Source organism: Aegilops tauschii, chromosome 3 (genome assembly GCF_002575655.3).
Source record: "Aegilops tauschii subsp. strangulata cultivar AL8/78 chromosome 3, Aet v6.0, whole genome shotgun sequence".
Classification (NCBI taxonomy): Eukaryota; Viridiplantae; Streptophyta; class Magnoliopsida; order Poales; family Poaceae; genus Aegilops; species Aegilops tauschii.
In genome coordinates, this window is record NC_053037.3 from 485878125 (window position 1) to 485949606 (window position 71482).

General features: G+C 47.4%; 3 protein-coding genes across 5 annotated transcripts; 1 reads left to right on the top strand and 2 right to left on the bottom strand.

The window, feature by feature from the left end:
• The first annotated feature begins 4436 nt into the window (after positions 1-4436).
• On the top strand, positions 4437-11078 carry LOC109768100 (auxin transporter-like protein 1). Its single transcript, XM_020326832.4, has 7 exons — positions 4437-5044; positions 5201-5454; positions 5560-5745; positions 6235-6347; positions 6480-6761; positions 8589-9054; positions 10444-11078. The coding sequence occupies exons 2-7, from the start codon at positions 5248-5250 to the stop codon at positions 10672-10674; spliced, it is 1485 nt and encodes a 494-aa protein (XP_020182421.1). The 5' UTR covers positions 4437-5044; positions 5201-5247; the 3' UTR covers positions 10675-11078.
• A 1686-nt stretch (positions 11079-12764) lies between these two features.
• LOC109768099 (uncharacterized) lies at positions 12765-18901 on the bottom strand. The gene is made up of 9 exons (XM_020326831.4): positions 17367-18901; positions 17041-17128; positions 16855-16936; positions 16588-16710; positions 15550-15627; positions 14365-14468; positions 14138-14225; positions 13973-14071; positions 12765-13100 (listed from the first exon to the last, which is right to left on the bottom strand). Exons 1-9 carry the CDS (start codon positions 18784-18786, stop codon positions 13008-13010), a joined length of 2175 nt encoding a protein of 724 aa, XP_020182420.3. The 5' UTR covers positions 18787-18901; the 3' UTR covers positions 12765-13007.
• Positions 18902-54714: 35813 nt separating this feature from the next.
• On the bottom strand, positions 54715-65608 carry LOC109768098 (E3 ubiquitin-protein ligase BRE1-like 1). Of its 3 annotated transcripts, XM_020326827.4 has the most exons (20): positions 65096-65568; positions 63973-64631; positions 62269-62430; positions 62100-62187; positions 61645-61848; positions 61368-61535; positions 60372-60565; positions 60206-60289; positions 59619-59738; positions 59340-59526; positions 59085-59245; positions 58921-58992; positions 58687-58763; positions 58279-58473; positions 58037-58109; positions 57875-57961; positions 55733-55870; positions 55452-55654; positions 55201-55366; positions 54715-55122 (listed from the first exon to the last, which is right to left on the bottom strand). In XM_020326827.4, exons 2-20 carry the CDS (start codon positions 64072-64074, stop codon positions 54991-54993), a joined length of 2613 nt encoding a protein of 870 aa, XP_020182416.1. In that variant the 5' UTR covers positions 64075-64631; positions 65096-65568; the 3' UTR covers positions 54715-54990. The 3 variants fall into 3 exon arrangements, 2 of the variants coding, with proteins under 2 accessions (XP_020182416.1, XP_020182419.1); XR_012205395.1 differs by lacking the exon at positions 65096-65568 and having other exon boundaries at positions 55733-56957; positions 63973-64342; XM_020326830.4 differs by lacking the exon at positions 63973-64631 and having other exon boundaries at positions 65096-65608.
• Between the last annotated feature and the right edge of the window lie 5874 nt (positions 65609-71482).

Below are 71482 nucleotides of genomic sequence, written 5' to 3' on the forward strand. Positions count from 1 at the left end.
ATTTTGTGCTCATGATCTTCATCACCGAAGCATCGTCATGATCTCCATAGTCACCGGCGCGACACCTTGATCTCCATCGTAGCATCATTGTCGTCTCGCCAACTATTGTTTCTACGACTATCGCTACCGCTTAGTGATAAAGTAAAAAACAATTATATGGCGATTGCATTGCATACAATAAAGTGACAACCATATGGCTCCTGCCAGTTGCCGATAACTCTGTTAGAACACATGATCATCTCATACAACAATTTATATATCATCACGTCTTGACCATATCACATCACAACATGCCCTGCAAAAACAAGGTAGACGTCCTCTACTTTGTTGTTGCAAGTTTTACGTGGCTGCTACGGCCTTAGCAAGAACCGTTCTTACCTACGCATCAAAACCACAACGATTTTTCGTCAAGTGTGTTGTTTTAACCTTCAACAAGGACCGAGCGTAGTCACACTCGATTCAACTAAAACTGGAGAAACAGACACCCACTAGCCACCTGTGTGCGAAGCACGTCAGTCGAACCAGTCTCATGAACGCGGTCATGTAATGTCGGTCTGGGCCGCTTCATCCAACAATACCGACGAATCAAAGTATGACATGCTGGTAAGAAGTATGACTATTATCGCTACAACTCTTCGTGTTCTACTCGTGCATATAACATCTACGCATAAACCTGGCTTTGATATCACTGTTGGGGAATGTAGTATTTCAAAATTTTGCCTACGATCACGCAAGATATATGTAGGAGAAGCATACCAACGAGCGGGGAGAGTGTGTCCACATACCCTCGTAGACCGAAAGTGGAAGCGCTAAGTAACGCGGTTGATGTAGTCGAACGTCTTCGCGATCCAACCGATCAAGTACCGAACGCATGACACCTCCGCGATCTGCACACGTTCAGCTTGGTGATGTCCCTCGAACTCTAGATCCAACTGAGGCCGAGGGAGAGTTCCGTCAGCACGACGGCGTGGTAACGGTGATGATGAAGTTACCAGCGCAGGGCTTCGCCTAAGCACTACGAAGATATGACCGAGGTGGAAAACTGTGGAGGGGGGCACCGCACACGGCTAAAGATCAACTTGTGTGTCTATGGGGTGCCCCCCTCCCCCGTATATAAAGGAGGGAGGAGGGGAGGGCCGGCCGGCCCCTAGGGCGCACCCCAAGAGGGGAATCCTACAAGGACTCCAAGTCCTAGTAGGAATCCACCAAGAGGGAGAGAAGGAGAAGGAAGGAGAGGGAGAAGGAAAGGGGGGCGCCGCCCCGCCCCCTTCCCTTGTCCAATTCGGACTCCAAGGGGGCGCGGCCTGCCCTAGCTGCCCTCCTCTCTCTCCACTAAGGCCCATGGTGGCCCATTAGTTCCCCCGGGGGGTTTCGGTAACCCCTCCGGCACTCCGGTTTTACCTGAAACTATTCGGAACACTTCCGGTGTCCGAATAACATGGTCCAATATATCAATCTTCATGTCTCGACCATTTCGAGACTCCTCGTCATGTCTGTGATCTCATCCGGGACTCCAAACAACCTTCGGTACATCAAATCACATAAACTCATAATAACAATCGTCATCGAACGTTAAGCGTGCGGACCCTACGGGTTCGAGAACTATGTAGACATGACCGAGACATATCTCCGGTCAATAACCAATAGCGGAACCTGGATGCTCATATTGGCTCCTACATATTCTACGAAGATCTTTATCGGTCAAACCGCATAACAACATACGTTGTTCCCTTTGTCATCGGTATGTTACTTGCCCGAGATTCGATCGTCGGTATCCTCATACCTAGTTCAATCTCGTTACCGGCAAGTCTCTTTACTCGTTCCGTAATGCATCATCCCGCAACTAACTCATTAGTCACATTGCTTGCAAGGCTTATAGTGATGTGCATTACCGAGAGGGCCCAGAGATACCTCTCCGACATTCAGAGTGGCAAATCCTAATCTCGATCTATGCCAACTCAAGAAACACCATCGGAGACACCTGTAGAGCATCTTAATAATCACCCAGTTACGTTGTGACGTTTGATAGCACACTAAGTGTAGCAATAAACTAAACGATCATAATGCTAAGCTAACGGATGGGTCTTGTCCATCACATCATTCTCTAATGATGTGATCCCGTTCATCAAATGACAACTCATGTCTATGGCTAGGAAACTTAACCATCTTTGATTAACCAGCTAGTCAAGTACATGCATACTAGGGACACTCTGTTTGTCTATGTATTCACACATGTACTAAGTTTCCGGTTAATACAATTCTAGCATGAATAATAAACATTTATCATGATATAAGGAAGTATAAATAACAACTTTATTATTGCCTATAGGGCATATTTCCTTCAAATGTTGTACGTCGGGCGTGGATGTCGGCCCAGTCACAGGCTCCGAGGGCGCCGTTGTTCCACCAGATCTGATAGGGCGTCAATCCATGGACTCGGTCGACCGCCATTGGGCTGCCTAGTGTGTGGACCTTCGACGGTGCGCACAGATCTGGGTTATGCGGTGCTCTAGCATGATTTGCGTTGGTGGCTCACTGGCGGGAGGACGGTGTGCAGGTGTGGTGATGCGCCGGGCGGCAGCGGAGCTGGCTGGCTGCGCATCATCGGCCCGTCTCTTGGTGAGAGGCAGGCAAGGTTTGGCCTTTTCGGCCCCTGAGCGGTGACTTCGGGTGGTGGACATGGTGGGTCCCTTCTGATAGGGCCGTCATCTGGGTGCTGGTGGGTCGTCTTGACCGTGATGGTGGCGAGGCGGCTCACGCGGAGGCGTCCATGGTGCAGGTGTGGACGTCGGGGCTTCGGCTTGCGACCAAGCCACAATTATGGGCGTCGTCTACTTCATATTGAGCTACCTCTACTTGTCAATTGGTGGCTATGCGTGTGGTGTTTGGATAGTGGATTTTTGTGGTGGAGGGTCATTTTTTTGGGTGAAACCGACACTATCGGTGCCGGTGTCAGCGATGCTCCTGAGCGTCGTTTTCCTCCTTGGAGGCGTCATCGTAGGTTGTCCTTACCTACCTTGTGCCCGGGGTGAAAATCCTCGACATGATGGACTGGGCGGCGGCGACACGGTGGCATCATCATCTTCTTGGAGGCTCGAGGGCCTATCTACTGGTGGTTGATGGCGTCAGTGGATGGCAGCTCCTTCTCTTCGTGTTGACGGTACTCAAACCTCAAAGGTGGTGCTCTTTAGGTGTGCTAGTTCGGAGGCCTCCCTGTCCTGGCGTCAGTTTTCATTTGAGCTCTGGGGTGAGCAGCTTCATCGTCCGACGGTGCGGTGCCCTTCGAGCCAGGGCGAGGGGGCAGAGGGCTCCTCTCGGCGATGAACACAATGTCGTTGTTTCCGTCGGTGGTCAGGTGATGGCGTTGGCATGACCTCCTTCGGCGGCTAGTCTCCTTCTCGAGTTGGCTTTGTTCCTTGCTCCGGCTGCTCGATTCCGACAAAGGGTTCCTCTGACTCTAGGCAGCGCTTCAAGTTTTCACTCGATGTTGCGTGTTGTCTATGGTGCTTTCTTGCTATTGGGCCCAACACCTTTGTATCATGTCAGTCCTTTTCTTTTATTTGGTTTTTGTGTTGTGTTGTTCTGTTGGTTGTAAGGATTTCATAATTTAAAACCGGGCGACAGCCTCCTTTGTAAAAAAAAAAAAGGTTACGGAGGGAGTAGATTTTAGAGACTCCTATCCCGATGGACTGTGCCAAGGGTATGCAAGTACCATTAGATGATGAACAGTATACCCTCAAAGAAAATAGAGTATGATGAATAGTATACTCTTTTTTGCGATGAATGAATAGTATACTTAATGATTGTTTTTTGCAGAATTCAATGTTCATTTGATGGACCAAATCCAACACTCATACCCCGTATTAGTACCCACAAGAACCGTCTTTCCAGTGGGACGTACGGCCTGTGGCGGCCAAGCTAGTACTAGCTAGCAAGGCTCGTACGGCAGCAGATGATCCCCTCCTCTACCGGCGGCCGGGCCCCGGACTCACCCACCCACCCGGAGATGGCAATATTCAATCCGGCGTCAGTCAGCCATGAGTAGTTTCAGTACACACACACAGGCGTTCTTCCTCCTTCGCACCCTCAATCTCTGAAGGAAATAAAAGAAAGGGGATCCAGCAGCAGCAGGCATGGAGCGAAGACTTTTGACATGCCGGCAGTTAATACGGCCGGCCTCTGCTCTCACTTCATGCCGTTGCTTCGAACGCCTCCTTCTTCCTCCTTCCCCGTGGGCTGTGGTGTGGTGACCGGTGAGGTGAATTTTTTAGTCCGATCAAGTCACCGCCATAAAGAAGGCCCACGTCGGGCAAGATTTACCACTCCCACCCACTGTTCTTTCTTTCTACTGCACCCACGAAGTGTGGACAGAGACACACAGAGGGGAGAGAGGGAGAGAAGAAAGATTATTAAAAAAGAATAGACAGAATGGAAGAGAAGGGCAAAATGCAAAAGGGGGCGAGAAAATCAGGGGGAAAAGTGGGGTGTTGGAAACGAAGGCCAGGCCAGCCGAGCAGAGCTGTTCGTTGTTGTTATAAAGCCGCAACTTGTTCCCTTCCCCCTCCCTCCCAATCTGCCTGCGCTCCGCTCCCTCATCACTCTCCCCCCTCCGCGCCCGCCGGATCACCCGCCGGCCTCCGCTCTCTCTCTCTCTCCACCATCGCCTACGAGCTAGGAGTAGTGGGCTACGACCTACGAGTGAGTGATAGCCCGCAACTCTGTCCCGCCATTACTCCACCCTCATAACAGAGGAAGCAGGGAGCAGAGGAGGCGGAGAAGAGCCGGGAAAGAGCACGCCGGCAGGCAAGGCAGGCAGAGAGTAATCCTTCCGCTCTGCGGCCGTACCTTCACCCGGGCGGCGCGGCGGCCACCACCACCACGCTCCTAGGCTCCTAGCTAGCTAGCTACCGTAGCTACGAGCGAGCCAGCAGAGAGCCCACTCCTGCATCAATCGCACAGTAAATTCCGGCGCACCCTGCATTCACTGCCCCGTCCGTCCGGCCGGCCAAATCTTTTCTGATCCTCCTCCTCATCGCGAGAAAAGGTTCGTCTCTCCTCTCTTCTCTCCGTGCCGGTGTTTCAGAGGCTGCCGTTCCCGTTTCGTTTTTATATTGGCCTCTCGCGCTCGTATTGGGCGGAGAGTCTGCCTGTGCTGTCCTCCTGGATCTTGATCCCTCTGCTCTGCTCCGTCCGTACACAGCAAAGCACAGCGCAGCCGCGTGGTGAGAGAACGGGGGAGAGGCGAGGATGGTGCCGCGCGAGCATGGGGACGAGGCCATCGTGGCGGACGGGCACGGCAAGGAGGAGGAGGTCGGGGTGATGGGCGTGAGCAGCGGCGGCGCGGACGGCGACGAGGAGCAGCACGGCGGCGGCGGCGGCAAGTTCAGCGTGACCAGCTTCCTCTGGCACGGCGGCTCCGTGTGGGACGCCTGGTTCAGCTGCGCCTCCAACCAGGTACCATGTCTGTCTTTCTGAGCATCGATCGCCATGATGTTGAAGAAGAAGACGATGATGATTGACTGATGATGAACGGGATGGGTTCTTGTTGCTTGATTGCAGGTGGCGCAGGTGCTGCTGACGCTGCCCTACTCCTTCTCGCAGCTGGGGATGCTCTCGGGCATCCTGCTGCAGCTCTTCTACGGCTTCCTCGGCAGCTGGACCGCCTACCTCATCAGCGTCCTCTACGTCGAGTACCGCTCCCGCAAGGAGAAGGAGGGCGTCAGCTTCAAGAACCACGTCATCCAGGTACCCACCCCTTCTCCCCTGCCCCTTCCTGCAATCCATGGCGTGCTCCCCTCCCTCTTCTTCGCTAACGGATTGCAGTTCCCGGCCGGCTTCGCCAAACGGACACGCCTTTCTGTCGGCCGCTGCCGATCCGGCCCTGGCTGCAAAAATACGAAAATGCTCTCCTTTTTTCAGCCAAAAAAATAATTAAAAACGGCCCTGCTTCACGCGTTAGATATGCAGTCTCTTCAAGTTGCTTGCCGAACGGAAAGTGAGAGCTGAGAGCTGCAAATGCAGTGGGCTGCTCCTTCCTTAATCCTTCCCTTTTAGTCCCAAAACCAAAACCACATTTGCTCCCAAGTAATAATCACCATGCTTAATGATTGAAGCAAGGCGGTACGCATGTACTGGATACATGATGTGGTACTAGTGAGTAGTAGTAACTGTGGTTGATTAATGGCGAAGGAATGAAGCAAGAATTACTACTAACCAAGTTTTGATGTTGACCAGTGGTTCGAGGTGCTGGACGGGCTGCTGGGCCCGTACTGGAAGGCGGCCGGGCTGGCCTTCAACTGCACCTTCCTGCTCTTCGGCACCGTCATCCAGCTCATCGCCTGCGCCAGGTCAGTCAGTCCTCAGCCGCCCCACACACACATCCATCGCTCTCATCATCCTACTCCTACCACTGTGTGTCCAGTTCAGTTGCTGAGATGAGCTAGTAGTAAATAAATAAAATTTTATTTACTTGCTTACAGTAACATCTACTACATCAACGACCGGCTGGACAAGCGGACGTGGACGTACATCTTCGGCGCCTGCTGCGCCACCACCGTCTTCATCCCGTCCTTCCACAACTACCGGATCTGGTCCTTCCTGGGCCTGGGCATGACCACCTACACGGCCTGGTACCTGGCCATCGCCGCGCTCATCAACGGGCAGGTGGAGGGCGTCACCCACACCGGCCCCAACAAGCTCGTCCTCTACTTCACCGGCGCCACCAACATCCTCTACACCTTCGGCGGACACGCCGTCACCGTGTAAGCACCCTCAACCCTTCTCTCCTTTTTCACAGCTTATTTATTGATTTATTTGTTTGCTCGGTAAGTAAGTAAATTACTGCTAGTGGTACTCTGTCTGACGAAGAAGAAGAAGAAGGGCGGTGAGCTTTCCGCCGGGCTGCAGCAGCTTTTGCCTGTGGATCGGGAGGACATGTCCGCACTGGATTGGAAACCCACTTCTATCTTCCATTCCAATGGTCCCCCGGCCCTCACCCCATTCCGGTCCATGGTACTTGCAGCAGTACCACACTAGCATGACAGTACACTGCTGTACTGAGTTAATCTTGATTAACTTACTAAACAAGATTGTAGCTTTGCATCTAGCTAGCCCCATCCATCCACCCCACGGGGCGGCACAGATCCCAAATGCACAGCCAGGGGCACTTAAAAACTTCCATATAGGCCATGGTGGTGGGAACTAGCCTCCTTTGGTTTAGCTTAGCTTAGCTTAGCATCCGTTTCGAAAAAAAAGCTTAGCTTAGCTTAGCTTAGCTAGCTTGCGGCCATCAGTGAGTCCAGTCCAGTCCGATCGAGCTCGGTGCGCTCATGTGCGGTGATGCACCCAAAAGGTCCTCCCTGCCAGTACCAGCACCCACACACACATGATACAGTCTAGTCTAATCTAGAGGAGGGGAAAAGAATTGGGGCGCGGTATATTTCAGATCTCCGGCCACCATGCATTAGACTAGAGCCCTTTATTCCCATTGCTCCTCTGCCGCTGCGATTAATTAATTAGTATTAATCAAGTTGATTGGATCATTGGTGTTTCCTGGTAGCTAGCTTGGCCATGATTTGAGGCCATGCGGGGGAGGAATAATTAGCTTCTTCTTCATCACTGAGTGTCTGAGTGCGGTGTTCAAACACCCCGGTCGCTGCTCGCTAGTGGCCGCCGATGGGCCGGAGATTTGAGCCATTTTTATAGTGATCTCGTCTATATCTCGTAGCCTCGGCGACCAGGGCACTACTATTAAGTAAGTACAGTGGTTGCTTATGCAGCTAGTGGTGGCGTAAAAACGAAAATGCTTTGGTATTGATGGGAGTGAAAGAAAAGGACTGGCCATGGCTGGTTTCATTGAATTGAATTCAGCTAGTGCGGAGTTCACATCAAGAAATGCAATTCCGTCCTGGCCGGACCGGGACGTGCGTGAATGTTGTGACATATCGTCATCTGCTGGTGATGATTCCGTTCCGCTCATCTTGCCATCGTCTTGATGTTTTAGCCTAGTGGAGTGAGGGGCACGCTGACCTACTACTGTTACTTTAAGAAGTTGCATCTAAAGAGGAACATCTCGTGGTGTCCTTGTTCACCTTGGATGGCATTTCCACTCACCGTTTTCTGATCTCCGACAAGTTCGAAGTCCAGTTAGGTGGTTACTGCAACTAGCAGCTCGTGGTGGAGTGGCCATTAGTACTGTATATATAATCTGCAACGGACTTATTTGGCCGTATTTGCCGGGATCCTCTATTATTTGACCGGAGGATTGAGCTAAGTCGTGCACGCATGTGTGGTTGAGTGAGTGAAAGCTCGTCAGCAAGATTCCCCCTGCCGCCACGATCGATCTTCTTTGCAACCCAACTGCATCTGCGTGATTAGGAAGAAGCCTTTCTTCCGTAGCATTTGTGCCAACTGAAGTCTCTGCGTCCATCATTGACCCAAATGCATGTGCAGAGGCCGTTTTGTCCGTTAATTTCCTACTTCTTCTTCCATGATGATTATTGAATGATGCTCTGCCATTTCGTTTATATAAACAGTTGTTTGTCAATAATGGTGGTGATGCTAATGTTGATTGCATGTTGGATGTGCAGGGAGATCATGCACGCGATGTGGAAGCCGGCCAAGTTCAAGTACATCTACCTGCTGGCGACGCTGTACGTGTTCACGCTGACGCTGCCGTCGGCGTCGGCCATGTACTGGGCGTACGGGGACGAGCTGCTGGCGCACGCCAACGCCTTCTCGCTGCTGCCCAAGACGGCGTGGCGGGACGCGGCCGTCATCCTCATGCTCATCCACCAGTTCATCACCTTCGGCTTCGCCTGCACGCCGCTCTACTTCGTGTGGGAGAAGGTGATCGGCATGCACGACACCAAGAGCGTCTGCCTCCGCGCCCTCGCCAGGCTCCCCATCGTCGTCCCCATCTGGTTCCTCGCCATCATCTTCCCCTTCTTCGGCCCCATCAACTCCGCCGTCGGCGCCCTCCTCGTCAGCTTCACCGTCTACATCATCCCCGCCCTCGCCCACATGCTCACCTACCGATCCGCATCCGCACGCGCCGTAAGCCTCCTCTACTCTTCTCTTCATGCATTGCATTTCTTTTGCATCTAGGAGGACCATACTGTGCTGGCTTTGAGAAGAAGCTTACTAATTAGCATGTTCTTGCTAGTAAATGCGTGATGCTGCCGTGCGCCTAATTTCTTTCTCATCACTGTAGGAAGAGTACTGGTACCACTGCTTTTTCTTTCTTTATTAGATTAGATTAGAGATCCGACCAGCTTAGCCAATCATTGCCAATAGGATCGTCCATCGATGATTAAGGATGGGATGAGTGAGGCCGTGCATTGCCGGCTCCAGCTGCATGCATGCATGCATTGCATGGCCCGGTTCGCTGCTCTTGGTAGCAGCGTAGCACCACTAGTCCAGTACCACCACATCCATGGTCTGGTCCATCACGCATCAACAGTGGCCCGCCCGATTCATCCATGGTCCATGCATGGCGCGCGCATGAACAGCGGCCCGATTGCAACGCAACGCGCATCGGAGGCAGAGGGACGTGCAATGGAATAGACAGTGGAGGTCGATCCGTGCACGTACCACATGCACTGTTGACTGCACAGCCCCAGGTGGCCCCGCCGCCTCCTGCTGAGGAGCGGCACTGCTGCTACCACGAATCCCCAATCATTGAGTCCGGCCAACGGCCGCATTAATCCGCCCCGACAAGGATTTGGATCCTCGATCCCTCTCCTCCGTCTGCAACGAACGTCCGTCCGTTGGTTCGGCCGTCGCTGCTATGGCAAATGGCATGGCGAATTAGGAGGTTTCTCCCAGGCTTAGTACCATCCTACATATGGTCCATCCCGTAGGTGAGCCTGCCCCGAATTGCAGCTAATAGCTATGGCTGGTCCCTCCCCGGCCGCACAGGAGCAGAGGGGAAGCATCCAAACCGTCCGTCCCTCCCTGGCAGAGACTTTTGCGCGAGCGACGGGGCCGGTCGTGGGCTCGCCGCCGGCCGGGATGGATGGCGACCGTTGACATGGCTGGATCCGGACTCCTGTTACTTTGGGCGTTGCCCATAGTACTGTCATGAGTCCCCGGAAGCTAGCCGAGCGACGGGGGCGCCGGTCGCCGTCGCGGCGTTGGCCCGGCGCGTCTGTACTCTCACTGGCTTTTCGCACGGGTGATAGATGGATAGCATGCGGCGCCGCTGGAGACGGACGTCGACCGATGGGGATATCGCGGCGTGGGTTGCAGGGTCCCTTTCTTTCCCGCCCTCGATTCCTTCCTTTCCAAACGAACACGCATAACATTTTTTTGGGCTCCGTTTCAAAAACATTTATTTTGCTCCATGTCATTCCATGCATTGCATCCATCGTCCATCTTGCTGTCCACATCATACTCTGTTTTTTTTCTGACGAGTCTCCTTGTGGTTTTGCAACGATTGAACAGAACGCGGCGGAGAAGCCGCCCTTCTTCCTGCCGAGCTGGACGGGGATGTTCGTGCTCAACGCCTTCATCGTGGTGTGGGTGTTCGTGGTCGGCTTCGGCCTCGGCGGCTGGGCCAGCATGGTCAACTTCATCCGCCAGATCAACACCTTCGGCCTCTTCGCCAAGTGCTACCAGTGCCCCAAGCCCGGCGCCGCCATCGTCGCCCCTGGCCCCTCCTCCTTGCACCACTAGCTCCCTCGCCGTCGCCCGGGACCGTGACACTGCCATGCCACTGGCCGGTGGGAAGCAAGCAAGGAGCTCGAGAAGCTTCCCCTCCCGCTCCCGGCGGATCCATTACTGTTGCTTGCTAGGTTTTGGTCGCCTTGTAATATACAAGCCTCGCCTCTCCTAGGGCGTCCGTCAGTGTCACACCGCACCGTAGTAGAACAGCAGGGTGACCGGGTCCCTAAGACCACGTCCGTTGCTTCCCCCTGCCAGACCCGTTGGTAGTACGTACGTACGTGTCCGTGTGTTTGTGTTTGGCTTGCCCCACCAATATATATGTGATGGTCTTCATGGCTTATAAGATTTGCATGCAGCTCATGGGACATTTCATATGATGATGAATTGAATTGATGATGGTATTAACATACTTACATCCTGTAGGATCTGTTTCTTTTTTCTTTTTTATTTACTCTCTCCCCCGCTGGATCGAAGTGTATTGTAAGCGCAAGCGAGCGAGTGATTGTGAACTGTAATGGAGACGATCGATCGGTGTTGATTCCTCTTGCTGGCTAAAGGCAAAACACGGAGGCCATTGTTTATGGGGTGCTCATCGGTGTAAATGTGGCGGCTCCTCGCTGTTGGCGGCTCGCCTTTTGGCCCGTGCTGCGTCGCTGCCTTCGGCCCCGGCCGGCCCAGCCAGCGATCATCAAGATCAAATCTTCCCGGCGAAAATTCTGAAAGGGACGCCAAGATACGGTGGTGGTGGAGCGCGGCGTGGGTCGGCGCGGGGCATGATGGCGCGCACAACCGAGACCAAACATACTTGCTCGTGAGGCTGCCCGGGAGTTCTAAAGATGGTACTCACCACTGCTGGCTTTGCATTGTGATCGTGACAACGACGACGACGACGACGACGGCGATACTGATTAGCGGCCCGTCTTATCACACCACACCCTCGTCGTACCACGCCGGTGGGTGAGGCTCGCTTTCGAGGATTGGACTCCACTCCACTACCGACCCCTATTGTGGTACGAACTATGTACGTACAACACGCAAGATAATTGTTATTGGCCTGTGCATCAAGAGGGAGGAGGGGCTTTGATTGCAGAGGAGAGAAGGAAGATTGCGCTTTAACTGGGCCATGTGGGAGCTGCAAATGGGGGGACGGATTCCCTAATCGCCTCGGGCATCAGGCCTCCTTCACATCACATGCCTGGCGGTGGCATGTGCCGTCTTGACTGGTACCCCGCTCCAGATTGCCTCCCCTTTTGCCAGTGGTATCTTCCGACCGTCCTTGAGACCGGGGGTTCGGCATGTGCTTTCTATGAGTAGCTCACAGCGCGGATGTCTTAATCTAACGCCAAGTTGCCCAGGGCTCCTCTTGATAATCATATGGCGTGCTGCAATTAATACTTGCTTCGCGGTAGTGATACCTGCCACTATCCGTTGAATGGAATCCCAGGCGAGAGAAGAATACTCGTAGCAACTGTGGCTGTCTACGGGACTGTGCTTAGTGCGGACTGCTGTTTGCGGCCAAGCTGTAGGCGATGCTAACATACGCCCATAAACCAGCGTAGTGTGGCTGACGCGCCTGATTTTGCGATCGCTTGTGCTGTCTGACTATTTTTTGCCAAACCTTTCGTTTCGGGTAAAGGTAGGCGATAGCTTTCTTTTTAGGTGCAATCTAGATTCCAAAGCACAGACGGAAAACACCAAGGCAAACATAACATCCATTACCGAAGCAAATAATCATGTCAGGGAGGAGAACCAGCTAAAACACATCCACATCTTTTGCTCACAGCACAGGGAAAGGTGTCCTAAGATAGCAACAATGCATCTTTCCAAAAGCTCGTATGCTTTTGAACAACGAACGAAAGTATCATAGCAGATCGCCAGAGAAAGCTCTGAAGATATCTGATGGGCCTATAGTTGGCTACATACGCCAGTGCACAGCCCAATGGTCAATACTGCAGATACTTCCTTTTTTGGATGTCAAATACTGAAGATACTGAGGACACATGACTCATCGTAGAAAAGCTATATTTCGACTCAGCTGATCTAAACACACTTGGAACCAATCGTCCACAAACATTTAGAGAGGGGGCACAACCACACAATTGTTAACGACAGACCATTTTTTAAAATCTGTTATAATGAAGCAGGGCAGTTCATCTAACAAGCAGTTTGAATTTGAATAAACAGCATCAACACGGAAATCATGTTAAGAGTCACATGTCACAGAAGTACTTCAATGAAGGGGAAAGCAGTGAAACTTCCACTTTGAAACAGCGGAACTAACAACATATATAGCACGTTTTAATACCCATGAGCAGACCATCAAATGTCCAACCAGGATTGAATCAGCTTAACCAAAACCTTGGGATTCCTGAGTCGCGCTCAGCCGCAGTACTATTGTTGGGCAGTCTCTGTATTCTGTTTGAGAACTCGTTTGCCTGTGAACAATTTGAGGAAAAGGAGAATCAATAATGATTTTGCATCAGCCCATCCGACTAACTAATCCCACCAAATAAGCACTGTTAAAAGAACATATGCACGCAACACCAAACCTAACAATAAGTGAAGAACAAAAAATTGGGACCAAGTTTCTCTTATTCCATTCAAAGAAAAGATTTCACCAAAACCATGAAAGGATGGTATTGAGGAAAAGGCAGGATTCCGCAGAACAGTACATGAAGATACAGGGATAAACTTCCAGGATTTGCTCAGAGGCAACATTCTATCAAACAGTGTGTCAACACAGTATATCATAGCACAAAATACTGGAAAAAATTATTCTGTGTCATATCAGCATTATTGGTAGCACCTATATTGTCAAAATGTAGGACTGTAGGGATGCAGAAGGTATATATTGGAGAAATAGACGAATCAAATATTAGCCAAGCACAATGCAAGCTAACACCTTCAGAACACATCAGAAATTATTGAACAGAAACAGGAAACGTGGCACAATTTTTTTTTGTTACCCCCACATGTAACTAGCATTTGCAAGCAGAGTGAACAGAACAGTGAACTAGTCTAAAACATTTTAAAGATAACCCCCTGAACTTTCCCAACGAGATAATGAAAGTTCAGGCCCCTGAGATGGTTTTGCACCGCAGTTTAGACTTCCTAAACTCTTTTTTTCAATAAACAACCACCCAAAACCGCCTCGAGAGGTTAAACTATCAGTTTTGTACGTTCAGGAGGTTGGGTATCTCATATCATAGTTTAAGAAGTTATGTAGGCCAATCATCAAAGTTCAGTGAGTAATCTGAGCTTTTCCCAAATATTAATGAACAAACAGTCACAAAAAGGAAACCCTGACCTTCTCGTCAATCCACATTAGAGAGCGCAGTTGATTATCCAGTATTCGGACAGCAACATCAAATGGTGCCATGGTATCCGTAGCCTCAAGCTCACCACCCTGCATTGGAAAAGGAGACTCAACCAATGCTCATCACAAGACAAATGTTACAATCTGAATATTTACCTGAGTAGAATTCATGGTCTGAATGATAGATTTAACTTGTTCTGTCATATGCTGCAACTCATTCTCCACAACTTCACCTTGCTCGTACCTTTGCATTGCCAAATAATTTGGTTAGAGATTTTGTTTCTGAAATAAGTTGTATTGTTTGTTTACTGGAGATTAAAAAAGTCAAACTAAACCCAAGACTAAAATAAGAAGCTAAAACAGCCAAAATACATTGAACTAACATTATATCCCTTGCTGAGGCAGCCTCATCTTCACGAAGTAAGACCCGTTCATCCTGGAATATACGCTCGGCTTCCTCCTCCATGCTCTGCAGAGCCTTGTCCACCTGCAATTATAAAGCATGTAGGTTGTAAGTACAAAGCTGAATAATTAATCTCTGCAGGCTCACCCTATATGGATAAATCGCTAAGACTAATCTCGAAGTCTGGTAGTCACGGTGACCAGAAAATTCCAGCACATATGCACTCACATCAATTCTATCAGATTATCAATATTGCGCCTACGGAGTAACCTGTTTCCCTCCAAAACCATGTGACAGCCCAACATTATTATTGTATGTATAAGAAACGTTTACTTCTTGAGCAGTGTGTATTAAATAATTTGATAGACAACCTAGCTGTAAGTCAGTTCAACGTGTTAAGCAAATATCTGCAATGCAAATTCTGAACAAGCATGACAATCCTCACTCAACTGAACTTCCAATTGGTAAATTGACAGACACAAATGGACAATCAATTAAATGACTATGTGATGGCTAACTAACATACTAAGTAAATAACACATTCAACAGAGGGCCTACTTGATTATGCAATTAAATCGTCTGATGGGAGCTGTGCTAAAAATCACAAAAAATGTGCATCTAACCCTCAACAAGGTGGCTTTGTTGGTGACATCACTTAAAAACCATCGACATGACTTTAAACATCAGAAATTTATTAGAAAAATGCACAAAATTCTTGTAAAGATAAAACCTCAATCAGGCAATTCTGTATCGTCTTTATTATAGTTATAAACCACAAACCTTAGATACAATCTATGAGATATTTAAACACACAAGATAAGAAGGAGATCTCAGGCTATCAGGCATAAAAATATCTCTGGTCGGCATATATCTCAAACCAATTTTATGCAACAATGTAAGTACATGATGGACTAAAATGAAGGAATGATCTCCCCCAGGGCAGCTTATAAATAGCTCCCTCTAAAGTTTGCAAAGTTTGACTTTTCAAAAAATCTATACGCGCTACATTATGGAATGGAGGTAGTATATCATATATAAAGGAAAGCAGACAAGTAGAATGTTTGTGTTTAGAGATTAAGTAGAATGAGACGCAAAACAAACACAAAGAAAACTAACTTGTAGCTAATATATGAGCAAACAAGAAAAAGTTCACACCCCCACCCACCTCTTTCTGATGAGTTTCTATCAACTCAAGTTGCCTCTCCAAGCTTGTTTGTGTTTCAACAACTTTGGCCACATCAGCCTGCAACAGGTAAGCATTCAAGATGAAACATAACGATGAAAATTTACTGTGAACATCATGATTCAAGAGAGAATCTGCTATGTACTGATCTGAAACACATCAAATGGACTCTAGATGAACAATTAGAGTTGATTAAGTACTGGTTTCTATTTATTTTCGTTTCAAATCAACTACAAATATTTTAGATTGCTTATTTTGATGATGGAACTAATTGACTTATTAAGGCGCCACCTGTAGGTCCAAAATACTTGTTATGTTAAGTAACGGAACACAAACTTGTGAAATTGATACTAAGAATGTAGCACCATGCCATGTTTACCCTGGTTAATGATAAAACCATCACTGCTTGGCATTGGTCCAATTGGAATAAGACAAATGGTTGGAGACAACGCGTATGGCTGTCAATAATTTGAAATTTTACCTAAAAGGTGCATACTGACAAGTATTGAAACAAGTCCAAGGAGCTGAAACAACAAATAAGTTGAACCGGAGGTAGCATTGACATAGGAACAATCAGCTCATCCTATAGTACCTACGATATATGTTAACACAATTTAAGATTCCCTCATAAGTCATAACATCTGGCTAGAAACCTGGATAAGCCTAAATTGCACTACATGATACTCCCCACATCCTCAATGTAGGTCGTTTTAGCCATCCTCAATGCGGTGCTTTTAACATATATAAAACAATGGAATGTGTAACATTTCTGTTAACCACTATCTTCAACAGATGCACTAGTTGAAAAAAACTACAAAATCAGCAAGTATATCTATATACTTTAAAGAGCTTCAGGTAGACCTAAAAGCAAAAGCTTGCATGAACTGAACTAGAAAACAGAACTGTAATGGGACATACTCTCTGTTCTCAGTTCATATTATAATTCAGTAAGAGAGCTGGCACTCCCACACATAACATTAATGGAAGTTAATTACAGAAAAAATTGGCTAAAAGGCATACCTCAAGCCTTATAAGAACATTCCTGTTTTGCAGAATTCTCCTGTCCCATTCAGATATGGCAGTTGCATGCTTCCGGAACTTTGCAGTGCGGTCTTGAAGACCATTGTTCCAGTCCCTAATAATCTATAATAGGTAATTCCATGAGACTTCAATACCAAAACACCACTAGCTTACTGCGCATCTAAGGTGAAGATGTTCAGAAAGCACAGTAGAAGATCAATCCAGCCTGGAAGAAACGACAGTACTCGAAAAAGATAAGTGCAATACCTCCTCGACACATTTACCAACAATTTCTGATGGAAGCTTAGCTGCTTGAGGTGCTGCTGGAGTGATGGCACTCGTACTAGCTCTGCAGAAAGAATACAAGAGGAACATTGTAGAAAATGTTAATACCTTGCCATGCAAGTGCAGTAACAAGTCATGGTAGAAATAAACTGAGGGGGGATGTACAACCCAGTGCTGCTAGCTTGAATAGCTGAGGAAGTCGCCTGACTTGTGGTGGCGATGGTGGCTAGTGTGCTTGCAGCTGTAGTAGAACCGCCTGTGGAATACACACACTTAATACGCTCAAGATTGCCAAAGTTGTCACTTAGGAAATTAGTAAACAGACATAGTGGAACAAGAACTAAATGGGTACTGAATCCAATAAGTAGTTCAGGATATGTATACTATGCGTTATTGAGACCAATTGTTCGGTATGGTGTATAGTATGCCTGAGCTAATCTAAAAACAAGACACCGGAATGCAAAAGGTACTGAGCATGAAGAAATGTATCTCACCAAGCAGTGTTGACTGAGTTGCCGAAGTTGAGGCAGGAGCTGGCAAGCTAAAACTAGGAAATGCAGTTGTTGTGGTAGAAGGAGTCGTGGCTGCAGAAGTAGTGATAGTGGTGGCAGTGGTTGTAACTGCTGCAGCTGATGACGCCGTCGGGACTGTAAAGCTGAAACCGCTAGCGGAGAACAATGATGACCCCGAGGTTGCAGGGGCAGTCGTAGCTGATGGCGCAGCGGATGCACTAGGTGCGGAAGCAGAAGCAAATGTTGGCGTGGGAGTAGCAAAAGATGCACCGAACGGCGACGAGCTTGCAGCTGCACCAGTATTAGAGAACAATGACGGAGCAGATGCAGCCTGCGAAGTGGCCAAGGAGAAACCACTGGCGGGCGCAGAGGCAGGCTGCGAAGTGGCCAAGGAGAAACCACTGGCGGGCGCAGAGGCAGGCGTGGTGGGAGCAGCGGATGCACTGTTGGAGAACGAGAAGGCAGAGGCTGAGGGAGCGCTCGAGAACAAGGAAGGTGTGGTGCTGGCCGTCGTCGTGCTTCCTGATGCCGGCGTGAAACCAAACGACGGAGCAGAGGCAGTAGTTGCTGGCGCTAATGAAAAGCCAAGGGATGGCGCGGTCGTGGCAGTGGTTGCAGGAGACGAGGCCGCGGTGCCGAACAACGGCGCGGTGGAGGTGGATCCAAACAAGGACGAGCCACCAGTGGCGGCCCCAAACAGAGCCGGTGCCGAAGCCGAGGTAGTGGCGGTGCTAGATGCGGCGGGCGCGCCGAAGCCGAATGATGGCGTCGAGGCGGCGGCGGAGCCTGATGCCGATGAGCCAAAGCCGAATCCCGTGGCGGCGCCAGAGAAAAGGCCAGGCGTGGACGAAGCGGAAACGGCGGCGCCGAATATGCTGGGGGTGCTGGCGGCGGCGGTGGTCGCACCGAAGAGACCTGGTGTGGCCGCGGGGGAGGAGACGGCGCCGAAGAGGCCCGGGGTGGTGGCCGCAGACGAGGTGGCCGGTGCGCCGAAGGGGCTGGGGGTGGTCGTGCCGGCCCCGAATATGCTAGGCGTGGTCGCCGCGGCGGAGGTGGCGGGTGCGCCGAAGAGGGGTGAGGCGGACGAGGCGGCCGCGGGCTGAGAGAACCCGAAACCGGTGGCCCCGAAGCCGAAAGCGGACGGGGAGGAAGCGGTGGCGGTGGCGGTGGCCGGAGCGGACGCGGAGGCGGGGGTGGATCCGAAGAGGGATGAACCAAAAGCCGGAGCAGAGGAAGCGGCGGTCGCGGAGAAGGGGGACGAACCGAATGCGGGGGCGGGGGAGGAGCCGAACGCGGGGGCGGGGGAGGAGGAGAAGGCGGATGGGGCGGTGGAGAAGGAGAAGGGGGAGGACGAGGTGGATCCCGCCCCGCCGGAATTGCCGAACGCGAAGGAGGTCGCCATGGCTGCGACGGCGTGCGTGCGTGCGGCCGCCGATTTGGGGCGGATTGCTAGGTTTTAGCGTGGTTTTGCCGCTGACCCCTTCGCGATGAGGCTTGAGGGATTTGCTTATAGGTGCCTTTCGAAATATAGGGCAGGGAAATTATAGGAATAGAAAAGTCATAGAAAATGAGATGACATGCATCTCAAATCCTATGAATAGGAATAGAAAAAGATATGTTCTTTGTTTCATATCATAGAATTTTTTCCATTGAGTTAGGCTAATGTTTATTTTCCTATGAAATGTGAAGGATGGGAAGATTTCCTCCATAGGAATAGGATTCCATTCCTACAAACCAAAGAGCTCTATAGGAATTTTTCTTATAAAAATCCTACCTTATAAAATTCCTACAAAATTCCTCCAAACCAAAGGAGGCCTATAGGGTTTATGAGGGGGGAGAGGGGAAGTAGATTTTTCTAGACGCACGCGCTCATATGCGCATACACTCACCTCTATGAACACATATGCATACTCTTTTTTTTGCAGAAACACTTGTAATGTATTACTCAATAAGGGAAATACCTAAGATTTCATCTGGCTCAGATCCTAGCCAAGTCATAGTCCGCCCCTTCACTCGAGCAAAACTAGCTAAACTATCAGCACGCGAGACATGAGTAATACAAGTTTGTCTAAGACGAAATAACAATCTTATTTCATTCACCAAGGAGGCATAAACTGACTGGTCAACTTCACCAGAAGATATCAAAGATACTGGCGTACTTGAGTCAGATTCAATTGCAACTGGCAAATCAGACCTTTGTATGGCGAGTCGATGTTTTGATGCTACTCGTTGTCTTGTATCCAACAAGTTTGAGTTTGCTCAATTCGGAGCTCATTTGCAGAAGTTATGGCAGTTCTGGTTTTATTGGATCCGCCTGTTGTCTGTAGCTGCGTTTTGAAGGCATCCAATTGCTAAAGCCTCTGTGGCGTGTGGTAGTACTGCTCAAGGGAGCGGTAGTACCACAGGGGCCAGCGGTAGTACCGCACCCGGTGAGCGGTAGTACCGCTGCCTCTGGCCCAAAATGCTGGCGCACACGGAAGTAGGCGCGGAAGTAAATTACTTCCGCGCCTTACGCGGTAGTATCGCTCCTGGTGAGCGGTAGTACCGCTGCCTCATATCCTGGAGCTGTAGCGTGCGGTAGTAGGCGCGGATGTAATTTTTTACATCCGCCCTTACGCGGTAGTACCGCTCCCTGTGAGCGGTAGTACCGTGCCGACTTTTTCTCGTAGCTAGCTCCAGCGGTTGTATGTGCGGCAGTTATTTTTTACATCCGTGGTCGCACGGTAGTACCGCAAGGGCAGGCGGTAGTACCACTCCTGTAGTAGTACCGCCCTGTTGCCCCTTTGCAGTGTTGTTTCATTGGGCTTCTGCTACCCCCTTGCGGTAGTACCGTGAGGTCGAGCGGTAGTACCGCTTTGTGCGGGATGTGAGCATAACGGTTGGATTTTTCTCCACCTATAAAAGGGGGTCTTCTTCCCCAATGAACTTTATCCTTTGAGCTCATGTTCTTCCCCCGTTGTTGTGAAGGAAATATGCCCTAGAGGCAATAATAAAGTTATTATTTATTTTCTTATATCATGATAAATGTTTATTATTCATGCTAGAATTGTATTAACCGGAAACATGATACATGTGTGAATACATAGACAAACAGAGTGTCACTAGTATGCCGCTACTTGACTAGCTCGTTAATCAAAGATGGTTATGTTTCCTGGCCATAGACATGAGTTGTCATTTGATTAACGGGATCACATCATTCGAAGAATGATGTGATTGACTTGACCCATTCCGTTAGCTTAGCACTTGATTGTTTAGTATGTTGCTATTGCTTTCTTCATGACTTATACATGTTCCTATGACTATGAGATTATGCAACTCCCGTTTACCGGAGGAACACTTTGTGTCGGGGATATACCCCGCGGTATGACCCGGCCGGAAGTATGACCCGGCCGGACTTGGCGCTTCACCGTGACCCGCCGGAGGACTGGAGACTCACGGGTCTGGCGGCTCACTGTCAGACGACTCACGAGCCTGACGACTCACGGATGACCCCGACGGCGGGTCCGATAGAAGACTAGGCCCAAGGCCCAGAAGGCTAGCTCACGTTTATGATGGGTCGGCTTAAGAAGAAAGGGATGACGAATATTTCCTTTACAAGGAAGCAAGACCCGGACTTGTAATTAACTTGTAAGAGAAGATAGATTAGTCCTAGTCCTACTAGGACTCCACATGTAACCCGCCCCTCTAACTTATATAAGGAGGGGCAGGGCACCCCAAAGAGGGACAAGCAAAAGAAATAATCTCTAGGGCTAAACACCGAGAGCCGGACCGATGACTCTCCCGTGATCATAATGAGACCTAGCCCCAAACAGCACGTAGGGTTGTTACCGGATGATGTTTCCCGGGGCCCGAAGCTGTCTAAATCCCTTGTCTTGTGTTGCGTCTCTCGATCCCAACCAACCCCTCTCAAGCTACTACATAGATGCGCTGGCCTCACGACTAAGTCCTCACGCTAAGGACATCTGCCGTGACAATTCCACGACAGTTGGCGCCCACCGTGGGGCCTGCGCACGGTAGTGTTGAGTTCTTGAAGGGATCTCTTTTAGGGATCGAGAAGTCTGCAATTTTCCGGATGAACCGGTTTAAGAGGACTTGCGTCAACTTCAAAAGTCACCAGTCCAGATTTGGGATCTATGAAATTTAAGGTTCAGGAAAAATTAGGGTTACTGCCGCTCTCGTCTGATGATCCGTCGAAGCCAACATGAGATATTTCCAGCTGTGCACTGCCGCACCGCCGATCCGCCGAGACCGGCAAAAGATCTGGTCTTGCTGAGATAAATCGCCGCTTTATGGTAATATGTGAGCTGCTATCACTACTTCCAATACAACCGTCCGAACCCGAGTCACGCACGGCGGCCGCTTGCGGCCTCGCAAGGTTTCTAGATCAGCCTAGCACCAATATCTACAGTATGGATCGCAGACAGACGTGAAAAAATCAAATGTCTATGGGGCTAATGGATGCCCACGTCTCGTCCACGGGAAGAGCCCCTGTGCAATTACTGTACCTGCATGGATTTCAGGGAAAAGAGTTAAAAAAAGAAGAGAGCCGCGATGTAGAGGGCATGGGCGTGGACTGAGGGTCAACCGGCCCGGTTCATATCCACCACGGGCACCCGCGCTTCGCTGACCCGCCATGGCCGATGCATGAAGAGCCGCCCCGGTCTGCAATGCTACCTCTAAGCCGCCTGCATCACCCCTCGCCTCCCGGCTGAGTCGTCGTCGCGCTTCACCTCCCCCGGGTCGCCGTTGGGCTTAGACGAGCCGCCTGCATCGCTTCTGAGACGACACCGGGGCGCATCTTGGTTTCTTTCATCGTGCGTGCGTTACCTCAAAACGCTGCAGAATCGGCCACGACCCGGATTACTCTGAGCTGCTGCTGAGGTCACCTCCGCCCTTACGCGACGTCGCCTGCAGATTGAGCCGACGCGTCTCTGCGAAAACTGACGCCCACAAGTTCGCCTCCACCCTCGCGGTAGCGCCAAGCCGCCTCGCGTTGGCATCCTTCAGTCGTCTGGGCCTCGCACAACCTCCGCCGGGAGCCGCCCTCCGGGTTACGGCTGAACCGCACCCGTCTCGTCGCCTCCGCAGGCGCGAGCCAACCGCCCGCAGTATCTTCTACCACCACCGTGACTTCATCCTGCAGTTTTCCGCCTCCGCCGCCGTGGCCTACCGTATCAAGCCGTCCGGCCTCGTGGCCGTCTCCGTCGAAGCTTCAAGCCGGCCCCGCGGCCACGCGCCTCTGCGTCCGCGCCTCGATCCTGGCTGCCGGTTTATGTGCCTCTTTGACCAAGACTGTGATCCGCTAAGGGCTTTTACGAGAACTGTCACCGCTACGGGGCAAGCCGGTTTTTACCGGCCCGGTTATCATGAATCGCTACTGCCAAAGTCAAATCCCAGGCTGTTCACATCGGCACCACGGCGCCAGTGAACCGGCTTCCCCCTGCGCAAGATCCCACACCATGAGCCGCCCTTACTTCGCCACGGACTCGCCTCCGCTGAGTCGCCGGCCTTTGACCCGCCGTGGCTAGGGCTTCATCTTGACGTGGTGAGCCGCCCCGGCCGTACGCTGCCTGAGAGCCGCCCCTCTGCTTGGTTTCATCCAAGCCGTTATGAGATGGACCTCGTCGAGCCGCCGCAGCCGCCTGCAAGCCGCCGTCGGGCCCCGAGCTGTTGTGGCCCTTGTCGCTGAAACCGCCATGCTATCTCATGCTGTCTACGAGCTGCTGCGTTCACACCTCTTCCGTTGCGCCTTTGTGTTGCCTCTGCCTTGCTGCCTTGGCCCGTCGCTCCTCTACGCTCTACCTGGTCTTCGCCTCCAGCAGGGGCGTGAGTTGCCAAGTGAGCCGCCTGCTCTGCTCCGCACACGCGCTATCATGACTCGCTCATCCCTACTGAGTTGTCGTCATACTACTTCTAATATTGGTGCACGCGTGAGAAGAATCAAGCGAAGGAGAGTTGCCGGTTCCCTTATTCTTTTCACTGGCTTTGTTGTGGCCATTGCTGCTTCCATATTGATCAAGACAAGTCATGTCAACTACTGGGAGTACTATTCAATCCACGTGAATTCAAGGATGCTGTACCCCTTGGTTACTAGAGCTACTACTGTTGCTACAGAGAGATCAATCTGCGTAAAATGCATGAGGTACCCACACGTGGAGACCAATTACGCGCTAAAGGCCGCATCCGTATTCATCCGATAAAAATACCAGGTGGTATTTATCCTGCTTATTTTTTAAAGCACGTATTAATTCATTCGAGCACAACTACTCTGCTCTACGGTGTTTTTTATATGCAGGGTAACCATTTACTACAAAAGTGGCCTTATACCGTGGATGCGGACCACACCGGCTTAAAACATCATGGCCGTTTCTTGCGACCGCGCCGGTTTACAACGAGGAGGACAATTTGCCCGTTTGCACCGGCTTACAACGCCACGGTAGACTCACCCGTCTGCACCGGTTTACCACGCCGCGGCCGGTTCACCCGTGAGCGACGTCAACTTCACCTAGCAATTGTTAATTTCATGGCGGATTATTTCCGGCCTGGCACATCAGGTGATATCTATCTAAAATATATTTTATTGGTACATATTATTTTTTATCAAAGAGCAGTTTATCTTTGTCTTGGTCTGCAATAGTGTTGATGCAGGACAATTGTTCACTACATCAAAACGATGTGCTTAACTCGCTCATCCGCACCGGCTTACAACACCACGGCCGGATCATCTATCTGTGCCGCCTCTGATGCAATGGTCGTCTTTACCATCCGTCTCTCGCGGGTTGGTCTATATAACCACACTGGGCCGCACCTGTATGCATGAGTTGTTTATTGAATATGAGCGAGTCACTGCTTGGGAAGCCCGGTTTTCTTCCGACAAATTGGAGGCAAATTATCATGTGTTATCAGCCGTCGTCTGCACTGGACGGCTCAATGGGCAGGCGCACAAGTCGCCGCCACTACAGTTTGGTTAACTTCAAAAACATCCAGTTGGAAGGAACCATTGGCCGAGTTGCTGACACGGCTCATAGGGGATCAACCCGCCGCAGTCACCTTAACATTCTGTGGATTCACATCGCGCTATCAACACCAATGTGTACACCTTCTGCTATGGTCAAATATGGAGAATCTCAAGACAACTCCTCGAGTCGTCTTAAGACTCGGGGGCTAAAATGGTATGACTCAGCAAGTCTTGCCAATATCCAGTTTAAAATCCGGTTCAAGAGAAATCTGTCTCTCTCAAAGTTTTGAAGATCTCCATATCCGGTTTAACATCCAGCTCAAGGTAAATTTATATCTTGTAAAGCTTTGAAGCTCTCAATATCCGGTTTACAAATTTCCGGTTCAAAAAGAGGTTGTCTCTCGCAAAAGTTCGAGTTCTCACGAAAAATTAAAGGGACCAAAAAGAGTCTGTTGCAAAGCACAACCCAAACATAGGTACCCTGCTTTAATGACCATTGGGAGCTGATCGTATTCGAATTTAGCTTAACCCTTTTTGGTGTGACCCTGATCGTATTCGAATTAGAGTCGTTAAATATTCTCATGATCACTAGGGGGCTTCCTGTTCAAACATAGGTTGTATTCAAACCAAAGAGAACATAGCTGTCGATACCCTTTTGATCGGCACACTGCTGAGCTCATTGGGGAGTTTCTTGGTCATATTTGAACCATAGCTCAACCCCCTTTGGGAACCGACGTGGATCGTATTTGAATCAGCGTCGTTAAACAACTCTCAAGGTCATTTGGGGGCTTCCTGTTCAAACATAGGTCGTATTCGAAACAAAGAGAACATAGCTGTCGGTACCCTCTTGATCGGCAACGCCAAAGCCACTGGGGGCTATATGATCGTATTCAAATCTTAGCTTAACCCCTTTGGGACGGTTTTTTGATCGTATTCGAATCAGAAGCCTCAAATTTTTTGAAATCTCTTTTTGCAAACAATTTTTGGATTTTATTTGAAGCTCTTTTGATCATATCTAAAGTGTATATGAGTGGTTGCTATTTAACCCGGTATGACTTTGGATGATAAGTCGCCATCTTATGACAATCATCATCTATGTGGAAGCATTGACTTCTAAGGATTGGGTTATCACCCTTACTGCACAGGTCATATAAACCGGCAGTGAAAATTCAATATCATAGTAAACCGCCAAGGGATCTTGTGATCTAATTATGTGCAGGATAAGATTACATTTGGATGGTTACCCGCCCTGGTTTTTGACGTTAAGTCGCCAGGGCATATGTTGTTTAAACTCTGCAGGATTTACAGAGCTATGACTTACATAAATGATTAAGTTCAAGCCCATCATCAAAGATGGAAATTGGTGTCTCAAAAGGGTTGTCAATTCTTGATTTTCTCAAAGGCTATAAGCCGCCGGGTTGTACAAATTCCGGCTTACAATGGAGGCGTATTAAATTGCCATCGGCCAAGAGCCGCTGGGTATTTAAACTCCAGATTTACTTATCAACAGATGAGGTATTCAAAATCGCTTTGGCGCAATGGCTATTATTTTATCAATGGATATGATTTATTCTACAATGGAAGGAATAGTCCCGAGTCGCTGCAGGCTTACGACCCGGCACTTGGGGGCTACATTATTCAATTTGATATTACATCAAATATGCAAGTCCCATGTCACTGCCAGCATGTACCATGGCACTTGGGGGCTAATGCAAAGTCATTTTTTGCTCAACTTATTGAAGACCCGACTCATCACATTCTAAATGAGCCGGCCCTTGGGGGCTGCCAATTGGTCCTATCAAAAATTCAAGACAATTCTAGGATGACCCGGCTACACTATAGCCGACTCATGGGGGCTACACAACTGGATTTTATTTAAAGCCATGGTGATAAGTTCCGGATTATTCATGCTGATTAAACCGGCTCTTGGGGGCTACAGGTAATATGGATATAAGGGAGAAATATCTTCAAATTCTCAGTTTTGAGTAAATCAGATTGATCTGGTGTCTGCAAAAATCATAAACCGGCGTCGGCGACAATTATGACTTGGCATCATCTATTTATAACCCGGCAATTTTGGTACTCATAAACCGGCAAGTTTTATATCTTTAAGCCGGCTGAATATAAGTTGAATATTTCAAGGCCAATATTTTTGTCAAGTCAGAGCATTGAAAGCCGACTCAAGTGGATTATCTCTTACAATATTTCTCAACAAGAGACAAATGTCAGTAAATTGACTCTGAAGCTGGCCTGTTGACCCGGATTTTTCAAAGGAAGTATCTGGATTTTTTGCATTGACAAAATTTGAACATATCTGCTAAAGAGATTTGCTATGAGATTATGGATATATATCAAGAAGGAAGATGACAAGGACTTAAGGATGATCAAAGTGCCGGCTTACAAAGAATATTTAACCCGGAACACAACCTGTCAAATTTGTTCTTGTGTTTATATTGCAGATTAGTTTAACATGGATAAATCCAAATTAAACTGGGGGCTAATGTCGGGGATATACCCCGCGGTATGACCCGGCCGGACTTGGAGCTTCACCGTGACCCGCCGGAGGACTGGAGACTCACGGGTCTGGCGGCTCACTGTCAGACGACTCACGAGCCTGACGACTCACGGATGACCCCGACGGCGGGTCAGATAGAAGACTAGGCCCAAGGCCCAGAAGGCCGGCTCACGTTTATGATGGGCCGGCTTAAGAAGAAAGGGATGACGAATATTTCCTTTACAAGGAAGCAAGACCCGGACTTGTAATTAACTTGTAAGAGAAGATAGATCAGTCCTAGTCCTACTAGGACTCCACATGTAACCCGCCCCTCTAACTTATATAAGGAGGGGCAGGGCACCCCAAAGAGGGACAAGCAAAAGAAATAATCTCTAGGGCTAAACACCGAGAGCCGGACCGGCGACTCTCCCGTGATCATAATGAGACCTAGCCCCAAACAGCATGTAGGGTTGTTACCGAATGATGTTTCCCGGGGCCCGAAGCTGTCTAAATCCCTTGTCTTGTGTTGCGTCTCTCGATCCCAACCAACCCCTCTCAAGCTACTACATAGATGCGCTGGCCTCACGACTAAGTCCTCATGCTAAGGACATCTGTCGTGACAATTCCACGACACTTTGTGTGCTACCAAACGTCACAACGTAACTGGGTGATTATAAAGGTGCTCTACAGGTGTCTCCGAAGGTACTTGTTGGGTTGGCGTATTTCGAGATTAGGATTTGTCACTCCGATTGTCGGAGAGGTATCTCTGGGCCCACTCAGTAATGCACATCACTATAAGCCTTGCAAGCATTGTAACTAATGAGTTAGTTGCGAGATGATGTATTACGGAACGAGTAAAGAGACTTGCCGGTAACGAGATTGAACTAGGTATTGAGATACCGATGATCGAATCTTGGGCAAGTAACATACCAATGACAAAGGGAACAACGTATGTTGTTATGCGGTTTGACCGATAAAGATCTTCGTAGAATATGTAGGAGCCAATATGAGCATCCAGGTTCCGCTATTGGTTATTGACCAGAGACGTGTCTCGGTCATGTCTACATTGTACTCGAACCCGTAGGGTCCGCACGCTTAAAGTTTCGGTGACGATTGTATTATGAGTTTTTGTGTTTTGATGTACCGAAGGTTGTTCGGAGTCCCGGATGTGGTCACGGACATGACGAGGAGTCTCGAAATAGTCGAGACGTAAAGATCGATATATTGGACGACTATGTTCGGACACCGGAATGGTTTCGGGGAGTTTTGGACATATACCGGAGTACCGGGGGGTTACCGGAACCCCCCGGGGAGTTTAATGGGCGAAGATGGGCCTTAGTGGAGAAGAGGAGGGGTGGCTAGGGCTGGCCGCGCGCCCCCTCCCCCTCTAGTCCGAATTGGACAAGGAGGGGAGCGGCGCCCCCTTTCCTTCCCCCTCTCTCCTTCCCTTCCTTCCCCCCTCCTACTCCAACTAGGAAAAGAGGGAGTCCTACTGCCGATGGGAGTAGGACTCCTCCCTGGCACGCCCTCCCCTGGCCGGCGCCTCCTCCCCCCTGGTCCTTTATATACGGGGGCAGGGGGCACCTCTAGACACAACAATTGATCTCTTAATCTCTTAGCCGTGTGCGGTGCCCCCTCCACCATATTCCACCTTGATCATATCGTAGCGGTGCTTAGGCGAAGCCCTGCGTCGGTAGCATCATCATCACCGTCACCACGCCGTCGTGCTGACGGAACTCTCCCGTGAAGCTCTGCTGGATCGGAGTTCGCGGGACGTCATCGAGCTGAACGTGTGCTGAACTCGGAGGTGCCTTACGTTCGGTACTGGATCGGTTGGATCGTGAAGACGTACGACTACATCAACCGCGTTGTGCTAACGCTTCCGCTTTCGGTCTATGAGGGTACGTGGACAACACTCTTGTTGGGGATCGTAGCAGAAATTAAAATTTTCTACGCTTCACCAAGATCAATCTATGGAGTTTACTAGCAACGAGAGGGGAGGAGTTGTCACGCCCAAGATGTGACCCTATCCTAAAGGAACACGAAGGTCCCACCAAGGATAGAAGCGCATCTTGAAGACGCTTTGCAAGGTGGATATCATTACATCAACATTTACATAATATTAGGGGATACATACAAGGCATACAAATGCCGCAAGAATACATCAATACATCATTCATAAGATCACCATCCGGCTACGGATGAAACATAAACAGAAACTCAAATGACATCCACCCTGCTAGCCCAGGCTGCCGACCTGGAACCTATCCCCTGATCGAAGAAGAAGCAGAAGAAGAACTCCAAAACCAGACATCGCTCTCGCGTCATGATCATCGTAAAACCTGTACCTGCAACTGGTGGTGTAGTAAAATCTGTGAGCCACGAGGACTCAGCAATCCCATTACCATGGGTATCAAGACTAGCAAAGCTTAAAGGGTAAGGAAGGGGTAAAGTGGTGAGGTTGCAGCAGCGACTAAGCACGTATGGTGGCTAACTTACGCAAATAAGAGCGAGAAGAGAAGCAATGGAACGGTCGTCAACTAGTAATGATCAAGAAGTGATCCTGAACTCCTACTTACGTCAAACATAACCCAGAAACCGTGTTCACTTCCCGGACTCCGCCGAGAAGAGACCATCATGGCTACACACGCGGTTGATGTATTTTAATTAAGTCAAGTGTCAAGTTCTCTACAACCGGATATTAACAAAATCCCATCTGCCACATAACCGCGGGCACGGCTTTCGAAAGATAAAACCCTGCAGGGGTGTCCCAACTTAGCCCATTATAAGCTCTCACGGTCAACGAAGGATATTCCTTCTCCCGGGAAGACCCGATCAGTCTCGGAATCCCGGTTACAAGACATTTCGACAATGGTAAAATAAGACCAGCAAAGCCGCCCGATGTGCCGACAATCACGATAGGAGCTGCACATATCTCGTTCTCAGGGCAACACCGGATAAGTCAAGCTACGAGTAAAACCAGACCTCGAGTTTCCCCGAGGTGGCCCCGCAGGCTGCTCGGTTCGGACCAACACTTAGAGAAGCACTGGCCCGGGGGGGTGAAATAAGATGACCCTCGAGAGAGCGACTCCCTAGGGAAAAGAAATAGGCTAGGCAAATGGTAAAACCAAGGTTGGGCCTTGCTGGAAGAGTTTTATTCAAAGCGAACTGTCAAGGGGGTCCCATAAATCACCCAACCGCGTGAGGGACGCAAAATCAAGGAACATAACACCGGTATGACAGAAACTAGGGCGGCAAGAGTGGAACAAAACACCAGGCATAAGGCCGAGCCTTCCACCCTTTACCAAGTATATAGATGCATTAATAATATAAGAGATATTGTGATATCCCAACATAAACATAATCCAACATGGAGCAATCTTCATCTTCACCTGCAACTAGCAATGCTATAAGAGGGGCTGAGCAAAGCGGTAACATAGCCAAACAACGGTTTGCTAGGAAGGGTGACAAAGGTTAGAGGTTCATGGCAATTTGGGAAGCTTGAAGAGCAAGTGAATAGGTAGCGCAGCATAGCGATAGAACGAAGCACCTAGCATAGCAATGATAGTAATGAGACCCAAGGTGACGGCCATCTTGCCTGAAATCCCGCTAGGAAGAAGAACGAATCCATGAAGAAGATGAAGCCACGAAGACGAACGAATCCTCACGATCGCAACGACACGGGAACTATCGAGAAGAAGCACACAACAAGGTAAACACACCACACATGAATAAGGCATGATGCTCAACCAAGAATGATGCATGACAAGGCTCTATGAAGCTACTCATGGCAAGAGATGATGCATACAAGAACAACACATCAAGGCAAATTTAAATGAGGCCGGAAAGAACATATAACAAATCCGGTAAGTCCTCATATGCAAATTTCAAAATTGGTCCAGAACTGAATAACCCTTATGTTCAAGTTGTTAAACAGAAAGTTAAGATGCACCACGATGATCTACACGAAATTCTAGTCAAGTTACATATAAAGTTCATTAGATTCGGAGCTACGGCCTAGAAGATATGAGCAAAACAAGGTAAACATGGCATTGATGCAAAATGCATACAAACATCAAGCAAACACCTCAAAACAAGGATGCAACATGATAATATGAGACTACATGCAAAACTACGCAAGTTTCATATAGAGCATGCTCAAAACGGAGCAACGGTGCAACACACACTCCAAACAAGACATAGCAACAAACTGTCCAAAACAGCAACTATGCATCTAGCAAGCATCAAAACAATATGCTACAGCAACTCAACATGAAAACAAAAGGCATGGACATGATGTACAGGTAAAGCACAACAAAACATGAACACTGAGCTATCTCCAGAAATCACTAGAAAATGCTCAAAAGGACATGACAAGATTGCAAATAATAACAGGTTCACAGACTTAGCAGAAACTACTGGACATGACAGAAACAGCATCAGGTAGCAATGTTCAGAGCACGATATCATCATGCTACAGGAACTTAACATGGCAAAACAAGGCATGAAATGAATCTAATCAAAGCATATGACAAAAGTCCCTTACTGACCATAAGCCAAAAAGGACCATAAGATATGATGGCAACCATGTAAACATAGCAAGTTTCGTTATCAGGTTTCAGACTTGGCAGAAAACAGAGCATGGCAGAAACTATAATATGAAGGCATGTTGGTGAGCTTGATGCACTCATCCCAAATCAATGCATGACAAAACAAGCATATCTACAGCAAGATGGCATGTTTATGAAGCTATCCATGGCAAGAGAAAATACATAGCATGTATGAAACAACTACAACAAGCTTGGCAAAATTGAATATCATGTTAACAATCTGCCAGAAATATTTTATAGCAAAAGTAGAGCAAGATTGAGTCAAGCTATGGCACTCCATAATTGCAAACAAGGGTAGGAATGGATCAATTACAACAATATCTACAAAACATCCTTACTGAACATCTCCAAAATATGCATGGATCTCTCTGTAGCATCAAGTTTACATGGCAACAAAATAACAGCAGACAAAGACTTAGAAATCACAAAGTCCCTGAAATCAGAAACATTACGGAGGCTACTTTGCATGCTTGTGCTAGTCACCACAGAGATCACAAAAATACATGGCATACACCACTGGAAAGATGGCATGGCATACAACAAAACACATGTAGAGCTCATGCCCATAAGATGCACAGATTAAAAGATACAAAAATAACAATTCACCAATTTCTGATAAGAACCAGCAGATAACAGCAACTAGCACTCTTGCAACGATGATTAGGGCATCAAGATGGACTCAAATGAACATGGTGCAATGGAACAAAATGTAGAGCATCACGAGACGAACAATTTGACATATTGCACGCACGAAACGGAGCAGTATGCATGGAGTTACAGCAGGTCAAAGGACGCCACATATAGAGAGTTTTTGGGGACTTGGTAGAAATCAACCTCGAGAGGGGGCGAAGTCAACACGGGCGGCAGTGACTCCGGTGGGTCGGGCAGTCCGGCGAGGCATGGGGGAAGGCGGAGGAGGCCGGGGACGGGCTCTGCAGAGGCAGAGAGATCTGAGAGAGAGAGAGAGAGAAGCAAGAGGGAGAGGGACCTCGGGGAGGCGCGGCTCACCGGGACTGCGGCGGCACCGGCGCGGCGCTCGCCGGCGGTGGCGAGGCGGCGGGGCGTAGGCACTGGAGGCGGCGGCGAGGCACTGGAGGCGGCGGCGAGGCGTCGGGCGCAGGAGGCGAGCGCTGGCGGTGGCGGATCTGGGCGCCTCGAGCCCCGATGGGCCTGGCGGGCCAGCCCCGGGCCCGGGCGGGCCGCGGCGGCTGGGAGTGGGCAGGGGGCGCGCTGGGGACGCGTGGCCGCCCCTGGTTGGCTCCAGGCGGCTGGGTGGCGGCGCTGGCCAGTGGGAGCGCGCCACATGGCAGCGGGGAGGTGGCCGGCGCCGGATTTCGAGGAGAGGAGGTGGGAGGCGGCTGGCTGACTGATTGGGGGCGCGGGTTTCAAGGAGGAGAAGGCCAAAAATGGCATGGGGAGGTGTATATATATGGAAGGGGCTAGGGTTCGGGGGTTTAGCTCCGTTTCGGAGCCGTTCGATCTCGATCGGACGGCACCGGACGCGAGGAGGGGTAGACTGAGTCTAGGTGGCTGGACTTGGACTGTGGGAGAGGAGAGGGAGAGACCCGGCGACGGTTTCGGAGACCGAAACGTCTGACGAAGGTACCGCCAACGATACCGCTATGAGTTCAACGGTTGGGCTATCAAACGGACTCTAAATGCGACGAAATTTGACGGGCGGTCTGTCGGTGCTAAACCAAGGCCACTCGGCAAATACCGCCCCATTCCGGGAACGTTCAACACCCGCACATGAAAAGAGACAAAAGGGGGCGCCGGGTGACATAGGAGTGCCGGATTGCAAAACGGACAACGGGGAAAATGCTCGGATGCATGAGACGAACACGTATGCAAATGCGATGCACATGATGACATGATATGAAATGCAGATGATGACATGGCAAAATGCAACACGCAAGCAGATGACAAGGCAAGGACGGCGAATAACTGGCAGACACCTGGCGCATCGGATCCGGGGCGTTACAGGAGTGCATCTACATACCCTTGTAGATCGCGAGCGGAAGCGTTCAAGAGAACGAGGTTGATGGAGTCATACTCGTCGTGATCCAAATCACCGATGATCCAAGCGCCGAACGGACGGCACCTCCGCGTTCAACACACGTACGGAGCGGTGACGTCTCCCACGCCTTGATCCAGCAAGGAGGAGGGAGAGGTTGAGGAAGAAGGCTCCAACAGCAGCACAACGGCGTGGTGGTGGTGGAGTGACAGTTCTCCGGCAGGGCTTCGCCAAGCACACGCGGAAGAAGAGAGGTGTTGGGGAGGGGAGGGGTTGCGCCTTGGATGTGGTGCTGCAGCCCTCCCCTCACCCCTCTATTTATAGGGAGAAGGGGGAAGGGGGCCGGCCCCTCTAGTTGAGATCTAGAGGGGGGCGGCGGCCAAGGGGGGAGGGAGCTTGCCCCCCAAGCAAGGGGGGCGCCCCCCCCTTTAGGGTTCCCCCCAAACCCTAGGCGCATGGGCCCTAGGGGGGTTGGCGCCCAACCCACTAAGGGCTGGTTCCCTTCCACCTACAGCCCATAAGGCCCTCCGGGGCAGGTGGACCCTCCCGGTGGACCCCCGGAACCCCTCCGGTGGTCCCGGTACAATACCGGTATACCCCCGAATATTTCCGGTGACCGTATGGTGACTTCCCATATATAAATCTTTACCTCCGGACCATTCCAGAACTCCTCGTGACGTCCGGGATCTCATCCGGGACTCCGAACAACATTCGGTAATCACATACAAACCTTCCTTATAACCCTAGCGTCATCGAACCTTAAGTGTGTAGACCCTACGGGTTCGGGAATCATGCAGACATGACCAAGACACCTCTCTAGCCAATAACCAACAACGGGATCTGGATACCCATGTTGGCTCCCACATGTTCCACGATGATCTCATCGGATGAACCACGATGTCGAGGATTCAAGCAATCCTGTATACAATTCCCTTTGTCAATCGGTACTTTACTTGCCCGAGATTCGACGTCGGTATCCCAATACCTCGTTTAATCTCGTTACCGGCAAGTCACTTTACTCGTTCCATAATTCATGATCCCGTGACTAAATACTTAGTCACATTGAGCTCATTATGATGATGCAATACCGAGTGGGCCCAGAGATACCTCTCCGTCATACGGAGTGACAAATCCCAGTCTCGATCCGAGCCAACCCAACAGACACTTTCGGAGATACCTGTAGTGCACCTTTATAGCCACCCAGTTACGTTGTGACGTTTGGTACACCCAAAGCATTCCTACGGTATCCGGGAGTTGCACGATCTCATGGTCTAAGGAAATGATACTTGACATTAGAAAAGCTTTAGCAAACGAACTACACGATCTAGTGCTATGCTTAGGATTGGGTCTTGACCATCACATCATTCTCCTAATGATGTGATCCCGTTATCAACGACATCCAATGTCCATGGTCAGGAAACCGTAACCATCTGTTGATCAACGAGCTAGTCAACTAGAGGCTTACTAGGGACATGGTGTTGTCTATGTATCCACACATGTATCTGAGTTTCCTATCAATACAATTCTAGCATGGATAATAAACGATTATCATGAACAAGAAAATATAATAATAACCTATTTATTATTGCCTCTAGGGCATATTTCCAACATTTTGCACCTATCTGGTGTTGGAAATATGCCCTAGAGGTAATAATAAATTGGTTATTATCATACTTCCTTGTTCATGACAAATGTTCACTATTCATGCTAGAATTGTATTGGCCAGAAACTTAAATACATGTGTGGATACATAATCAACACTAGGTCCCTAGTGAGCCTCTACTAGGCTAGCTCGTTGATCAAAGATGGTTAAGGTTTCCTAACCATAGACATGAGTTGTCATTTGATAATGGGATCACATCATTAGGAGAATGGCGTGATGGACAGACCCAACTGTTCAATCTCGTTATCGACAAGTCTCTTTACTCGTTCCGTAACTCACATCATCCCGTGATCAACTCCTTGGTCACATTGTGCACATTATGATGATGTCCTACCGAGTGGGCCCAGAGATACCTCTCCGTTTACACGGAGTGACAAATCCCAGTCTTGATTCGTGCCAACCCAACAGACACTTTCGGACATACCTGTAGTGCACCTTTATAGTCACCCAGTTACGTTGTGACGTTTGGTACACCCAAAGCATTCCTACGGTATCCGGGAGTTGCACGATCTCATGGTCTAAGGAAATGATACTTGACATTAGAAAAGCTTTAGAAAACAAACTACACGATCTAGTGCTATGCTTAGGATTGGGTCTTGTCCATCACATCATTCTCCTAAAGTAATTGCTCTTTTAAAGAAAGCAATATATAATATAAAATATACTGGATGGATTTCACCTGATGCGTCAGGTCAGTAATCATCACCGCGGAGTTGACGATCACCATGGTGAAGCTGAAATCAATTACGGCTGAGTCGGCCGCGGTGTTGTAAGCCGGTGCGGACGAGCAAGTTGTCCTCCTCGTTGGAAGCCGGCGCAGACGCGTGAACCGGCCGCGAGAGCGGACGGGCGAGTCGTCCGTGGCGTTGTAAGGCGGCGCAGACAGACAAGTCGGCCGACGTGTTGATGCAAAACGGACTGCAATACACATGTCCGTGAAGCTGTGCGGCACAGCCAAACGTGCATCCGCGGTATAATGGCATAAACAATTGTCCTGTGTAAAAATGTTACAGGGCAGAGTAATTGTTCTTTGACAAAAAACAATAAGTGTTTCATAAGATAAGTTCAGATAGATATCACCTGATGTTTGTGAATGACAGATGATCTATATGTCGCGTCAGAGGCGGCTCAATATAATTTCGGCGGTTCAAGCAAATCGGTGACTCCCGGCGGCTCAACACAGCAGCGAAACGGAGGCGTCACCATGGCGGCGGCTGAGAAACTGCAGCGGCAACGCGTTTAACACAGCGGAGGCGGCAACTTGAACAGCTTGAAACGGACGCGAGTCGACCCGAGGGCAGGCGGCTCATCGTGTGACGGTTTAACACGGAGAGGCTCTCCGGTGGCAGAGGTAGCTTTACGACGGCAACGGTCTGCTACTTGATTTGCAGCTTTTAGCTTGACTTGAATTCGAACTGGCTCGCAGGTGGCTCCCAGCAGGCGAGGCGGGTCACAGCAGGGCCCAATCCAGGTGGCTTGGGGCAGAAGTGGTCAGCCGATGATGACCCGGCTTGCAAAGCGGCGGCTCTGGGCCAGCCCGATGGAGATCAGTCAACTAAACCGGCTCGATATCAACTGACCCGAAAACGGCCGCCACACAGATGGTGCTGTGCCTGATTTACTTTGATGGTAAAATAGTAGTGGAAGGGGAGACGGAGTTTCACGGGTGATGCTCCACGTGAAGCCACACAAATTTGACCTTGCCTTTTGAACTTGTGCTCAGATCTGACCGGATTAGTTAACAATAGTAATTGATGTACTAGTATTTAGTACGTACTTCTTGATTCCCAAACGAAATTAATTTTCCATCAATCCTCAGGAGCCCCACCATGCGGTAATTGTTTCTTTATTCCTTGGATCTCTGCGGCCGGTTTAAACATCAATCAGCTCCAACCTTTGTCTGTTCTAGTGCAAGTAGCACTTCGTTTCTTTGGATTTAACTAGTCTCCACCACAGGAAAAAATAGCAGCGGCACCGATTCCCTCGGGGCTTGAAGCTGCAGGTGGACAGGGAGGCGTGGCCAATCTTCTGGTAGTGGCGTACGGTGACTGGTTCGGATAGACGATCCCGTGGAGAAAAAACACGAGAACACCTGTCGGTCTTGGCTAAAAAAGGCTGCAGCCTGGGCGATTTGTACGCGTAAGTATAGCAGATCAACTCCTTGTCGGTCTTGGGTAGCGACGTCTTTGATAAATCATCTGTGCGGCAGACCTTGTCTCGGACTCGGTGAAAACGCGCGGGCACGGCGACGTACACAACAGCAACCCTAATCTTTCGCCTCAAATCTGTTAGCTCCAAAATTAACCGTAATTCTGATAAACTTGCCGGCTATGCTTATGGTCGTTCGGCGGCTCATGCGATCGTTGCGTGCCGGTTCTTTCTCGTCCGATCAATCGCGAGTTTCTCGATCCCTGAAAAGATCCCTCCAAGAACTCATCATCACCGTGCGCGAGCCCCATGGTGGGCGCCAACTGTCGTGGAATTGTCACGGCAGATGTCCTTAGTGTCAGGACTTAGTCGCGAGGCCAGCGCATCTATGTGGTAGTTTGAGAGGGGTTGGGCGGAATCAAGAGACGCAACACAAGACAAGGATTTAGACAGCTTTGGGCCCCGGGAAACATCATCCGGTAATAGCCCTACATGCTGTTTGTGGCTAGGTCTCATTATGCTCATGAGAGAGTCGCCGGTAAGCCGGCTCTTTGTATCTAGCCCTAGAGATTGTTTCTTGTTGCTTGTCCCTCTTTGGGGAGCCCTGCCCCTCCTTATATAAGTTGAAGGGGCGGCTTACATGTAGAGTCCTAGTAGGATTAGAACTAACTTATTCTCTATTACAAGTCAGATACAAGTACGGGTCTTGCTTCCTCGTAAAGGAAATATTCCTCATGCCTTCCGTCTTAAGCCGGCCCACAATAAGATGAGCCGGACTACTGGGCCTTGGGCCCTTGTCATCTGTCTGACCCACCGTCGGGGCCATTATTAAGTCGCCAGGCTCGTTGGGTCATACTTTCGACCGGGTCATACCGCGGGGTATATCCCCGACATGACTGCCCCACCATTCAAAATATACACGTATCCAGTTTGTGACTTAGAGTCATCCAGATCTGTGTCGAAGCTAGCATCGACGTAACCCTTTACGACGAGCTCTTCGTCACCTCCATAAACGAGAAACATATCCTTAGTCCTTTTCAGGTACTTCAGGATGTTTTCGACCGCTGTCCAGTGTTCCATGCCGGGATTACTTTGGTACCTTCCTACCAAACTTACGGCAAGGTTTACATCAGGTTTGCTACACAGCATGGCATACATAATAGACCCTATGGCCGAGGCATAGGGGACGACACTCATCTTTTCTCTATCTTCTGCCGTGGTCGGGCATTGAGCCGTGCTCAATCTCACACCTTGCAATACAGGCAAGAACCCCTTCTTGGACTGATCCATATTGAACTTCTTCAATATCTTGTCAAGGTATGTGCTTTGTGAAAGACCTATGAGGCGTCTCGATCTATCTCTATAGATCTTGATGCCTAATATGTAAGCAGCTTCTCCAAGGTCCTTCATTGAAAAACACTTATTCAAGTAGGCCTTTATACTTTCCAAGAATTCTATATCATTTCCCATCAATAGTATGTCATCCACATATAATAAGAGAAATGCTACAGAGCTCCCACTCACTTTCTTGTAAACACAGGCTTCTCCATAAGTCTGCATAAACCCAAACGCTTTGATCATCTCATCAAAGCGAATGTTCCAACTCCGAGATGCCTGCACCAGCCCATAGATTGAGCGCTGGAGCTTGCATACTTTGTCAGCATTCTTAGGATCGACAAAACCTTCCGGCTGCATCATATATAGTTCTTCCTTAAGGAAGCCGTTAAGGAATGCCGTTTTGACATCCATTTGCCATATTTCATAATCATAGAATGCGGCAATTGCTAACATGATTCGGACGGACTTCAGCTTCACTACGGGTGAGAAGGTCTCATCGTAGTCAACTCCTTGAACTTGTCGATAACCCTTAGCGACAAGTCGAGCTTTATAGATGGTAACATTTCCATCCGCGTCCGTCTTCTTCTTAAAGATCCATTTATTTTCTATCGCTCGCCGATCATCGGGCAAGTCTGTCAAAGTCCATACTTTGTTTTCATACATGGATCCTATCTCGGATTGCATGGCTTCAACCATTTGTTGGAATCTGGACCCGCCATTGCTTCTTCATAGTTCGAAGGTTCACCGTTGTCCAACAACATGATTTCCAGGACAGGGTTGCCGTACCACTCTCGTGCGGAACGTGTCCTTGTGGACCTACGAAGTTCAGTGGTAACTTGATCATGATCGTCATCATTAACTTCCTATCTAGTCGGTGCAGGCACCACAGAAACATTTTCTTGTGCTGCGCTACTTTCTGGTTCGAGAGGGGCCATCTCATCAAGTTCCACTTTCCTCCCACTTACTTCTTTCGAGAGAAACTCTTTCTCCAGAAAGGTCCCGTTCTTGGCAACGAAGATCTTGCCTTCGGATCTGAGGTAGAAGGTATACCCAATGGTTTCCTTAGAGTATCCTATGAAGACGCATTTTTCCGACTTGGGTTCGAGCTTTTCAGGTTGAAGTTTCTTGACATAAGCATCGCATCCCCAAACTTTAAGAAACGACAGCTTAGGTTTCTTTCCAAACCATAATTCATACGGTGTTGTCTCAACGGATTTTGACGGAGCCCTATTTAAAGTGAATGCGGCAGTCTCTAAAGCATAACCCCAGAATGATAGCGGTAGATCGGTAAGAGACATCATAGATCGCACCATATCCAATAGAGTGCGATTACGACGTTCGGACACACCATTACGCTGAGGTGTTCCAGGCGGCGTGAGTTGTGAAACAATTCCACATTTCCTTAAGTGTGTGCCAAATTCGTGACTCAAATATTCCCCTCCACGATCTGATCGTAAGAACTTTATTTTCCTGTCACGTTGATTCTCAACCTCACTCTAAAATTCCTTGAACTTTTCAAAGGTCCCAGACTTGTGTTTCATTAAGTAGACATACCCATATCTACTCAAGTCATCAGTGAGGGTGAGAACATAACGATAGCCACCGCGGGCCTCAACGCTCATTGGACCGCACACATCAGTATTTATGATTTCCAATAAGTTGGTTGCTCGCTCCACTGTTTCGGAGAACGGAGTCTTGGTCATTTTGCCCATGAGGCATGGTTCGCATGTGTCAAATGATTCATAATCAAGAGACTCCAAAATTCCATCTGCATGGAGTTTCTTCATGCGTTTGACACCAATGTGACCAAGGCGGCAGTGCCACAAGTATGTGGGACTATCATTATCAACCTTACATTTCTTGGCATTCACACTATGAATATGTGTAACGTCACGTTCGAGATTCATTAAGAATAAACCATTGACCAGCGGGGCATGACCACAAAACATATCTCTCATATAAATAGAACAACCATTATTCTCGGATTTAAATGAGTAGCCATCTCGCATTAAACGAGATCCAGATACAATGTTCATGCTCAAAGCTGGCACTAAATAACAATTATTGAGGTTTAAAACTAATCCCGTAGGTAAATGTAGAGGTAGCGTGCCGACGACGATCACATCGACCTTGGAACCATTCCCGACGCGCATCGTCACCTCGTCCTTCGCCAGTCTCCGCTTATTCCGCAGCTCCTGCTTTGAGTTACAAATATGAGCAACCGCACCGGTATCAAATACCCAGGAGCTACTACGAACGCTGGTTAGGTACACATCAATAACATGTATATCACATATACCTTTGGTATTGCCGGCCTTCTTATCTGCTAAGTACTTGGGGCAGTTCCGCTTCCAGTGACCGTTTCCCTTGCAATAAAAGCACTCAGTCTCAGGCTTGGGTCCATTCTTTGTCTTCTTCCCGACAGCTTGCTTACCGGGCGCGGCAACTCCCTTGCCGTCTTTCTTGAAGTTCTTCTTACCCTTGCCTTTCTTGAACTTAGTGGTTTTATTCACCATCAACACTTGATGTTCCTTTTTGATCTCCACCTCCGCTGATTTCAGCATTGAATATACCTCAGGAATGGTCTTTTCCATCCCCTGCATATTGAAGTTCATCACAAAGCTCTTGTAGCTAGGTGGGAGCGACTGAAGGATTCTGTCAACGACCGCGTCATCCGGGAGATTAACTCCCAGCTGAGACAAGCGGTTGTGCAACCCAGACATTTTGAGTATGTGTTCACTGACGGAATTATTCTCCTCCATCTTACAACTGTAGAACTTGTCGGAGACTTCATATCTCTCGACCCGGGCATGAGCTTGGAAAATCATTTTCAGCTCTTGGAACATCTCATATGCTCCGTGCTGCTCAAAATGCTATTGGAGCCCCGGTTCTAAGCTGTAAAGCATGCCGCACTGAACCAGGGAGTAATCATCACTACGTGACTGCCAGGCGTTCAGAACGTCTTGAGTTGCTGGGAAAATAGGTGCATCACCTAGCGGTGCTTCAAGGACATATGCTTTCTTGGCAGCTATTAGGATAATCCTCAGGTTATGGACCCAGTCCGTGTAGTTGCTACCATCGTCTTTCAGCTTGGTTCTCTCTAGGAACGCGTTGAAGTTGAGGGCAACATTAGCGTGGGCCATTTGATCTACAAGACATATTGTAAAGGTTTTTTTTAGACTAAGTTCATGATAATTAAGTTCATCTAATCAAATTATTAACAAACTCCCACTCAGACAGACATCCCTCTAGTCATCTAAGTGATACATGATCCGAGTCAACTAGGCCGTGTCCGATCATCACGTGAGACGGACTAGTCATCATCGGTGAACATCTTCATGTTGATCGTATCTGCTATACGACTCATGTTCGACATTTCGGTCTCTTGTGTTCCGAGGCCATGTCTGTACATGCTAGGCTCGTCAAGTCAACCTAAGTGTATTGTGTGTGTAAATCTGGCTTACACCCGTTGTATGCGAACATTAGAACCTATCACACCCGATCATCACGTGGTGCTTCGGAACAATGAACCTTCGCAACGGTGCACAGTTAGGGGAAACACTTTCTTGAAATTTTAGCGAGGGATCATCTTATTTATGCTACCGTCGGTCTAAGCAAATAAGATGTAAAACATGATAAACATCACATGCAATCAAATAGTGACATGATATGGCCAATATCATTTTGCTCCTTTTGATCTCCATCTTCGGGGCGCCATGTTCATCATCGTCACCGGCATGACACCATGATCTCCATCATCATGATCTCCATCATCGTGTCTTCATGAAGTTGTCTCGCCAACTATTACTTCTACTACTATGGCTCACAGTTAGCAATAAAGTAAAGTAATTGCATGACGTCCCAGTTGACACGCAGGTCATAAATAAATTAAGACAACTCCTATGGCTCCTGCCGGTTGTCATACTCATCGACATGCAAGTCGTGATTCCTATTACAAGAACATGATCAATCTCATACATCACATATATCATTCATCACATCCTTCTGGCCATATCACATCACATGACACTTGCTGCAAAAACAAGTTAGACGTCCTCTAATTGTTGTTGCAAACTTTTACGTGGCTGCTATAGGTTTCTAGCAAGAACGATTCTTACCTACGCCAAAACCACAACGTGATATGCCAATTTCTATTTACCCTTCATAAGGATCCTTTTCATCGAATCCGATCCGACTAAGGTGGGAGAGACAGACACCCGGTAGCCACCTTATGCAACTAGTGCATGTCAGTCGGTGGAACCTGTCTCACGTAAGCGTACGTGTAAGGTCGGTCCGGGCCGCTTCATCCCACGATGCCGCCGAATCAAGATAAGACTAGTAACGGCAAGTAAATTGACAAAATCGACGCCCACAAAAACTTGTGTTCTACTCGTGCATAGAAACTACGCATAGACCTAGCTCATGATGCCACTGTTGGGGATCGTAGCAGAAATTAAAATTTTCTACGCTTCACCAAGATCAATCTATGGAGTTTACTAGCAACAAGAGGGGAGGAGTGCATCTACATACCCTTGTAGATCGCGAGCGGAAGCGTTTAAGAGAACGAGGTTGATGGAGTCGTACTCGTCGTGATCCAAATCACCGATGATCCAAGCGCCGAACGGACGGCACCTCCGCGTTCAACACACGTACGGAGCGGTGACGTCTCCCACGCCTTGATCCAGCAAGGAGGAGGGAGAAGTTGAGGAAGAAGGCTCCAACAGCAGCACGACGGCGTGGTGGTGGTGGAGTGACAGTTCTCCGGCAGGGCTTCGCCAAGCACACGCGGAAGAGGAGAGGTGTTGGGGAGGGGAGGGGTTGCGCCTTGGATGTGGTGCTGCAGCCCTCCCCTCACCCCTCTATTTATAGGGGGAAGGGGGAAGGGGCCGGCCCCTCTAGATGAGATCTAGAGGGGGGCGGCGGCCAAGGGGGGAGGGAGCTTGCCCCCCAAGCAAGGCCCCCCCCTTTAGGGTTCCCCCCAAACCCTAGGCGCATGGGCCCTAGGGGGGTTGGCGCCCAGCCCACTAAGGGCTGGTTCCCTTCCACCTACAGCCCATAAGGCCCTCCGGGGCAGGTGGACCCTCCCGGTGGACCCTCGGAACCCCTCCGGTGGTCCCGGTACAATACCGGTATACCCCCGAATATTTTCGGTGACCGTATGGTGACTTCCCATATATAAATCTTTACCTCCGGACCATTCCGGAACTCCTCGTGACGTCCGGGATCTCATCCGGGACTCCGAACAACATTCGGTAATCACATACAAACCTTCCTTATAACCCTAGCGTCATCGAACCTTAAGTGTGTTCGGGAATCATGCAGACATGACCGAGACACCTCTCTAGCCAATAACCAACAGCGGGATCTGGATACCCATGTTGGCTCCCACATGTTCCATGATGATCTCATCGGATGAACCACGATGTCGAGGATTCAAGCAATCCCGTATACAATTCCCTTTGTCAATCGGTACTTTACTTGCCCGAGATTCGATCGTCGGTATCCCAATACCTCGTTCAATCTCGTTACCGGCAAGTCACTTTACTCGTTCCGTAATGCATGATCCCGTGACTAACTACTTAGTCACATTGAGCTCATTATGATGATGCAATACCGAGTGGGCCCAGAGATACCTCTCCGTCATACGGAGTGACAAATCCTAGTCTCGATCCGAGCCAACCCAACAGACACTTTCGGAGATACCTGTAGTGCACCTTTATAGCCACCCAGTTACGTTGTGACGTTTGGTACACCCAAAGCATTCCTACGGTATCCGGGAGTTGCACGATCTCATGGTCTAAGGAAATGATACTTGACATTAGAAAAGCTTTAGAAAACAAACTACACGATCTAGGGCTATGCTTAGGATTGGGTCTTGTCCATCACATCATTCTCCTAATGATGTGATCCCGTTATCAATGACATCCAATGTCCATGGTCAGGAAACCGTAACCATCTATTGATCAACGAGCTAGTCAACTAGAGGCTCACTAGGGACATGTTATGGTCTATGCATTCACACATGTATTACGATTTCTGGATAACACAATTAAAGCATGAACAATAGACAATTATCATGAACAAGGAAATATAATAATAACCATTTTATTATTGCCTCTAGGGCATATTTCCAACAACTCTCCCCTCTCGTTGCTATGCATCACCATGATCCTGTGTGTGCGTAGGAATTTTTTTGAAATTACTACGTTCCCCAACAGTGGCATCCGAGCCAGGTTTTATGCGTAGATGTTATATGCACGAGTAGAACACAAGTGAGTTGTGGGCGATACAAGTCATACTGCTTACCAGCATGTCATACTTTGGTTCGGTGGTATTGTTGGATGAAGCGGTCCGGACCGACATTACGCGTACGCTTACGCGAGACTGGTTCTACCGGCGTGCTTTGCACACAGGTGGCTGGCGGGTGTCAGTTTCTCCAACTTTAGTTGAACCGAGTATGGCTATGCCCGGTCCTTGAGAAGGTTAAAACATCACCAACTTGACAAACTATCGTTGTGGTTTTGATGCGTAGGTAAGAACGGTTCTTGCTTAGCCCATAGCAGCCACGTAAAACTTGCAACAACAAAGTAGAGGACGTCTAACTTATTTTTGCAGGGCATGTTGTGATGTGATATGGTCAAGACATGATGCTATATTTTATTGTATGAGAAGATCATGTTTTGTAACCGAGTTATCGGCAACTGGCAGGAGCCATATGGTTGTCGCTTTATTGTATGCAATGCAATCGCCCTGTAATGCTTTACTTTATCACTAAGAGGTAGCGATAGTCGTAGAAGCAATAGTTGGCGAGACGACAACGATGCTACGATGGAGATCAAGGTGTCACGCCGGTGACGATGGTGATCATGACGATGCTTCGGAGATGGAGATCACAAGCACAAGATGATGATGGCCATATCATATCACTTATATTGATTGCATGCGATGTTTATCCTTTATGCATCTTATTCTGCTTTGATTGACGGTAGCATTATAAGATGATCTCTCACTAAATTTCAAGATAAAAGTGTTCTCCCTGAGTATGCACCGTTGCCAAAGTTCGTCGTGCCGAGACACCACGTGATGATCGGGTGTGATAAGCTGTACGTTCATCTACAATGGGTGCAAGCCAGTTTTGCACACGCAGAATACTCGGGTTAAACTTGACGAGCCTAGCATATGCACATATGGCCTCGGAACACTGAGACCGAAAGGTCGAGCGTGAATCATATAGTAGATATGATCAACATAGTGATGTTCACCATTGAAAACTACTCCATTTCATGTGATGATTGGACATGGTTTAGTTGATTTGGATCACGTGATCACTTAGATGATCAAAGAGATATCTATCTAAGTGGGAGTTCTTAAATAATATGATTAATTGAACTTAAATTTATCATGAACTTAGTACCTGATAGTATTTTGCTTGTCTATGTTGTTTGTAGATAGATGGCCCGTGTTGTTGTTCCGTTAAATTTTAATGCGTTCCTTGAGAAAGCAAAGTTGAGAGATGATGGTAGCAATTACACGGACTGGGTCCGTAACTTGAGGATTATCATCATTGCTGCACAGAAGAATTACGTCCTGAAAGCACCGTTGGGTGCCAGGCCTGCTGCAGATGCAACTGACGACGTTAAGAACGTCTAGCAGAGCAAAGCTGATGACTACTCGATAGTTCAGTGTGCCATGCTTTACGGCTTAGAACCGGGACTTTAACGACGTTTTGAACGTCATGGAGCATATGAGATGTTCCAGAAGTTGAAGTTAATATTTCAAGCAAATGCCTGGATTGAGAGATATGAAGTCTCCAATAAGTTCTACAGCTGCAAGATGAAGGAGAATAGTTCTGTCAGTGAACATATACTCAAAATGTCTGGGTATAACAATCACCTGATTCAACTGGGAGTTAATCTTCCGGATGATAGTGTCATTGACAGAATTCTTCAATCACTGCCACCAAGCTACAAGAGCTTCGTGGTGAACTATAATATGCAAGGGATGGATAAGACAATTCCCGAGCTCTTCGCAATGCTAAAGGCTACGGAGGTAGAAATCAAGAAGGAGCATCAAGTGTTGATGGTCAATAAGACCACCAGTTTCAAGTAAAAGGGTAAAGGGAAGAAGAAGGGGAACTTCAAGAAGAACAGCAAACAAGTTGCTGCTCAAGAGAAGAAACCCAATTCTGGACCTAAGCCTGAGACTGAGTGCTTCTACTGCAAGCAGACTGGTCACTGGAAGCGGAAGTGCCCCAAGTATTTGGCGGATAAGAAGGATGGCAAGGTGAACAAAGGTATATGTGATATACATGTTATTGATGTGTACCTTACCAGAGCTCGCAGTAGCACCTGGGTATTTGATACTGGTTCTGTTGCTAATATTTGCAACTCGAAACAGGGACTACGGATTAAGCGAAGACTGGCTAAGGATGAGGTGACGATGCGTGTGGGAAGTGGTTCCAAAGTCAATGTGATCACCGTCGGCACGCTACCTCTACATCTGCCTTCGGGATTAGTTTTAGACCTGAATAATTGTTATTTGGTGCCAGCGTTGAGCATGAACATTACATCTGGATCTTGTTTGATGCGAGACGGTTATTCATTTAAATATGAGAATAATGGTTGTTCTATTTATATGAGTAATATCTTTTATGGTCATGCACCCTTGAAGAGTGGTCTATTTTTGTTGAATCTCGAAAGTAGTGATACACATATTCATAATGTTGAAGCCAAAAGATGCAGAGTTGATAATGGTAGTGCAACTTATTTGTGGCACTGCCGTTTGGGTCATATTGGTGTAAAGCGCATGAAGAAACTCCATACTGATGGACTTTTGGAATCACTTGATTATGAATCACTTGGTACTTGCGAACCGTGCCTCATGGGCAAGATGACTAAAACGCCGTTCTCCGTAACTATGGAGCGAGCAACTGATTTGTTGGAGATCATACATACTGATGTATGTGGTCCAATGAATGTTGAGGCTCGCGGCGGGTATCGTTATTTTCTCACCTTCACAGATGATTTAAGCAGATATGGGTATATCTACTTAATGAAACATAAGTCTGAAACATTTGAAAAGTTCAAAGAATTTCAGAGTGAAGTTGAAAATCATCATAACAAGAAAATAAAGTTTCTACGATCTGATCGTGGAGGAGAATATTTGAGTTACGAGTTTGGTCTACATTTGAAACAATGCGGAATAGTTTCGCAACTCACGCCACCCGGAACACCACAGCGTAATGGTGTGTATGAACATCGTAATCATACTTTACTAGATATGGTGCGATCTATGATGTCTCTTACTAATTTACCGCTATCGTTTTGGGGTTATGCTCTAGAGACAGCTGCATTCACGTTAAATAGGGCACCATCAAAATCCGTTGAGACGACACCTTATGAACTGTGGTTTGGCAAGAAACCAAAGTTGTCGTTTCTTAAAGTTTGGGGCTGCGATGCTTATGTGAAAAAGCTTCAACCTGATAAGCTCGAACCCAAATCGAAGAAATGTATCTTCATAAGATACCCAAAGGAAACTGTTGGGTACACCTTCTATCACAGATCCGAAGGCAAAACATTCATTGCTAAAAATGGATCCTTTCTAGAGAAGGAGTTTCTCTCGAAAGAAGTGAGTGGGAGGAAAGTAGAACTTGATGAGGTAACTGTACCTGCTCCTTATTGGAAAGTAGTTCATCACAGAAATCGGTTCCTGTGACACCTACACCTATTAGTGAGGAAGCTAATGATGATGATCATCAAGCTTCAGATCAAGTTACTACCGAACTTCGCAGGTCAACCAGAGTGAGATCCGCACCAGAGTGGTACGGTAATCCTGTTCTGGAGATCATGTTACTAGACCATGATGAACCTACGAACTATGAAGAAGCAATGGTGAGCCCAGATTCCGCAAAATGGCTTGAGGCCATGAAATCTGAGATGGGATCCATGTATGAGAACAAAGTGTGGACTTTGGTTGACTTGCCCGATGATTGGCAAGCAATTGAGAATAAATGGATCTTCAAGAAGAAGACAGACGCTGACGGTAATGTTACTGTCTATAAAGCTCGACTTGTTGCGAAAGGTTTTCGACAAGTTCAAGGGATTGACTACGATGAGACCTTCTCACCCGTAGCGATGCCTAAGTCCGTCTGAATCATGTTAGCAATTGCCGCATTTTATGATTATGAAATTTGGCAAATGGATGTAAAGACTGCATTCCTGAATGGATTTCTGGAAGAAGAGTTGTATATGATGCAACCTGAAGGTTTTATCGATCCAAAGGGAGCTAACAAAGTGTGCAAGCTCCAGCGATCCATTTATGGACTGGTGCAAGCCTCTTGGAGTTGGAATAAACGCTTTGATAGTGTGATCAAAGCATATGGTTTTATACAGACTTTTGGAGAAGCCTGTATTTACAAGAAAGTGAGTGGGAGCTCTGTAGCATTTCTAATCTTATATGTGGATGACATATTGTTGATTGGAAATGATATAGAATTTCTGGATAGCATAAAAGGATACTTGAATAAGAGTTTTTCAATGAAGGACCTCGGTGAAGCTGCTTACATATTGGGCATCAAGATGTATAGAGATAGATCAAGGCGCTTAATTGGACTTTCACAAAGCACATACCTTGACAAAGTTTTGAAGAAGTTCAAAATGGATCAACCAAAGAAAGGGTTCTTGCCTGTGTTACAAGGTGTGAAGTTGAGTAAGACTCATTGCCCGACCACTTCAGAAGATAGAGAGAAAATGAAAGATGTTCCCTATGCTTCAGCCATAGGCTCTATCATGTATGCAATGCTGTGTACCAGACCTGATGTGTGCCTTGCTATAAGTTTAGGAGGGAGGTACCAAAGTAATCCAGGAGTGGATCACTGGACATCGGTCAAGAACATCCTGAAATACCTGAAAAGTGAAGGAAATATGCCCTAGAGGCAATAATAAAGTTATTATTTATTTCCTTATATCATGATAAATGTTTATTATTCATGCTAGAATTGTATTAACCGGAAACGTAATACTTGTGTGAATACATAGACAAACAGAGTGTCACTAGTATGCCTCTACTTGACTAGCTCATTAATCAAAGATGGTTATGTTTCCTAGCCATTGACATGGGTTGTCATTTGATTAACGGGGTCACATCATTAGGAGAATGATGTGATTGACTTGACCCATTCCGTTAGCTTAGCACTCGATCGTTTAGTATGTTGCTATTGCTTTCTTCATGACTTATACATGTTCCTATGACTATGAGATTATGCAACTCCCGTTTACCGGAGGAACACTTTGTGTGCTACCAAACGTCACAACGTAACTGGGTGATTATAAAGGTGCTCTACAGGTGTCTCCGAAGGTACTTGTTGGGTTGGCGTATTTCGAGATTAGGATTTGTCACTCCGATTGTCGGAGAGGTATCTCTGGGCCCACTCGGTAATGCACATCACTTAAGCCTTGCAAGCATTGCAACTAATGAGTTAGTTGCGGGATGATGTATTACGGAACGAGTAAAGAGACTTGCCGGTAACGAGATTGAACTAGGTATTGAGATACCGACGATCGAATCTCGGGCAAGTAACATACCAATGACAAAGGGAACAATGTATGTTGTTATGCGGTCTGACCGATAAAGATCTTCGTAGAATATGTGGGAGCCAATATGAGCATCCAGGTTCCGCTATTGGTTATTGACCGGAGACGTGTCTCGGTCATGTCTACATAGTTCTCGAACCCGTAGGGTCCGCACGCTTAACGTTTCGATGACAATTATATTATGAGTTTATATGTTTTGACGTACCGAAGGTTGTTCGGAGTCCCGGATGTGATCACGGACATGACGAGGAGTCTCGAAATGGTCGAGACATGAAGATTGATATATTGGAAGCCTATATTTGGATATCGGAAGTGTTTCGGGTGAAATCGGGATTTTACCGGAGTACCGAGGGGTTACCGGAACCCCCTGGGGGCTTAATGGGCCATAGTGGGCTTTTGTGGAGAAGAGGAGAGGCGGCCAGGGCAGGGCCGCGCGCCCCTTCCCCCTAGTCCGAATAGGACAAGGAGAGGGGGGCGGCGCCCCCCCTTTCCTTCCTCTCTCCCTCCTCTTTCCCCCTCCACTCCTAATCCAACTAGGAAAAGGGAGGGAGTCCTACTCCCGGTGGGAGTAGGACTCCACCTGGCGCGCCCCTCCTGGCCGGCCGCACCTCCCCCCTTGCTCCTTTATATACGGGGGCAGGGGGCACCCTATAGACAGAACAATTGATCGTTTGATCTTTTAGCTGTGTGCGGTGCCCCCTTCCACCATAGTCCACCTCGATAATACTGTAGCGGTGCTTAGGCGAAGCCCTGCATTGGTAAAACATCATCATCGTCACCTCGCCGTCGCGCTGACGAAACTCTCCCTCAACACTCGGCTGGATCGGAGTTCGAGGGACGTCATCGGGCTGAACGTGTGCTAAACTCGGAGGTGCCGTGCGTTCGGTACTTGATCGGTCGGATCGTGAAGACGTACGACTACATCAACCGCGTTTTGCTAACGTTTCCGCTTTCGGTCTATGAGGGTACGTGGACAACACTCTCCCCTCTCGTTGCTATGCATCACCATGATCCTGTGTGTGCGTAGGAAATTGTTTGAAATTACTACGTTCCCCAACAGTGGCATCCGAGCCAGGTTTTATGCGTTGATGTTATATGCACGAGTAGAACACAAGTGAGTTGTGGGCGATATAAGTCATACTGCTTACCAGCATGTTATACTTTGGTTCGGCGGTATTGTTGGATGAAGCGGCCCGGACCGACATTACGCGTACGCTTACGCGAGACTGGTTCTACCGACGTGCTTTGCACACAGGTGGTTGAACTAGGTAACGAGATTGAACTAGGTATTGAGATACCGACGATCAAATCTCGGGCAAGTAACATACCGATGACAAAGGGAACAACGTATGTTGTTATGCGGTTTGACCGATAAAGATCTTCGTAGAATATGTAGGAGCCAATATGAGCATCCAGGTTCCGCTATTGGTTATTGACCGGAGACGTGTCTCGGTCATGTCTACATTGTTCTCGAACCCGTAGGGTCCGCACGCTTAAAGTTTCGGTGACGATTGTATTATGAGTTTTTTGTGTTTTGATGCACCAAAGGTTGTTTGGAGTCCCGGATGTGATCACGGACATGACGAGGAGTCTCGAAATGGTCGAGACGTAAAGATCGATATATTGGACGACTATGTTCGGACACCGGAATGGTTTCAGGGAGTTTCAGACATATACCGGAGTACCGGGGGGTTACCGGAACCCCCCGGGGAGTTTAATGGGCCAAGATGGGCCTTAGTGGAGAAGAGGAGGGGCGGCTAGGGCTGGCCGCGCGCCCCCTCCCCCTCTAGTCTGAATTGGACAAGGAGGGGGGGCGCCCCCTTTCCTTCCCCCTCTCTCCTTCCCTTCCTTTCCCCCTCCTACTCCAACTAGGAAAAGAGGGAGTCCTACTCCCGGTGGGAGTAGGACTCCTCCCTGGCGCGCCCTCCCCTGGTCGGCCGCCTCCTCCCTCCTGGTCCTTTATATACGGGGGCAGGGGGGCACCTCTAAACACAACAATTCATCTCTTGATCTCTTAGCCATGTGCGGTGCCACCTCCACCATATTCCGCCTCGATCATATCATAGCGGTGCTTAGGCGAAGCCCTGCGTCCATAGCATCATCATCACCGTCACCACGCCGTCGTGCTGACGGAACTCTCCCGTGAAGCTCTGCTGGATCGGAGTTCGCAGGACGTCATCGAGCTGAACGTGTGCTGAACTCGGAGGTGCCGTACGTTCGGTACTTGGATCGGTCGGATCGTGAAGACGTACGACTACATCAACCGCGTTGTGCTAACGCTTCCGCTTTCGGTCTACGAGGGTACGTGGACAACACTCCCCCTCTCGTTGCTATGCATCACCATGATCCTGTGTGTGCGTAGGATTTTTTTTAAATTACTACGTTCCCCAACATGTTGACCTTCTTCGAGCTTGCTAACTCTCAATCCCTCCATGGATTCTTGCTAGTTTTTGGGGGAAAAGAGAGGGGAGATCTAGATCCACATTTTCACCAGTCACTTTCTCCTCTATGTGAGGGGAACCCTTTGGATCTAGATCTTGGAGTTCTCTGTGTTCTCTTCTTGTTCTTCCGCTCATCTTCCTCCCTAGCATTAGTTGCTTCGGTGGGATTTGAGAGAGAAGGACTTGGGCACTCCGTGTGCCCTTGCAATTGTATTTGGTGCATCGGTTTGAGTTCTCCACGTGATACGTGGAAGTTACAAGTTGAGAAGCTTATTACTCTTGGGTGCTTGGTACCCTTGAGCTTGTTCCTCTTGGGTGCTTGGGCGCCCTAGACGGTTGGTGGTGTTCGGAGCTCAATCATTGTGGTGTAAAGCTCCGGACAAGCGTCGGGGTCTCCAATTAGGTTGTGGAGATCGCCCCGAGCAATTTGACGGGTACCGGTGACCGCCCTCAAGGGTTGCCAAAGTGTACGGGTTCGGTGACCGCCCCCAAGGGTTGCCATTTGTACGGGTTCGGTGACCGCCCTCAAGGGTCCCTTAGTGGAATCACGACATCTTGCATTGTGCGAGGGCGTGAGGAGATTACGGTGGCCCTAGTGGCTTCTTGGGGAGCATTGTGCCTCCACACCGCTCCAAACGGATATTAGCATCCGCAAGGGTGTGAACTTCGGGATACATCGTCGTCTCCGCGTGCCTCGGTTATCTCTTACCCGAGCCCTTTTACTTATGCACTTTACTTTGTGATAGCAATAGTGTTTCATGTTATATATCTTGCTATCACATAGTTGTTTATCTTGCTTAGCGTAAGTTGTTGGTGCACATAGGTGAGCCTAGTTGTTTTAGTTTTTGTGCTTGTCAAATTAACCGTTAGGTTTATTCTGCATTTGTTCAAGCCTAAACCGTAATTATTTTAAAGCGCCTATTCACACCCCCTCTAGGCGACATCCACGATCTTTCACACTAACCAGTTCCAGACCAATTTTATTTTTGTTCTTCCAAGTTGGAAGGGCATCCGTCGCCAGACGCCAAGCAAAATAGCGGAGTATCCGGCCTAGTATCAAGCAGAGACCCTCTGCGATAAGCCAACTCACAATGTGTCTCATACAGTCATACTAGAGGAAATTAATACAGTTTTATGTTAAACGTGATGTGGGTGTAACATTAATGTGAAATATTAGAAGTTACATAAATGAACAAAATCCAGGTAGTTAAGTTCACACAAAATAAACATTAGAAGAATCAGCATCATGGTACATCACTATGTACGAAATAGTGTGCATAGTAGGATCAATTACCTACAACAGGTGGTAATTGCTCCTACTATGATTTAGTTTTCTTTCAAATGCATTTTGGAGCTCTGATTTTGTCTAGGGCAACTTGCAAGTAGCAATGGGCAATGAAACATATTTAGTCCATTTCTAACCGCCAAACCTGTAGCAATTTCTTTGTTTTTGGCCGAGGCCCAGAACAACAACACATCTCCAACACAGCTAAGCAAAGCTTAGGCTGACTGGTACACTATAATTCAGACAAGAGTCAAACTGCTATCTGCAGCAACAAATTAAATCTTTGCCCTCTGTGCAAAAATTAATCTCTGCTTAGGTGTTGATATCTGCATCAAAAACCATAGAAATTCCCGACCATGTACACATCCGAGGAAGCGACAAGCCGCCATCTTCTCCGAACCGTTGTGCTGCCTCCGTCTCTCCCACCGGAGCCACCATAGCCTCATATTTGCAAGTACGAGGGTCAGGAGAAGTGACTCGGTTTTTCTTTTGGTGTAACAATTCTGTCTGTCGCACGGGTAGAATTCACAAGATGGGGGAGAGGATTTTACCCAGGTAGAACCCGGCGGCTTGAGACGGGATATGCCAGGGAGTAAAACCAGCCAGGTTTGTAAAGCTGACAAGGATTGAAGGGATTATTCAACCGAGTTTCGACCCCAATCCCAGACGAGGCAGTGCTAACCAAACAAGGCCAAGGGGGAAATCCCATTGGGATGCCGAGGTATGGCGAGAGAAAGGTGCATATGTATATGCACCTTAGTTTTTCCAAGCATACAATATATGCAATGTTTTTGCAATCCCCAACTCCTCTTCCTTGACATGTCAAATAGAATAATAAAATGTATATGCAAACTAAGACTACCAGCTATTTCAACAAGAAAATTACAAACTTTACAACGGAGCGGCAAGCCACACTGGCATAGCACAAGCCACGGGCATTGTGCCTGCAACCTAAAGTATGCTATGGGTCCTCTTTGCAGAGATTTGGCAAGATAAGCTACATTTTCGACTGAACCAAGCGGGCGGCACTTCAGTCACTTGTCCAAGATGACCCCACTACAGCATCATATATAAATCGGCTTCACATCATTGGCCCCAAAGCTTAATCCACAGGAAGGACATCTTCGCTGGCGGTTTCGAAGTAACTTCTGTATACAGTCATTGCAGAAAAGATGGTAGCACTTGGTGATCACGACCTAAACGGCACCGAAGAACGGGTTGTCAGACTTGATATGGTGACCAAGGTTATAGGAAATGAAGGCAGCACTATTCACCTCTTTCTGTCGGTCGCTGCAGACACCACACTTCAATATTCCCCTGTACTCATTGACCTCCTGACGAACCTTTTCCAACAACGACGAGGCTTCTGTCTTCACTCTAAGAGAACTAGCTTTCCTTGACATCGATTCCAAGTCATCCTCAATTCTCCTCTTACTAAACCTGGAAAACATCATTCAACTTGTGACACGAAGAACTCTGGAAGTCATATGGAGTATGGAGAGAATAAATCTCTGTAAACAATTACCTATCCTTCTCTAGTTCTACAAGCAACCCAGCAACTTCTAGTCGATTCCTCCCGACCTTGGCTTGTACTTCGTCCATTGACTGTCTCAATTGTTGAGCCTCTCCCTGTACATCCACCAGCTTTCGTTGAGAATTGCCTGAAGATACAGAATGTCGCCGTCCATCCTCTGAAAGTCTCCCTATCTGCTCTGACCAAACTTTTAACTGCAAATGGGCAAGGAAAAACATGTGTTCAGCACTCCCTAAAATATGATGTTCTCCCTTTTATGCGTTAAAATTTACCTTGTCGTCTAACTGGGCAACTTTATCTTTGTAGAGATCCATCAAGCTCTTTGCCTGCCGTAAATTCCTGCTCAGGTTGAATACCTCTAAATGCAAATTATCCTGTGCATGTTTCACCTTAACACCTTCCATAAAGATCTGTAGTAACATGTAAACATAAGATGGTGCAATACAGGTCACTGTTCAAAAAGATTCTTATACTTCTATCTCTGACAAATAAAGATAAACATGACTCTAGAATGACCATGGTTGATTTTTCTTATGAAAGCTATGTTGATTAATCAGCCAAATATGCGCACACATTACTAATTTGAAGTTTTCTACACAGCTTCAGTATGTAGCACCACACCTTCTCTCTGCTGTATAACCGTAGCTGTCATTTGTTGCTGAACAGAAGATGGGAATGTAGGCAGACTGACCACAACAAAAACATTATACTTATTTTAAAGATATTGCTCCATCCAACTTGAGCATGTGTTCACCATTTAGACAGACCATCATGCCAGTAGGTGTTAAGAACGATGCTTGGACCAGTCAGTAGAAATAAAATGATAAAATATTATGTTGCAGAATAGTACAACTGACTAGCTGGCAACAAAATGACATGGAAGATAATGTTGCCAAAGAAAATGGAACAGATTCTTGTGCTTTTGCGCAAAGTATGCCAGTTTCTGCTCCCTGCACGACCAAATCAAGAGTCATCATTGACCTTTGCTTGTGTTATCCATCTATTACCATACCAGTTTGTCACATCAACAAGAGATCAGCACTAATCCCACAGTGGCAGCATTGGCATGTTACTTCCATAAAAGACGATTGGCACAGGAAGGATCAGTTCCATAGAAGTAGATATAGAAAATAGCAAATTGTATTGGACTCACGGCCTTGTCTCAGACTCTCAGTCAACCCCCTCATATTGCCTTTTATTTCTCCAGCCACCTAGATTTATCTCAGTCTGGATCAAAACCCACTTCCGAAGTGGTCTGGAACTGTCTGGGTGCCACTGGTTATTGGCTCAAAGTATATATATCGTTTGCATCTCCTCTTTTCTCCCATCTTCCTCCCTCCTCTATCCCCTTCTCTTTCTTGTCTGTCTTCCTCTCCAAGCAGTATGGGAATGCTTTGGATGCCATCTTAGCGCGTCTTCTCCCTTACAGCTGCTGCAGATCAGAAGGAAGCGGCATGGAGAAGGGTAGGCTACACAGATGGAGAGGCAGGCAATGTCCTAAATTTTCAAGCAGAAGAAAGGTGAGCATGGTGATTCACGGCAAGGCCATCAACTCAAGTAGTGATGCTGATAGCTTTGGTTAGGGCGGGGTCAATGGCCTTCAGGCATTGACAAGGATACAAGATGTTTATTGTGTTGTCCTGGTTCAAAAAGCAGAGAGGAAGGATGCCACACTAATTCTGCCACACACACACACAGGGTCCACATGGTTGGCATTAGGGCGGTGCATATCTATACCAAACGGAAAAACCAAACCAGAAAAAACCATGCTGAACCAAAACAAAAGGTTTGGTTAGTCCAGTTTTGTAAACACAAAGGAGTTAGTGGACTAGGCCAGAGAGCTTGTATTCAGCTTGTAAGTGGTCGTGTGTGCTCATGAAATCAAGCCTAAGTTGATACTCGCAGAAGGGAACTTGAAGCCTGCTATTTGGTTATGTGTCTTGAAAGTCTGCTAATTTGTGTTACAAATCATCTGGCATGTAGAGCACAACTTGAGTAATTATCCATGCTCAAAACAGAATTCTGTTGAAGTCTAGTACCAATATGTCTTTGGTTTCAACAAAAAAACCAGGGGGTTAATCTGCCATGCTCGAAAGAAAAATATGATGCTCCAGCTCTACGTTTTTTGTTAATCTGATGTCAGGAGATTATAATGCTCTGGTGGGTATCACGACAAAATTACCATTACCGACATGAAAACCTGGATAAGATCATGGTGGCAATCTAAACCTTCTAGTTGCATATTTAAGTTACTGTTGGCATGTAGTTATGGGAACTGAAGTAAAAAACAAGCTTTAAGTGAAACCAAAGTCATCGTGAACATAAGTAGGTGGTTTTAAGATTACACTAATTAATGTTGAAGACAAGGATACATCAACATGAACACAGAACAGCAACTGAGTCCATAAAATTACCTTTGTATTGTGGTCATCTCTCTCGATAATTTGCTGTAGCAATTGTTGATTTTGTGTTTGTATATCTTCATATGCTTGCCCAATACTCTGAAATGTCAAAAATAAGCATTTCTAGAATGCTGATTTTCTGTATTTTTACGAAGATGTAGAGATGAAACATACCTCAATCTCTGACAGGTACGCTTCACCTTCTTCATGTTTTGATTTCAATAATTCAGATAAACTACCAATATCCCTGTAACGCACAGGAAATTCACCAGTAAGCACCTTTTTCACCAGTAAAAATAGATGACGTATCCAGCTTCTGCCTACTTCAACACATGTGATGGCATATCACAGCGAAGTGTAGAGATTCCAAATATCCAGTAGAGAAACTACATCAGAAAAGTATAAATAAAATGTACCTTCTGGCACTCTCCATCTTCCCCCTTAATTCAGCAATCTCAGATTCACCACTTGCTAGTCTCTGCTGAGACATTGCTTCAGCTTCAATGGCTGCCTTAACACGCTGTTCTAGCCTACTCTCATCAAGAGAAGATTTGAGGCTATGGACATGAGCCCATTCACAATATTCTCTATCTTTGGACTCCAGCAAATCTCTGTCACAAAACAATAAGGGGTGGACATCAGAACAGTAGAAGTTTGTTTTAGTAGGACTACTGAATTTGGTACGTACGTACTAAACAACGTTTAAAAGCTCAATACATTATTTTCGGATGATCTGATCTCTAGACTAATGGAGAACAAACATAGTGGAATACGATAAATTTTAGAAGTAGTTTCATGAAAGATTTCTGCTGTAATAAAACCACCTTGAATCAGTAGAATCGCGTTTATACATTTCCACAAAGAGCTTCAACTCGCAATTCATTTGCCTTAGTTCACAAACCTACACAGCATGTGAATTCAATGGTTTAAGAATTCATAAAAACAACATGAATGGAAATTAAAGAAACTACCTAAACAAGCCATCGCCTGATGGCTGGTGAAGACAATGGAATCCAAAAAAAATTCTAGTTAAATCAGCAATTTTTTAATATCGGTACCCTGGATCGTAGATCCCTTGTCTCAGATCCAGCATCAGCAGACCTACATAATGATTCGTTGATAGTGTGCTCCTGTAAAGCACAAAATGAATAGCTTAAATTGAACTGAAACAGTCACAAAACACTCATAAACTTCTTCAACAAGACCGTATAAAGAAATTTACCTTTCTAGCCAGAATATCAGAAACAGAGTGAACTTCGGCTCGCAAAGAATGCAATTCTGAAGCATCATCCTTGCACTTGGATAATTCAGTTTGCATAGCACCCATTTCTCCTGGCAGTGATGACACCAGCGCTTTAAATTCTGATATGATTTGGTTCCGACCTGAACATTGAAAGTGTTTACTTATTTATATTTGGACATGGCCAGAAGAGAATAACTCAATGTTGTTAGCAAAGTCAAATCAGAATCATCATACCAGGTTCTCTCGAAGATTTTTCAAGTTTCAGCGCAAGCATATTCTTTTCATCAACTACTTTCTCCCGATTCTGTTTTAAAACTGCAATGCTTGACTCACAATTCAGAGATACCCTATGAGGAATTCCAGACAGATCAACTTTTACATTAACTTCCCTTTCTTGCCATATCAATTTATCCTTATTAACCTGAAAAGGCAAGCAGAAGCTTAGCCAAACATAACATACATAGCTGAGGCTCTTTGCTACATGACATGTAAATTATGCTGAGCAGTAACCACCTGTAATTTCTCTAATAGCGTTCGGCAGTGGTCCAACTCTGCTTGTGACTTTTGGAGTTGATCCTTCAGAACTTGGAAAGCTTTTGAAGAAGAAATGCTCTTAAAATCCATCAAAGTGTTCTGGTCATAAATAATAAATTACAAAGGTGAGGCATGCAAGAATATTTTATGAAACACATCTTTCTTTACTCTAAGATTGACTCCAACGTGGAATCTCAATTAAGCCATGTTATCATTGAAATAGTAGCCAATAGATCAAACTCAAATAAAATATTAACCTCAGATAAAGTAATTAAACGATGCTTGATTAGGCATCTTTTAGTTGAGAGGATGGAAAATCAAAAATATAGATTTCACGAAAAAATATCTCTTTTCGAACATCTGTATGTCACCCCCTGGAGACTACAGATAATCTAGGGTTACATTCGTTAGTGTTGGTACTTGGTAGGAAAGCAAATCCAAAAAAGCTGCAGCAAAGCACGGGTGGAAAAACTAGTACTACATATCAACCCTGGAACAACACTAAAAAATGTGGAACAGCGTTACTTCACTTGGTATTGGCACACCTAAACAAGCCGCGTGCAAACCTGGAAGGTAGACAACTTGTTCAAAATTTCAATTCTATCTTCATGAAGTCTCCTTATTTCCACCAAACGTTGTGAAATCAGATCCTGATCCAAATAACAGAGCAAGCTACATTAGGTTCAGGCAAACATAGGCAACACTGGAAGTTAAAAAAAACTTAATATTTACCGTAAACTCCTTGTGACATGCCTCTAGATCCTGCAATTCCTTTTGTTTGTCTCTGACATTATCCTCAGGCAAGCTTTTATTTCCTAAAGTTGGAAATAAGATTGGAGTTCCATGTGTAGGGTCTCCCTGTGCTTTGAGGACTGCCAATTTGTGGTTGCTTTCTTCCAACTCAGCAACAGCACTTGCCAACTCCTCTTGAAAAGTTAAAAACATCTCAGTCAAGTCGATTTGACGATCCTTAACATTAGTTGCAAATAGCATCATAGGAACATATATACTGTGCAAACATTGTCTAAATAGTTCCTCGCGTCTAATCAGTCTGAAGGGCCACTGTGTGACTAGGTTGGTCTAGTATGCAATACGGTTGAAGTGATCCGATTAATCCTCAAAAACAAGGATCAGCGTATTATTGTTGCGTAAGTACAGAAATCTTAGCAGAACAAAATAAACATTCCTACCTAGCCACTATATCTCATCCTGGCTCAGTCCAGCATGCAGTGTGCTTCCAGTGAGGGAACCCCCGGCTCTGCCTCTCTCGCATATCCAGATCTCTTTTCCAGTCGCCTCTTTGTCCCAATCCAGCTGAGATCTCTCCATTCCTTCTGATCTCTCTCCAACTCTCTCCTGTCTATTATATATCCTCTCTCAACCCCTCTCTTCCCTCTCATCTCCATTCATCCTCTCTAAACCTTCCTATTATCAATGTCTGACCAGAGGTAGGAACCGGTAGCAACTACGTGAAGACAAGAACAGCAGACAAGTGAAGAAGGTTGTGGTGGTAGGAACACGTCGAGGGATTGTCGGTGGGAAGGGATTTAAGGAGAGTGGGTGGTTAGATATTGATAGATTTGGTGGAAAGGATGATGCGGCGGCATATCAGAAGGGTATTGGCAGGTATGAAAGATGGCAAAATAATATATATAATAAGGTATTAACAATCTGTCGTATGTAGCCATATCTACGTATGTAAAGCATCTCGTGTTTAAGCAAAGATACCTTTAAGGCGTTTCTGTTCGGCTTTGCTTCGAGTGTTTAAATATCTCTCTTCGTGGTGCTTCTCTGTTAACCGCCTGTGCTTCAAGTGGAGATCACTAAGTTCTTGTATGGCATCATTAAGCTGTAGTGACAACTCAGTACCAGTAGTTCGCAGTTCCCTACTACGCTCTGCAGTGAAGAAACAAAGTAAGGTAACTTTACCAAAGGGGTATGGAATTTTCAGTCCTTTAGCTGTAATTAATAAAAAAATATTACCAAGGAAATGTGAAGAACAAACCATTTTCAGGTAATGCAGCAAAGAGATCTAACAGCGACTTCTTATTTGCATGCCATGAAGCATTTGATGAGAACAATATATTCTGCAGCACATCAGTAGTTGACGAGTGTACATGGTTTTCCAAATGGCAACCTGAACTTTCTGTGGCACCTGTCTCGACAAGTCTGCTAAGGAAGTCCTTGTCTTTTGGGATGCATGCGCCATCTGAATAGGAAATTGGAAACTAAATCTTGTAATATTTGGCACAATATCTAAGTTTAGAATATTTCACAACCACCAGGATAAACCAAATACAATAAAGTGCAAGCTTCATAGATTGAAAAAAAAAACTTCATGCAGACCGTAACAAGAGTGGAGAAGACACATATACTGCTTCCATTACAACTTTTTATACATGAAGAAAAAATAATTATTAGCTGACAATCAAATCAATTCAGGTAAGAAGAAAGTCATACCTGTAGACACGTTGCTAGGACCTGCACTGCAGGAAGGATTTTGAAATCCACTTTTGCAAACAGAAATAGCCTTCAAATCTCTCACAAGCTGTTCAAGTATAGCATTTACCGTAAAGAAAAGGAAGACTTGTGGTATTTTGCAGTAACAACAAGGTTGGTTTTAGCTTACATGCTCCCAAGACTTGTTAGCTAGATCTTGGGTCTCGTGGTGAGCCTTCTGTTTCTGCTTGAGATCGTCAAATTTACCCTCGAGGGCATGGTACTCAAACTTATGGACAGCTAGCTGTTCTGAAAGCTTTTGGTTTCTGTATTTAAGTACAGCAAAATCAAGCTGCCAACCAGGAAGAAAGTTACAAGTTAACACCAAATATAGAAATATACAGAAGAATTAATGAAATTGCAGTGTAGAAAAGGCACAAAAAGGAAATCCGGTTTATGAGCATGGCTTGGCAATATTGCTGTAATGAACGATGCAAGAACAAAATCTGCAGAAGAAAGTATGGCAAATAATAGAAGTGCATTAATGATCATATATCTGTTTTGTGCATCCATATGCACAGTGGTCTAAACATCGCAACATACACCAAATAGAGCTATATTTAAAATGCAAGCAGCAATTTATATCCAATTTTTGCAAAGGTACATGTTATTGTATCCTCAATCATCTCTCTAAATGCATGCTAGATTTGCTTCCATGGCGACACGGCTTTTACCATATATATATAACACCAACCATGTCTTGAACAATTTCAGCAAGACTTTTTAGGTCTAACTCAGGGAGGCAACATGTAAAGTTGTACAGTACACTTTGCAGTGAGATAAAGTTACGATTGACAAATGCAGATTTGACAACTGTTCATGCATATGTCAGTAGGCTGCCCATGCAACGCTCCAAGGTAAACTCTGAATGCAAGCAGGCTGGCTAATCCGGTAAAACCGGATATGCCCAAGGTAAAATAACTTGTATTGCGATCTGAGAAGCTCCTGAACTAACCTGGCAATGTCGCCGACCCCGGCTACCTAATGTCCCGGCGACACAGCTTTTACTATATAACACCAATCATGCCCTGAACAATTTCAGCAACACTTTTTAGGTCTAACTAAGGGAGACAACATGTAAAGTTGTACAGTACACTTTGCAGTTAGATAAAGTTACGATTGGACAAATGCGGATTTGACAACCATTCATGCGTATGTCAGTACGCTGCACATGCAACGCTCCAAGGTAAATCCTGCACACAAGCAGGCTGGCCAATCGGTAAAACCAGATATGCCAAAGGTAAAAGAACTTATATTGCGATCTGAGAAGCTCCTGAACTAACCTGGCAATGTCACTGAACTCAGCTACCTAATAAAGGATACAAATAAAACTAAAGTAGCAAGCCTTTACAAACCAGCCTACGGCAAGCAAGCGTGAACTACTTGACAACTTGAAATGAGGAGTGTACCTTCTTGTCGTGAACAATAGCGGACTGCCTAAAGACTCTAAATGAGGTGTATATCTAACAAGAAGACAATTAGGTCTAACTAAGGCAAGAAGAGAAGTTATGCATCAAACTTTACAGCGAGGTAAAATTGTGGTTGAAAAAGTATGGACATGCAAACCGTTATAGTGGGACACGCATGCAAGGGGCAACTGGATTGCCAAAACCAGCTTAAACAGACATGTAGCTCTAGGTAAAATGACTCTTTTTGTGAGGTAATAACTGTTATTGAGATTTCAGAAGCTCCTATAGATTCATGAACTACCCTGGCAAGGTCGTTGACCTGGACTACCTTATGCACGATCGAAACAGTTGAAGTAACAAGTCATCACACAGTTGCCTACCTTAACAATAGTGAACTACTTAGAGACTTCGAATGATGCGTATACCTTCTTGTCGTCAGAGGAAGGCGGAAGCGCTGGGCGCTTGGCGGGAGATACAAAGGAGTCAGAGAGCCGCCGCTTCTGATCGGGCTCACCGGTGCTGCCCATAGGTCCAGGCCTGACCAGCTGTCCCGCCTCGTCCAATCCGCCGCATGCGGAGTACACCAAACTCAGAAAAACCCGAACCAATCCTCACGACAACACCAGCCCAACCCGACGCCACAACCCAAACCCTACCCGACCACGCGATGAATCAGAAGCAGCAATTCGTGAGGGTTTGCTCGCGGAACGGAGCCAAGGGGAATTGGTAACTGTACTGTGCGGCTTAATTTGGGATTACAGGTGGTCAGATCAAATCGAGGAGATGAGAGGGTGAAATTAGCGGTAGTTTTGGTGTGCAGTGCGTATGCGTGTACTGTGTGAAGAGTCTAGGCTCTAGAGATTGGAGAGGAAGAGGGAGGGGAGGAGGAAGAGACGGAGAGCAGAAAAAGGTCATTTTACCTAGGGCTATAAGTCTGTTTAAGTCGGTTTTGGCAATCCAGTTGCGCCTTGCATGCGTGTCCCACTATAATGGTTGGCAACTTGGCATGCCCATACTTGTTCAGCTGCAATTTTATCTCACTGCAAAGTTTGGTGCACAACTTCTCTTCTTGCCTTAGTTAGACCTAAAGGGTGAAATTGCATACAACTCAGCAATGTGTGAAAGTGCATACAAGTCAGCAATGCTGGTCAATAGTACAAACACCACCAAGTTTCCAAAAAGATTAAAATCTATTATGAACAAAAAGGGACATCTTCTAAAAGCAGTGCACTTGCCAGTTAGTTATAATTGCAGATGATTCCTGACTACTAATTCTTGACTGCAATCATGTCATTTTCTACAGCATCTTTTTTTCCCCTTCATAGGAACAAATATTCCAATTAAGAATAGTGCAAAATAACAGGCAGTATTGAGCATGTAGTGGCATAAGCTTCACAATGTACCTTTCACCATGAGAATCTATCTACCTAACTATATATGCTGGATATCATTTCCAGAGGAAAAAAAATGAGATGTTGCACATTATTTAGCTCTGGCATCAGTCGGAAGATAATTCAAGCAATCTTGTAAAAAACTTGTTTCACTCACCATGGGAAAAGCAAACTTCAGGAGGGGATGCAGAGGTGAGCTTCAGGTGGACAGGGCGCACCGAGGCGGATGCAGGGCATTAGGGGAGCGGCGAGACGAAGAGCGCCGTGAGATGGACGGTGCGGAGAGATGCAGGGCGCGGCGAGGCGGCGCCGGGTGGCAGTAGCTGCAGGGGGTGAGGAGAGGCGTGATGAGCTGGTGGAGGGGTTGCTGAAGATGGGGAGGAGAGCTGGTGGGTGGGGGTTGCTGGAGAGGGGGAGGCCGGCGATGGGCGGCGGCGCGGGGTGAGGAGAGGCGGGTCGCGGTGGCGGGGTTGCTGCAGGGGGGGCGAGGAGGAGGAGGCCGGCGACGGGCGGCGGCGCTAGGTGAAGAGGTTGCTGCAGGGGAGGGGGGAGGTCGATGGCGGGTGGCGCCGGCGGCGGAGCTGGGTGAGGAGACGCAGGCCGCGCTCGGGGCGAGGAAAGCAGGCTGGTGGATTAGGTTTTTTTTAGTGTCTATACTATATTCATCAGCTAGCTCATTTCATTGGGCATCGGTCAGATTCTCATTTTCCAACCCAGAAGCATGGACCCACATATCATACCGTTCTTAATTCTCTTACTTGGAAGAGCCAAGTAGAAGACCCTAGATAACAGGTAATCCCTCCCTTCTTCTCCCAAAGCGACGGAACCTGAGAGGTTTTGTTTTCGTCCCTTGCGTGACGGTTGATTCTGTGGCGATTTCTTGGGCGACTCCGTCCACGTCCTAGGGTTTCTTCGCCGGAGATCCAACTGCCGCTGGAGATTGGTGTTCCTAGCCGCGCCAATTGTCATCCTCGAGATCGTGTGGGTTCTGAGGGTTGGCGATCCATTCGCTAGTTCCGCTGGTTTTAGACTCCACATCCACAAACACTAGTCACCATAAACCTTTTGTACGATCTAGGGGCGTACAGTTGTAATACACCTATTCTTCCCCAGACAGGTGATTGGGGATAAGAAGGATGATGGCGTGCATGGACAAGGTGGGGGGGGCTGATGAAGAAACCCAAGCTATCGGAGGCGAAGAAGAAAAGAGTTAAGATTGAATGGATCGGAGGAGGAAATGGAGGAGCGGTGGAACCGCAAGCACTCGGCAAACTACTCTCCGAGAAGCCAGCGTTTGCAGACGGAATTGTTGCAGCGTTGGGACAAGCTTGGTGCCCGGTGTGTGGGGGGGACTGTAAGGGTCTCGGTGATAACATCTTTCTGTTCACATTCCATAGTTCGGGGAAGAGGGAGGCCTTGGAGGAGGGATCGTGATTGTTCAATAATGATGCATTGGTTAGGAAGATTTTGACGCCCGCAAACGGATCGAGGAATATGAATTCGACATCATTTCTATATGCGTGAGGTTGTTTAATATACCCCTGGGACTAGTGAGCAGACAGATAGGGGAGGCCATTGGGAAGGAGATTGGAGAGGCGATGGAAGTGGACGGGGGAGAAGATGGGATGGTAGTTGGTCAGTTAATGAGTTAAGGTGTGGATAAGAGTGGATGAGCCATTAATGAGAAGACTAAAGCTGGATCTCGAGAAAGATGAGAAGCGGGAGAGGGAAAGGAAGGGAGGAAAGGAGGAGGAGGAAGAGGATTGGTGCTGCTTTGAGTACGAATTTTTGCCAGCCTTTTGTTACACATGTGGTATAATTGGGCACACTGGTAGAAGATGTGGGTTAAAATTGAAGAAAGGGGAGGAGGCTCAATATGGCATGTAGCTAAAATGCCCAATGCTGAGGAGAGGAAGTGGGGGTATGGAAAGGGATTCATGGAGCAGCAATAGTGGGCCATAGCAAGACGATTTGGAAGTTTCGGCAATAAGGACAATGGTGGAGGCAGTGATAGTTAGAGCTGGCATTCTGGATCAAATTCGTAAAAGGGGCAGGAGGGAGCGGGAAAGAAGGGAGAGGAAAAGGAAGTAACGAGCCCCCTTAAGCTATCTGCAGGTGGAGGACAAAATGTCTCGAAGAGTGCTAAGTAGAAAAAAAATATTAACAAGGGAGCAGACGAGAACTCATGTATGGAAGGGAGACAAGAGGAAATAAATTTACAGAAATAGAAGGGAGGCACGGGGAAGGAGGATGGTAGTGGAAAAGTTGTAGTGGGGCTGATAGGTAGTGACCCAAATGCAGGACGCATCTCGGCTCTCGAGGCCATGCATTATGAACTCGTTCACATAGGGGGGCAAGAAGGGAGGAGACGGTGGAGGGAATAAGGGGGTGGAACTTCATGGGAGGGATAGAGTGAACCCGGGTGATCATACAAAGCTGGGTGTGCAGGTGGGCGTGAAAAGAGGAGGAGACTGATATGTCTCCATCGTATATACTTTTCCAAACACTTTTGCTCTTGTTTTGCCCCCTAATTTGCATGATTTGAGTGAAACTAACTTGGACTGACGTTGTTTTCAGCAGAACTACCATGTTGTTGTTTTTTGTGCAGAAATAAAAAATTCTCGAAGTTGGATGAAAAATTACGGAGAATTATTTTGGAATAAATGAAAAATACTAGAACTATAATCCACCGAAGAAACGCCAGGGGGTGGCCACACGGGTTGGTGGCGCGGGCACCCCCCAGGCCGCGCCACATGGCCAAGTGGGCCCCATGGACCTTCGTCTGACCTAATTCCAGCGCTATATAATCCCTTCCTCCAAGAAAAAAAAGTTTCATCATGTTTTACGATACGGAGCTGCCGCTACCTCCTATTCTTCGTTGGGAGCCCTGATCTGGAGTCCGTTCATGGCTCCAAAGAGAGGGATTTGTCGTCATCGTCAACACCAACCCTTCTCCGTCAATAATTTCATGATGCTCACAATCATGTGTGAGTAATCCCCTTGTAGGCATACTATAGATAGATGGCGTTGGATGAGATTTCTTATGTAATAGAGTCAATTTGTTAGGGCTTGCCCCTAGTATCCACTATGTTATGAGATTTATGTCGATATGACTTTGCTATGCTTAATGCTTGTCACTAGGGCTCGAGCGCCATGATTTCAGATCTGATCATGTTACGTTTTCATGAATATATTTGTGTTCTTGATCTTACCTGCAAGTTGTATGCATCTGTTATTGTTCTGGACCTTAGACCCCCAAGGTGACCATGAATTCGGAAATCGACAACGATGACTTTAGCTTGAGGAGTTCATGTATTCACTATGTGTTAATGCTTTGTTCCGGTTCTCTATTAAAAGGAGCGCCTTACTCGTAGTAGTGCTCGCGCCAAAGCTCGTGTTGGTACTCCACAGCCGATTCCTCGACGGACAGGCGCTTCTCTGCCTCCTCCTTAGCCACGCGCAACTCCTCCTCCCAGCGCTCTTCGCCGCCTCCTGCATCTCCAGCTCTAGCTCGGTGATCTCAGAGGAAGCAGGGGCTCCATGGCCTCCGCAGCCGCATCGTCAACAAGCATATCCGCCGCCTCTTCGGACGTGTGGTGTATTCTGGATTCTGAGGAGGCCTGGAATATCTTGGCGTGTGCATCCTCGATCTAGGCTTGGATGGCCCCGACCCGGGCCAGGGCGACCTCCGCGGCACGGACCGCTGCTCGAGCGCTCTTGGCGTTTGCAGCTGCCGTCGCAGCAGTTGCGACACTCGTCTAGGCTATTGCACCTGTCCCGTCTGCTGCAGTAGACGCCCTCTCGACAGATGCGAATGCGCTTTCGGTGTAGGCGGAGCCGCTCGGGGTGGACACGACGACTGTGCGGGCCCTCATGAGGCGTCTCCATGGCATCATTCTCTACAAGAAGTGGTTGGGGAATGGGAATGGGGGATTCGGGGATTCGAGGGTGAATGACGCTTGAGCAGATGAAGCCTGCGAGCTTATGGAGGAAGACATAAATAGAACCACGAATTTTCATCGCAAACGGTTCCTATAACAAACTGTGTGTGATGTAGTTGATTTTTTGTATTAACTTTGGAAGACTAATTTGGAGTACATTAGCAACGGTGGTGTTTTAATTGTACAAAAAATGTATTGTTAACATGCACTAATACAACTGTTATTAGGGCATATTTCTCCCTTAGTGGTTTTGGTGATTGATGACAATGCTTTTGCGGACTAATCATGTGCGTTGAGCATTTCAGATAAGCTACCTTGTTGCACAAGATGATTTGAACCTCTCTGAAGACTTATAAAGACAATGTTTTCTTGTGTTTCTTTTTCGATGGACTTGAGTCGTAGGAACACCGTACTATTAAGAGGGGGTCCGCTTCAGAAAGGTTTGCGTGAAATCTTCACGTACACTTTTATCTTTGCACCACCGTTCCTTTCTCGGCAATTGAGCTTGTTCATCCTTATGTTTGAACCTTGGCAGTACAGGCTAGGCGGTAGTACCGCTTCTCACAATGGTAACGTTCCTGTTGTACTACCGTTGTGTAGTACGGCTCCTACTTCCGCTTATTTCAGGAGTTCTGTAAATGGGCGGTAGTAGAGCGGCAGTTCGCCACGGTAGTACCACTCCTGCGGTACTACGGGGCTAAATGCATATCTACTACCATGGATTCACGAGGCTTCTACGAGCTAAGCGGAAGTACCGCTGATCTCCACGGTAGTACCGCTTAAGCGGAACTACCACCGGAGAGTACCGTGGGAAGTACCGCTTATTTGCCTCGTTCTATTGCGGTCTTGTCCACGAGTGGTAGTAGGGCGGCAGTTCCCAACGGTAGTACTGCCTAGGGCAGCACTACCGCCCTGCCCTCCTTTACTACCGCGGGTATCGACTACTATTCATCTCCATGCGGTAGTACCGCTCAGGCGACACTACCGTTCCTCTGATCTTCTCAGAATGAACTAGGTAGCCGGCACTTCCGTGCCAACGGAAGTACCGCTCATCAGAGCGGTACTACCACTTATGCGCGGGCTGTGGGAGCATAACGGTTGGATCCTTCTTCCCACTATCAAAGGGAGTCACCTTTCTTCTAGTTGACGACCTCTTCCTCCACCAAGCTCCATTGTTGCTCACAAGCTCATTCTTGCCCGATCTCTCTCCCTAGCCAATCAAACTTGTTTATTCTTTAGGGATTGCTTGAGAAGCCTAGATCTACACTTCCACCAAGGGGAATTTGATTCCCCACACTAATCCCTTGTGGATCTTGTTACTCTTGGGTGTTTGAGCACCCTAGACGGTTGAGGTCACCTCAGAGCCACATTCCATTATGGTGAAGCTTCGTGGTGTCGTTGGGAGCCTGCAATTTGGTTATGGAGAGGCCCCAACCTTGTTTGCAAAGGTCCGGTTGCCGCCTTCAAGGGCACCATTAGTGGAATCACGGCATCTCGCATTATGTGAGGGCGTGAGGAGAATACGGTGGCCCTAGTGGCTTCTTGGGGAGAATTGTGCCTCCGTACCGCTCCAACGGAGATGTACTTCCTCTTAAAGGGAAGGAACTTCGGTAACACATCCTCGTCTTCACTGTCTCCACTTGTGGTTATCTCTTACCTTTACTTCGTGCAAGCTATTATTGTGTTGTATCCTTTGCTTCCTCTTCTTCTTGTTGTTGTTAGCATCATATAGGTTGCTCACGTAGTTGCACATCTAGATAACCTATTTGTTGCTAACCCTAATTTGTTAAGAATAGTTAAAATTTGGTAGTTGCCTATTCACCCCCCTCTAGTCAACCATATCGATCCTTTCAATTGGTATCAGAGCCTGATACGTCTCTAGTGTATCTATAATTTTTTATTGTTCCATGTTGTTATATTATCATTCTTAGATGTTTTACAATCATTTTATAGCAACTTTATATCATTTTTTGGGACTAACCTATTGACATAGTGCCCAGTGCCAGTTGTTGTTTTTTACTTCACAAAATATCTCTACCAGACGGAGTCCGAACGCAGCAAACTTTTTGGAGATTTTTTTGGACCAGAAGACAACTTGGGAGCCAAGGAAGTGTATGAGGGAAGTCCCGCGGGGCTTACGATACACCAAGGCACGCCAGAGAGCCCAGGCGCGCCCTGATGTATCGTGGGGCCCACGAAGCTCCGTTCCACCGCCTCTCAGCTCTATACATACCCAAATATTCCAGAAACCCTAGGGGAGTCAACGAAACCCAATTCCAGCCGCCGCAAGTTCCAGAACCACGAGATCCAATCTAAGACCATCACGGAGGGGTTCATCATCCTCATTGGCGCCTCTCCGATGATGCATGAGTAGTCCACCATAGACCTACGGGTCCGTAGGCAGTAGCTAGATGGCTTCTTCTCTCTTTTTGATTCTCAATACAATGGTCTCTTGGAGATCTATTTGATGTAATGACTTTTTGGGGTGTGTTTGTTGGGATCCGATGAAGTTCGTGTTTATGATCAGATCTATATCCATGAATATTATTTGAGTTTTCTTTGATCTCTTATATGCATGATTATTTATAGCCTCATATTTCTTC

What these genes read in the sequence shown, in the direction of transcription:
- LOC109768098 (XM_020326827.4), bottom strand. Translation starts at nt 64,074, where the DNA reads ATGGGCAGCACCGGTGAGCCCGATCAGAAGCGGCGGCTCTCTGACTCC. An exon ending in CGCGATTCTACTGATTCAAG is followed by an intron (nt 58,474 to 58,686) that starts GTGGTTTTATTA and finishes GTTTTGTGACAG; the next exon opens with AGATTTGCTGGAGTCCAAAG. An exon ending in TTGCCCAGTTAGACGACAAG is followed by an intron (nt 55,655 to 55,732) that starts GTAAATTTTAAC and finishes GCCCATTTGCAG; the next exon opens with TTAAAAGTTTGGTCAGAGCA.
- LOC109768099 (XM_020326831.4), bottom strand. Translation starts at nt 18,786, where the DNA reads ATGGCGACCTCCTTCGCGTTCGGCAATTCCGGCGGGGCGGGATCCACC. An exon ending in AACTCAGTCAACACTGCTTG is followed by an intron (nt 17,129 to 17,366) that starts GTGAGATACATT and finishes TGTATTCCACAG; the next exon opens with GCGGTTCTACTACAGCTGCA. An exon ending in TAATGTGGATTGACGAGAAG is followed by an intron (nt 13,101 to 13,972) that starts GTCAGGGTTTCC and finishes AATTGTTCACAG; the next exon opens with GCAAACGAGTTCTCAAACAG.
- LOC109768100 (XM_020326832.4), top strand. Translation starts at nt 5,248, where the DNA reads ATGGTGCCGCGCGAGCATGGGGACGAGGCCATCGTGGCGGACGGGCAC. An exon ending in TCAAGAACCACGTCATCCAG is followed by an intron (nt 5,746 to 6,234) that starts GTACCCACCCCT and finishes GATGTTGACCAG; the next exon opens with TGGTTCGAGGTGCTGGACGG. An exon ending in GATCCGCATCCGCACGCGCC is followed by an intron (nt 9,055 to 10,443) that starts GTAAGCCTCCTC and finishes ACGATTGAACAG; the next exon opens with AACGCGGCGGAGAAGCCGCC.